Source organism: Oncorhynchus tshawytscha, linkage group LG06, assembly GCF_018296145.1.
Source record: "Oncorhynchus tshawytscha isolate Ot180627B linkage group LG06, Otsh_v2.0, whole genome shotgun sequence".
NCBI classification, from domain to species: domain Eukaryota; kingdom Metazoa; phylum Chordata; class Actinopteri; order Salmoniformes; family Salmonidae; genus Oncorhynchus; species Oncorhynchus tshawytscha.
The window spans coordinates 64779653-64851741 of NC_056434.1; the positions used below are offsets into that span (position 1 = coordinate 64779653).

At 42.8% G+C, this 72089-nt stretch overlaps 1 protein-coding gene across 1 annotated transcript; it reads right to left on the reverse strand.

Annotated features, from left to right (window-relative positions):
• Positions 1-9660: 9660 nt before the first annotated feature.
• On the reverse strand, positions 9661-45526 carry pkdcca (protein kinase domain containing, cytoplasmic a). The gene is made up of 7 exons (XM_042323505.1): positions 44478-45526; positions 29463-29585; positions 25357-25631; positions 24829-24908; positions 22781-22888; positions 12011-12184; positions 9661-11470 (listed from the first exon to the last, which is right to left on the reverse strand). The coding sequence occupies exons 1-7, from the start codon at positions 45276-45278 to the stop codon at positions 11385-11387; spliced, it is 1647 nt and encodes a 548-aa protein (XP_042179439.1). The 5' UTR covers positions 45279-45526; the 3' UTR covers positions 9661-11384.
• Between the last annotated feature and the right edge of the window lie 26563 nt (positions 45527-72089).

Sequence of the window (72089 nt, forward strand, 5' to 3'; positions counted from 1 at the left end):
TCTGTCTGTCTGTCTGTCTGTCTGTCTGTCTGTACCTCTCTCTCGCTCCCTGTCTCTCTCTCCCTGTCTCTCTCTCCCTGTCTCTCTCTCTCTCTCTCTCTCTCTCTCTCTCTCTCTTTCTATCTCAATTAATCAAATCCAATTCAAAAGGATTTATTGTCATGGAAAGTATTACCACATACGTTGCCAATAATTCACTAATGATTCACTAATGAGGCAAAGGCAGCAATGTTATTGGCCTGGCTGGTCGTTCCACTGGCTGTCCCTACACTCACAGAAAAGAAATGCTATCTAGAATCTAGAAGGAGAAGTCATGGAAGAACACATTTTGGTTCAGGGTATAACTTTAGATTTTTTTTGTAGAACATATGACCCAAAAGAGCTCTACCTGAAACCAAAAAGGGTTCTACCTGGAACCAAAAAGGGTTCAACCTGGAACCAAAAAGCGTTCTCCTATGGGGACAGCAGCGGAACCCTTTTGGAACTTTGTTGTATTAGTGTACGAGTGTGGCAGGAAGCTACTTATTTACAGTTGCTGTCTCTGCTCTCTCTGTAACTCTTTCTGGCTCCAAGAGAATTGGCTTTAATGTTCCAAACCCTCATTGGTTTGAGTAACGTCAGCAATTTCTATATCATATTCTTTTGAATTTAACAATATGAATTGGGGTATTTAGCGTACTATATTGAACAGAACAAGGCCATGTCAATAAAGCCTTGTTCAGACTGCAGGGCCTTAATTCTCAAATCATTTTTTCTTTTTCTTTAAAATCCGTTTGGAAATACTCACTGTCCAAAACAGCAAGTTAACAAGTGACCACATCGGATGTGTGGGTTCAGACATTCATTTGCTGACATGGCTGCGCTAGTTGTCATAGTAACGACTGGTGTGCGCTCAGTGGGCTGATTGGTGGTGGTGCTCTGCTTCCTATCACTCAGCAGTTATGTAGCTAGCTAAGCTGAGAACAATGCCTGCCCTTGGACGTTTCCGAGTTGCTTTGAATGTTCAAAGTCATAGTGTAGGAACACGTTTAAAACCTCAAAGTATCCAGGTGATCCATCTTTCAAAGTAGTTCTTTTTGGCAAAAGCCACAGCAGTCACTTAGCTAGCTAGGTAGCTGATTACCTTTCCAGTACATTCACTCATTTGTTTGTAAATAGATAACAGGCTAGTTAGCTACCACATATCCTTGTCAAACTGTCAACAGAGTAGCTAGCAAGCAACAGTCTATGCCAACAGTATAAAAACACCTTGAGGGCAAATAAATCAGATTTGACCTTTCAGACACAAGTCACATGGCCAAGAATCAGATTTGTATGTAACTTCAAACCACCTGCGAAGGTGGTTTAAAACGTGGCTTGAAATAGCCAATTCCATGTGCTTTTTCACTGTTCAGACAGCAGGAAAAAGAACAGATTCGAATCAGATATGCAAAAATGTTTGATTTGAGTCACTTCAAACTGCCAATGTGAAGAAGGCTTTACTCTTGACAAAAAAAAAACAGATAGAAGCGTATAGTCCCAAGCTCTTGCATTGGCTCTCACAGACTCTCATCTGTGATTCTGCCCCCTCGAACACCTACCCTGTGTGCCTTTGAAACCACTGTCCCACTGTCACATTCACTCACTGAAAGAACACCATCAGTCAAAAATGACAGTAAATGGACAATTACGGGATGGACATAACCAGAAGTTCAGTTCCCTGCTTGTCAGCTGCTAGCTGTCTATCTGCTCCATAGTTAGGGGTCTGTCTCTGGGGACACACTTGCTCTCTCCCCTCCCAAGGTGTTGACGGTCTGTTGTTAACACAGTACACAGTGGGGTTCCTGGTAAGACATCTCTCTCTCTCTCTCTGCTAGCTTGCCACACTGTCAGCTGACCTAGACTATACCCCTTAGGTCTCTGGCTCCATATCTAATGCAGCCAAAGTCTGTTTACATTGGTTGTGAGTTAATCACATGATATGTGGCTTGTTCTCCCATTGGATGAAGTCTGTCTCGTTTTGACTACATAATATTCCAGATATGTAGAATGGCTGGTGTGTGTTTTCTACTCGGTGGTGAGTAGGTATAACCTTCACTCCTCTATGCCTGAGAACCACAGTAAAGTACACCCCATCCGGTGTCTCTCTGTCTCTCTTAGGTTTTTACCATTTTCACAGACTTCTAAATCACTTGAAAGCTACCGGTTGAAGTGAATGTGTGTAATAGTTTGGTAGTTGTGTAATCAAGTGGATTGCGTATGAGGAGAGATTTCTTGGATGTATAAACAGTCATTAAAGTGCTAAGAACACACTGTAGAGCTGGCCAGTAGCAGACCACAGGACGTTTCATACCTGCTTCTGGTTCTGTGTTTCTTTTCTCCCATCAGAGATTCTAAGAGCTTCCGTGTGAAGCAGCAATCCAGATAATTAGCCTTTGCCCAAGTGTGAGCTGAGAAAATAAAGTGTTTCTCAGTGGAAGCTACTCAGAGGAGGAAGGGGAGGACCATCCTATTCCTCTAACATTAAAAAAAGTTATCCTTTTTAGATAAAACTATACTAAATATATTCACATCACCAAATAACTGACTAAAACACGCTGTTTTGCAATGAAGGTCTACAGTATCCTCAACAGCACTCTGTAGGGTAGCACCATGGGGTAGCTGGAGGACAGCTGGCTTCCTTATTCCTCTTGCCGGTACAGTGACTTCAATACAAAACCCAGGTTCTGGGTTCTAACCCCGTTCCATAGACTTACACAGTAATGATGACGACTTCCAGAGGACGTCCTCCGACCTATCAGAGCTCTTGCAGCATGAACTGACATGTTGTCCTTCCAGTCAAAGGATCAGAGAATGAATCTAGTACTGAAAGCATAAGCTCCAGCTAGCTAGCAGGGGAGTGCATAACGTGTGGTGAGTAGTCTACTCAAAGAGAAAGAAAGACAATAGTTGAACAGTTTGGAACAAAATAATATCTTCAACAATTAAGGAGAAGCAGCAGAGAGAGAGAGAGAGAGAGAGAGAAAGAGAGAGAGAGAGAGAAAGAGAGAGATGAATTGTATTTTTTTTCTTCTTAGCTTGCTTGTTATTTACTCAGCTAGCTAATGCAGCTAATTTAGTCTACTCAACAACCTGACTCAAACAGAGAGGAATTCTATTTATGTTAGATAGCTGGCTAAGGCTATCCAGCACTGCAACTCTTCAAACTCAAGGGAAGCTTTCGATTTTATTCATTTATTGCCACCGGAGAACACTGGTGTAACTGCTAAACTGCTTGCTGTACACTGTACGGCATGATTGTACACATGGATTGGATTGTGTGTTTACTAACGCATTAGCTGTGTAGAGGTAAGCGGTTATGGTATGACGTTTTGGCTTGGAGAGGTGTTTTCGCCTGGTTGCAGTCAGCTGTTGTGTTGTGCACTGAAGTCCACAAGTGAAGGAAAAAGGTGACAGGAGGAGAACACATAGATGCGAGAAGGAACGGGCAAAGTACCGATGCTGGTTGTGGCTGCTATGAAAGTGAACTGTGTGTGCGGTTGATCAGGGGTGTATTAATTCTGCTGATTCTGTATGTGGCTGCTATGAAAGTGAACTGTGTGTGCGGATGATCAGGGGTGTATTAATTCTGCTGATTCTGTATGTGGCTGCTATGAAAGTGAACTGTGTGTGCGGTTGATCAGGGGTGTATTAATTCTGCTGATTCTGTATGTGGCTGCTATGAAAGTGAACTGTGTGTGCGGTTGATCAGAGGTGTATTAATTCTGCTGATTCTGTATGTGGCTGCTATGAAAGTGAACTGTGTGTGTGGTTGATCAGGGGTGTATTAATTCTGCTGATTCTGATGCAAAATGTTTGTTAAAAAGTAAGCAAACGGAACGTAACGGGATGGACCTACCTGAATTTGAATGTTTTGCAACTGTTTGGACTAGTGATTGCCCAGATCCACTAGATGCAGTCAAGAGTGTGCACGGCGGTATTGAATGTGTCACTGTCTGTCACCTCGATTACTCCAATTTGTCTCTCGACCTGTGTGCACCTACGTTATAAACTTTCATTTTGTAGGCTCGGTTGTAGCAACCTCATGATGGGTATATGAAACATTTTAGCATCCTGTAGTGGCCTAAACCTATGGATGTTCCACTTGGCTGGGTGAATGGAATGTGAATGACTGTCATCCAATATGCTGTCATAGAAGTGGTCTTCAATGCTGTAAAAGATCCCGCTCATAAAGAATAGTCTCAAATGGCCCCCGACCGCCACTGGAGTTACTGTTTCTTGGAAGTGTGTGTGTGTGTGTGTAAGGCGGGGGGGTGCAATGCGCGTATGTATGACAGCGAAAGAGAGTAAGTAGGAGAGTTGAAAGACCAAAAGAAAGAGAAAGGCAGTGCAGGTAATACCACTTTCCTCTATATCCCTCCATCCCCACTCACCTCCAGGCCACTTGATGCCTAGATTGAATGTCATGTCCAGACGTTCACATGTAGTCACCACCAACAACTGCTGCCATTGTTGCCTCTCTCAACAGTGCTAGAGAGAGACACAGGATAGCTGAGACAAAGGCAGGTTTTGAGAGCCCCTGTGACAGAGGACAATGCTGCTACTGTTGTCGGCCCTAAGGGCCACAGTTGGGCCTATGGGGCAAGTGCAGCCAGCATCCATTGTGAGGTGCAAATCAGTGGAGGCTGCTGAGGGGAGGACGGCTCATAATAATGGCTGGAACAGAGCGAATGGAATGGCGTCAAACACCTGCAAACCAAATGTGTTTGATGTCATTTATACCATTCCACTCCAGCTATTACTACAAGCCCGTTCTCCCCAATTAAGGTACCACCAACCTGACACACACATACATTTATTTTGTATTTATTTTTCCTTTATTTAACTAGGCAAGTCAGTTAAGAACAAATGCTTATTTTCAATGACGGCCTAGGAACAGTGGTTTAACTGCCTGTTCAGGGGCAGAACGACATACTATACATGCATGCAGGCACCCACAAACACATAACACACACACTCCGAATAATGTTCTGCATTGAAGTGTGATTCATATTGTGATCTGCAACAATACCATCGCCCAATGCCCAACTTCCCTCTAGCTCCAACCTGCCTATAGCTGCTATGTCCCTGTCTGTCTCTGACATATCTGTCTGTCTCTCATTAGCAGCCTTTAGCCCCGAGGAGGCCCTCTGGCCCTCCCTGCCCCTTCCCCTCCAGCCCCAATCTAGTCCCCCCTGGCCCCCAGGCTCCTCCCCAGGAAAAGCCCTAATCCCCCAGGCCAATAAAACACAGATGCTGCGCCTCTCTCTGGAGACACTCCCCTCGCTCTTCCTGTCCCTCACACAAAAGACGCTAGGCTAGGGATAAGTCTTACTCTCTCTCCCTCCTTCTCTCGTTCCCTCTCTCTCTCTCTCTCTCTCTGTCTTTCACTCTATCCCTCTCCTTCTCCTCCCCCATTTTTAACTGGCACCAAAGCAACAACGTTTTCCCTCTGACATGAAATCAACCAACTTCAGACCTGTCCCTCTTGATATGAAGCACATGGCAGGTGTCTTCTTATTTGTCTTGTGTCCAGAAGAAAGAAAGCGGTCTTCCCACTAGCTTATAATACACAGCAATCACACACATTCATGCATCAACAGCCGCATACAAGCTAACACATACAAGCCCAGATAGACAAACATGCTCTAAACAAACCGTTAGCATCACCACACACACACGCACACACACACACACGCACACACACACACACACACAAAAACACATGTACAGACACAGTCTCTACACAGACACATTTCGTTACATATTATGCTGGTTGGTTTGTTTTGGAGCGATGGTTTTTGGGGATGGCTGGCCCGGGTTTACTGGACTCCCAGGCTGTATGTTATATGGAGAACAGCTGCTGGTACACTGGAACACACCAGTCTATTAAACAGTACTACCAGTGGTTCCAGTCCAGGGGGGACTACATGCGTGACCACAGCCCTATACCTGCTGTGAGTGGGGTCGGTGTGAGTGGGGTCAGTGTGAGTGGGGTCGGTGTGAGTGGGGTTGGTGTGAGTGGGGTCGGTGTGAGTGGGGTCGGTGTGAGTGGGGTCGGTGAGAGTGGGGTCGGTGAGAGTGGGGTCGGTATGAGTGGGGTCGGTGTGAGTGGGGTCGGTGTGAGGGGTCGGTGTGAGTGGGGTCGGTGTGAGTGGGGTCGGTGTGAGTGGGGTCGGTGAGAGTGGGGTCGGTGTGAGTGGGGTCGGTGTGAGTGGGGTCGGTGTGAGTGGGGTCGGTGAGAGTGGGGTCGGTATGAGTGGGGTCGGTGAGAGTGGGGTCGGTGTGAGGGGTCGGTGTGAGTGGGGTCGGTGTGAGTGGGGTCAGTGTGAGTGGGGTCGGTGTGAGTGGGGTCGGTGTGAGTGAGACCGTGAACGCATTTGATTAATAATGTCTACAGTGTATCTACTCACACTGATTTACTCACATTGCACACCCTGGGACAGGAGAGGTAGATTAAACAATAAGGCCCGAGGAGGTGTGGTATACAGTATGACCAATATACCACGGCCAAGGGCTGTTCTTAAGCACGATTCAACGCGGAGTGCCTGGACACAGTGGTAGCCGTGGTATCTTGACCATATATCACAAACCCCCGTGGTGCCTTATCGCTATAATAAACTGGTTACCAACGTAATTAGAAAAATATATATATGTTTTGTTATACCCGTGGTATATGGTCTGATATGCCACGTCTGTCAGTCAATCAGAATTCAGGGCTCGACCCACCATGTTGTCTAACTGTCATTAACATGAGTAGACCTGCACAATCACTTTAGTGTGTTGTGTCTGTAGATCGCGCCATGCTTTACCGAGACTCCTCCATTCTTTTCCCAGAGTCCTCCTTGCCCCTCTTCTGAAAAGGTCATCCTGTGTGTGCGTGTGTGTGTGTGTGTGTGTGTGTGTGTGTGTGTGTGTGTGTGTGTGTGTGTGTGTGTGTGTGTGTGTGTGTGTGTGTGTGAGTAAATGTGCATATGCTTGTCAGTCCCTGTATTTCTGCCCCAGTTACCCTGTGACCAAAATCCCCACTGATTAAGTTGTAGAGAGTATGTGTGTGTTGACACAAGCAGCCTTTGAACACTCAATGGGAAAAAGGATTCCCCTCTATAGGATGCTCCCAGAGTCCCATGGCCTCCCTTTCTCACTGTTTAACAGCCTTTCCCTTTGTCCTGCCCACTCTGAGGTGAAAAGGTCAGGGACCAAAGGTCACACGGACTCATTTCCACTGGAACGGTCAGACAAAGAGCCTCACAAACACACACACACACACACACACACACACAAACAGGCCCTCCCTACACACACACTTCATGAAGAGTTGGGGGGAGTAAACCAAAGAGTGTGTTCTCTTCATTAAGATGTTGTTTTCTTTCCTGGGTGCTTGAAGGGCCCCTTCAGGACTTCCATTGGGTGCCCTTAGCCCCACAAGCAGGCCCCCACTCCCCTAGCCCCCTGGCTCTGTGCAGCTCTTTAAGCCAGTGACCCAGGACCGGTCCAGATGGGCTGCAGGCCCATGCCAGCTTCCAGGGCCTCTTTAACTCGCACTCCGTCCAAATAGTTCCATGATTGTAAAATTATGTTTGTTCTCAAAACACACACACTCTCTTACTCCTTTTTTTGCAGACTTTTTCCTTTGCATTATTCCCTCTTACATGTTTCCCTCTCTAGAAGTGAAGAATGAGAAACACATCTCCATGTGTTTGTGTCTTTTGTTTGTTTTCACAATGGGCCAGTACTCTGGGGTGATTCCAGAGAAATGTGTCCTCAATTATTTCATCAGATGACAGGTACATCAGATGGTATGGGCATTCACTAGGCCAATCAACACCATCACTGGCTGTACTGTACCCCTACAGTAATAACCTGTACTGTTTATTAAACAATTATCTACCATCTATATACAGTGCATTTGGAAAGTGTTTCCACATTTTGTTAAGTTACAGCTTTATTCTAAAATGGATTATATTGTTGTTTTTTCCCCCTTCATCAACCTACAAACAATACCCCATAATGACAAAGCGTAAAAAACAGGATTTTAGAAATGTTTGCAAATGTTTAAAAAAATATTATAATTAAATATCACATTTACATAAGTATTCAGGCCCTTTACTCAGTACTTTGTTCAAGCACCTTCTGCAGCGATTACAGCCTCGAGTCTTCTTGGGTATGACGCTACAAGCTTTACACACCTGTATTTGGGGAGTTTCTCCCATTCTTCTCTTCAGATCCTCTCAAGCTCTGTCAGGTTGGATGGGGAGCGTTGCAGCACAGCTATTTTCAGGTCTCTCCAGAGATGTTCGATCGGGTTCAAGTCCGGGCTCTGGCTGGGTCACTCAAGGACATTCAGAGACTTGTCCCGAAGCCACTCCTGCATTGTCTTGGCTGTGTGCTTAGGGTCATTATCCTGTTGGTAAGTGAACCTTCGCCCCAGTCTGAGGTCCTGAGCGCTCTGGAGCATGTTTTCCTCAAGGATCTCTCTGTACTTTGCTCCTTTCATCTTTCCCTCGATCCTGACTAGTCTCTCAGTCCCTGCCACTGAAAAATACCACCACAGCATGATGCTGCCACCACCATGCATCACCGTAGGGATGGTGCCAGGTTTCCTCCAGACGTGACTCTTGGCATTCAGGCCAAAGAGTTCCATCTTGGCATCATCTGACCAGATAATCTTGTTTGTCATGGTCTGAGAGTCTTTAGGTGCCTTTTAGCAAACTCCCAAGTGGGCTGTCATGTGCCTTTTACTGAGGAGTGGCTTCTGTCTGACCACTCTACAATAAAGGCCTGATTGGTGGAGTGCTGCAGAGATGGCTGTCCTTCTGGAAGGTTCTCCCATCTCCACAGAGGAACTCTAGAGCTCTGTCAGAGTGACCATCGGGTTCTTGGTCACCTCCCTGACCAAGGCCCTTCTTCCCCGATTGCTCAGTTTGGCCGGGCAGCCAGCTCTAGGAAGAGTCTTGGTGGTTCCAAACTTCTTCCATTTAATAATGATGGAGGCCACTGTGTTCTTGGGGACCTTCAATGTTGCAGAAATGTTTTGGTACCCTTCCCCAGATCTGTGCTTCGACACAATCCTGTCTTGGAGCTCTACGGACAATTCCTACGACCTCATGGCTTGGTTTTTGCTCTGACATACACTGTCAACTGTGGGACCTTATATAGAAAGGGTTGTGCCTTTCCAAATCGTGTCCAATCAATTGAATTTACCACAGGTGGACTCCAGTCAAGTTGTAGAAACATCTCAAGGATGATCCATGGAAACAGGATGCACCTGAGCTCAATTTCAGAGTCTCATAACAAAGGGTCTGAATACTGTAAATAAGGTATTTCAGTTTTCCATTTATTTATAACTTTGCTAACATAAAAAAAAAACAGTTTTTGCTTTTTCATTATGGAGTATTGTATGTAGATTAATGAGGGGGAAATATATTTAATCAATTTAAGATAAGAATGTAACGTGACAAAATGTTTTCCAAATGCACTGTATATACTACATATGGTTTTTCTGTAATTAAATAAAAAGATCTGTAACTCAAATAATCACAGACACACACACAGAAAGAGAGAGAGAGAGAGAGAGAGAGAGAGAGAGAGAGACACACACACACACCAACACACACACACACACACACACACACACAAATGTCTCATTTGCCTCAAGTTTTGTATTTTTCCATATAAAAATAGCCATCTCATCATTGTCATCATTATATACATCAATGAACAGCCTACACAGTGTTAAAGCTTTTGTAGAATTCACTTTTGGTTCTGAAAAAAATTCACAATGTTCTGCTTTCACTGAAAGCAAGAGCTCTTTGATACTTGTCTGATTATTTATCTAAAGGTTCATGTCACATTTCCTTAGGAAATTAGAATAGATGGAGATTACTTCCTGCTGTGTTTGCTCTAAACCCAGGGTCATATTCATTAGGGCAAACCATTGCAAAGCGTTTTGCAACAGAAAACGAAAATTAGAATTTATTTTGGACAAGTTTGTGTAATCCCTTCCTGTTTTAGTCCCTTTTGTTCCGTTTGGTGCCTAATGAACGTGACCCAGGAGTGGGACAGGAGCCAACACACACTGTCCTCAATAAATACAAAATGATCAAAAAAGTGACCTTCTCAAAGAGGTCACTACCCTACATTACATTTGGTCAACATGCAAAATCAACAATGGCACAATATTCCAAACAAGTCCTTGATTTTCCCATACGAGAACAATGCCTTTGTTTTCATCAACATAGGATTGAAATGAAAGATATTTGATCTGATAACTCAGCTGTTACAATCCCCTGTTCTATAAGAACAGATTCTTCAGCCACTAAGATGTGGAAATCGATCGCTTATTGAGTTGCTTTTTGAAAGCATAGAGAACCCCTGTTTGACTTAATCGAAAAGTGCTGTGGATCTAACACAAGACCGAGGAAGGGAAAGGAAATAGAGAGAGAGAGACAGGGTCGGGAAGGAGGGAGAAAGTCTGAGCAACACTCAGGCGTCAGAGAATTTAAAAAACAAGAGCTTATTCACTGACTAAGACGTCACAGTAACACTGGAACATCCGTCCTTTGCCAATACCTTTGTTAAAGCCTGAACCTTAGAATAAAGCCTGAACGTGGCATGAAGACGCACTATTGAACTAGTCCTAGGGCTCGATTCAGTCTGTATCGCTAAAATGTAAAGGTAATTTCCGATTGAGCCGACATACGCAGCCTTTACCGGGAATGCAATCTCCGCTCACGCGGGAACACTGCCTTTACATTTAAATCACGCTATAGCAACTGACCTTCAGCGATAGAGATTGAACCCAACACTAATTTGGAAGTTTTTCTGGAATGTGTTTGTTGAGTACCTTTCCTATGGTTCGATGGTTTGGCTGATGGTTCGTACTGAGGCCGCCTCGAAACCTTCACAGAATGATGTTTAAACACTCTACAGTACCAGAAGGAGATCCTTATGACCAGATATGTGAAGGTAGTTTAGGGGGCACAGGAGGGGCATCTGACCACAGGGATACATTCTCACCCCTCTTAGCTAGGAGGGTAACCTCAGCATACCCTGAGCTAAAAGCCTGCACAACCCGAACAATAGTCACGTTTAAGCATTGAATGGAGGACAGATCATCAACATCTATGTTACGATAAATGTTCTCCTTGAGTTATTATTGCACTTCAGCAGGAGCTGGTTTGGGTTAGCCTTCTTTACGGCCCGTGGAGGTTCACACTGGAGGGTGTGGTCTAGGATCCATCTTACACTCCCTCTGCCCGAGCCATCCAATGGGGTGGCTCACTATGCTGTGAGGGCATGCCCCAGGATCAGGTTAGCCAATCAGAGGAAGGTTTGGTAGTTAAGTCTCCTCCCTCTCCTTTGGTTCAGCTGCCCACTCTGACGTAGGTGACCCGTCCCTTGGCAGAGTTTAGACTGGCAGGGCCTGTCTTGAAGAATACAAGCTGGTGACCTGTAGACAGAGAAGAAAGAAAAAAAAGTAAACGTGAATAAAAAGTAGAAAAGTAAAGACCGTAAAGTTGAAGACTTTATGTTAAATGAACAGAATGTACCCTAGCACGTGCTTCCCTTCTACAATGTATGGTTGGTTAATTGCATGAATGCGATGACAATCGTACAATGCCAGAGATGCGGTGAGAGATATACTGTATGACAGGGGAGGAGAGGATGAAGAGTGAAGAGAATGAATGTGAAAGTGCTGGCCTGGTTCAATAACTATTAGTGATTGCCATGCTGATGTGCCCCCTTCAGACTGCGCTCCAATTAAGTGTGTGTGTGTGTGTGTGTGTGTGTGTGTGTGTGTGTGTGTGTGTGTGTGTGTGTGTGTGTGTGTGTGTGTGTGTGTGTGTGTGTGTGTGTGTGTGTGTGTGTGTGTGTGTGTGTGTGTGCGTGCGTGCGTGCGTGCGTGCGTGCGTGCGTGCGTGTGTGTGTGTGTGTGTGTGTACAATACAATGATAACACTGTAGCGTGAACACATTCATTTAACTCTTACCTGTCCAGGTTGTCTGATTGGTCAGTACAAATGCTCGGCACTGGGCATGGCTCTCACATACACCAATAGCCTCTGTGATGCTGTAGACTGACAGCAGACATCCATCGTGCTGATAGGATGGCCAGCAGCGGTAGTTCTCCCCAGGAATAGAGGCATCCACTACACGCTTATAGTCTGCAGCGGAGAAGGAATTTAGTTAGCAAGGAAGGGTGTGCGTGTGTGTGTGTCTGTGTGTCTGTCACTGGCAGGGTGTAGATGCACTGAGGGTCCTGCACGCGTGTAATGAGGTAGGTCATTGTGTGAGCGTGGGGGCTCTGTTTTGTCTGTCTGTCAGAGGGAGTGCCATGGAGCTATTGGGGAGTGAGAGGCTGACATGTCTTCTGTGATCCTCGACGCCACCCCCCCTCTCACCCTCCCCCCCACACACACACACACAGAGACACGGCACACACACACTCACACTCCCCTTCTCCTATCTCACTCTCCCTTTGCCCCACTAACTGTCTGACACACATTGTAAAGGCCACTTTTCTACAATGGTTGCCACGGCAACCGCGACCCTGGGCAAACTGAACTCAGGAGTGACAGAGAGAGCAGAAGAGAGAAAGGGGGGAGAGAGAGATAAAGGGAGAGTGGTCTGAAGGGCCCAGGAATGAGGACCACACTAGAATACCTCTCAAATTCTTTATTTTCTCTCTATTTGTCTTCTCTGTTTTTATCATTCTAATCCTAAATCTTAAACGGGACACTTTAAAATAGTATTATATATACTGTATATATATTTTTTAACCTTTATTTAATTAGGCAAGTAAGTTCAGAACAAATTCTTATTTACAATGAACGCCTACCCCGGCCTAACCCAGACGACACTGGGCCAATTGTGCACCGACCTATGGGACTCCTGATCACGGCCGGTTGTGATACAGCCCGGGATCGAACCCGGGTCTGTAGAGATGCCTCTATCACTGCTATGCAGTACCTTAGACCGCTGCGTTACTCAGGATCCCTAAAATAGAAAAGGGCGATTGATTTAAAACATACAAATCAAATGAGATTACATTTCGATGTAATACATGTGTAGACCTAAGTTGCAATTTAAATGTACATTTACCATGGCAATATAGTAACATAACTTTCATCAAATTGTATAATAGAGTGAATGAAAAAAGATCAAGATTGTTTTAACCAGATTCAGAGTTCCCCTGAGGATCCACTAACAATATACAGATGAAGTCAGAAGTTCACATACAACTTAGCCAAATACATTTAAACTCAATTTTTCACAATTCCTGACATTTAATCTGAGTAAAAGTTCACTGCCTTAGGTCTGTTAGGATCACCACTTTATTTTAAGAATGTGAAACGTCAGAATAATTGTAGAGAGAATGATTTATTTCAGCTTTTATTTCTTTCATCAAATTCCCAGTGGGTCAGAAGTTCACATACACTCAATTAGTATTTGGTAGCATTGCCTTTAAATTGTTTAACTTGGGTCCAACATTTCGGATAGCCTTCCACAAGCTTCTCACAATAAGTTGGGTGAATTTTGGACCACACCTCCTGACTGAGCTGGTGTAACTGAGTCAGGTTTGTAGGCCTCCTTGCTCGCACATGTCTTTTCAGTTCTGCCCACAAATGTTCTATAGGTTTGAGGTCAGGGCTTTGTGATGGCCACTCCAATACCTTGACTTTGTTGTCCTTAAGCCATTTTGCCACAACTTTGGAAGTATGGTGGGGGGTCATTGTCCATTTGGAAGACCCATTTGCGACCAAGCTGACTGATGTCTTGAGATGTTGCTTCAATATATCCACATAATTGTCCTCCCTCATGATGACATCTATTTTGTGAAGTGCATCAGTCCCTCCTGCAGCAAAGCACCCCCACAACATGATGCTGTCACCCCTGTGCTTCACGGTTGGGATGGTGTTCTTCGGCTTGCAAGCCTCCCCCTTTTTCCTCTAAACATAACGATGGTCATTATGGCCAAACAGTTCTATTTTTGTTTCATCAGACCAGAGGATATTTCTCCAAAAAGTAAGATCTTTGTCCCTATGTGCAGTTGCAAACCATAGTCTGGATTTTTTTTATGGCGGTTTTGGAGCAGTGGCTTCTTCCTTGCTGAGCGGCCTTTCAGGTTATGTCGATATAGGCCTTGTTTTACTGTGGATATAGATACTTTTGTACCTGTTTCCTCCAGAATCTTCACAAGGTCCTTTCCTGTTGTTCTGGGATTGATTTGTACTTTTCGCACCAAAGTACGTTCATCTCTAGGAGACAGAACACGTCTCCTTCCTGAGCGGTATGACGGCTGCGTGGTACCATGATGTTTATACTTGCGTACTATTGTTTGTACAGATGAACGTGGTACCTTCAGGCATTTGGAAATTGCTCCCAAGGATGAACCATACTTGTGGAGGTCTACAATTTTTTATTTTTTTTAGGTCTTGGTTGATTTCTTTAGATTTTCCCATGATGTCAAGCAAAGGAGGCACTGAGTTTGACGGTATGCCTTGAAATACATCCACAGGTACACCTCCAATTGACTCAAATGATGTAAATTAGCCTATCAGAAGCTTCTAAAGCCATGACATAATTTTCTGGAATTTTAAAGGCACAGTATGTAAACTTCTGATCCACTGGAATTGTGATACAGTGAATTATAAGTGAAATAATCTGTCTGTAAACAATTGTTGGAAAAATGACTTGTGTCATGCACGAAGTAGATGTCCTAACCGACTTGCCAAAACTATAGTTTGCTAACAAGAAATTTGTGGAGTGGTTGAAAAATTAGTTTTAATGACTCCAACCTAAGTGTAGGTAAACCTCCGACTTCAACTGTACGTTTGTCGACGAACAATAAATAAAAGCAAAAACATAAATCTGAAATAGGAAACAAATGAACAGTAAAGTCAATAGAATTAAATAGTTTCCTTTGCCCAGGCCCATATCAAACTACTGCTGGTAGCCAACTGTTAATAGCGGTATGTTGTACAAATTCAAAGTATTTTTCTCTATTAGAATAGCCTGTTTTAGTGTCCTGGGTTTTATGCTCAGTAGAGCAAGTCTTAATTCTCAGAGTGTTCTCACGTGGAACAATAACTACATAGACATACTGTACAACCAGAGTACATTACTGATTAAGCCCGACCAGACATGGTTAGCTGGATCTGAGATGGAAAAGATCCTATTGAGTGCATGGCTACCTGTGGAACAGTCTTTGCAACTTAGATGCAACTAACCGTATACGAGTATACAAGTATCAGTAAGTAGTTTGAATGATCAGACTTCAACAATTTATATGATACTTTGGAATATGCACATGGTCGTGCTCTGGATTTTAGTGTTTTCTACAGCAGGAAAATAATCCTGCAGCAACAGTAAATGTGAATTATTATGTGGATTATATTAATGGACATTTTTGTAGGGGCTGATACATTTTTTGTGAGGGAAAATCAAGTCTGAAATTTCTAAGTGGAAATTACAAACTTCAGAAGCCTTTTTAAATGTCAAATACACAACGAGTTTTAAATTCCCTGAAAGTTCTCCTGCGACAGGGTGATCAAATTAAGATCCTACATATGTAGCTTGATTGATGTGTGGCAATTGTCATTCTCACGAAGTTAAGTAAAATAAAATACAATTGTTCTATGCTACTTTTTCTAGTGGTTAGAAACATCACTGACTATGATTACAGGCCATTGTTATGCTGGTCTTAGGATGCTAATAGTGAGGTTTTCCTCTGTCTCATCCCAAATGGCTATGATTACACTGTGGTTCTAATGGCTAGAAACCACACTCTACACAGTCCAGTCAGCAGGATAGCCATGTGTGTGTGTGTGTGTGTGTGTGTGTGTGTGTGTGTGTGTGTGTGTGTGTGTGTGTGTGTGTGTGTGTGTGTGTGTGTGTGTGTGTGTGTGTGTGTGTGTGTGTGTGTGTGTGTGCACGTGCATATGTGTGTGAGTGCATGTGTGTGTGTGTGCGTCTGTGTGTGCTTGTATGTGTGTGCTTGCATGCTTGTGCATGTATGTACAGTGCCTTGGGGAAGTATTCAGACCCCCTGACTTTTTCCACATTTTGTTACGTTACAGCCTTATTCTAAAATTGATTAAATATTCAAAAATGTTCATCAATCTACACACAATACCCCATAATGACAAAGTGAAATCAGGTTTTTAGACATTTTTGCAAATGTATTAAAAGAAATAACAGAAATACCTCATTTACATAAGTATTCAGACACTTTGAGACTCGAAATTGAGCTCAGGTGCATCCAGTTTCCATTGATCATCCTTGAGATGTTTCTACAACTTGATTGGAGTCCACCTGTGGTAAATTCACTTGATTTAACACGATTTGGAAACACACCTGTCTATATAAGGTCCCACAGTTGACAGTGCATGTCAGAGCAAAAACCAACCTATGAGGTCGAAGTAATTGTCCGTAGAGCTCCGGGACAGGGTTGTGTTGAGGCACAGATCTGGGGATGGGTAAAAAAACATTCCTGCAGCATTGAAGGTCCCCAAGAACACAGTGGCCATCATTCATAAATGGAACAAGTTTGGAACCACCAAGACTCTTCCTAGAGCTGACCTCAGGGAGGTGACCAAGAACCCGATGGTCACTCTGAAAGAACTCTACAGAACCTTCCAGAAGGACAGCCATCTCTGCAGCACTCCACCAATCAGGCCTTTATGGTAGAGTGGCCAGTAAAAGGCACATGACAGCCCGCTTGGAGTGTGCCAAAAGTCACATAAAGACTCTCAGACCATGAGAAACAAGATTCTCTGGTCTGATGAAACAAAGATGGATCTCTTTTGCCTGAATGCCAAGCGTCACGTCTGGAGGAAACCTGGCACCATCCCTACGGCGATGCATGGTGGGCAGCATCATGCTGTGGGGATGTTTTTCAGTGGCAGGGACTGAGAGACTAGTCAGGATCGAGGGAAAGATGAACAGAGCAAAATATAGAGAGATCCTTGATGAAAACCTGCTCCAGAGCACTCAGGACAGACTGGGGCGAAGGTTCACCTTCCTACAGGACAATGACCCTAAACACACAGCCAAGACAACGCAGGAGACAAGTCTCTGAATGTCCTTGTGTGACCCGAACTTGAACCCGATCGAACATTTCTGTAGAGACCTGAAAATATCTGTGCATCAATACTCCTCATCCAACCTAACAGAGCTTGAGAGGATCTGCAAAGACGAATGAGAGAAACTACCCAAATACAGGTGTGCCAAGCTTGTAGCGTCATACCCAAGAAGACTCAAGGCTGTAATCGCTGCCGAAGGTGCTTGAACAAAATACTGAGTAAAGGGTCTGAATAATTATGGAAATGTGAAATTTGAGTTTTTTAAATGTTTAATAAATGAGGGGGAAAAAATGTAACTGTGTGCTTTGTCATTATGGGGTATTGTGTGTAGATTGATGAGGGGAAAAAAACAATTTAATCCATTTTAGAGTAAAGCTGTAACGTAACAAAATGTTTTTAAAAAGTCAAGGGGTTTGAATACTTTTCCGAAGTCACGGTATGTCTATGATAATGAATGTATGTATGTACTGGTTAGTATGGCTCCATGAATCAGCAAATACATCATTATTTCAATAACCTATAAGTTGTGATTTTAACTGAGACAGCATTCATGCTGTACATGAAGCAGTTTGAGCATCTGTACTTCCTCTACACAATCAGGATTCACTTTTCCTCTCTTCTGTGGGTTTAACTAAGCTTCACAGGACTGTGACAATGGGCCTAATGAGAAGGGCAGCTCAAAGCAAGTCCCCCCGCTCCTTTAAAAGCCCCCCAGCCTATGAAGCATGAATCATTGAGTCCAGCTTTCTCTTTCTTTCACTTTCTCTCTCTGTTACCTACTATGTTTCTGTACTTCTCTTTTTTTTTTAAGTGTCATGCCTGGCTGGACCAGGAGTTGTCCTGGTGATTTACAGGGAGGGTTTACATGCCTGTTTGAAGAGGAGGAAGAAAGATGGCCTTTAAATGGAGGGAGGGGGGAAAGGAGAGTATGTCTCTCCAGGCACACCTGTCCGCGATTTATTATGTGGAGGTACACATATGCACACACACACACACACACACACACACACACACACACACACACACACACACACACACACACAAGCTGGCCCCCCTGCATGTGTGGCAGCAGACAATCAATAACTACAACAATTGGACACTTTATGGCCATATTTAAATGCTTAACGTAGCTCTCACTTTCTGCAAATGTAGGACTTAATAGCTCCAGGAATGGCATGACAGGGAGAGGGAAGGGGAGGGATGGAGGAATGAAGGGAAGGAGGGCGCAAGGAAATAGGCATGTCCATGTGTGTAATTGCAGAAAAATCACATGATGCAAGGCCACATTCCACAGGGAAGCCCTGCATGGGTGAACACTTCCCCAGCAAACACATAACATTCTGAGAACCATATGTTTCTTAGAGCTTGGTGAGAGTGTGGTTGTCCTATGGTTAGTTTGCATACAACTAGGGCTGTGGCGGTCACAAAATTTAGTCAGCTGGTGATTGTCAAGCAAATAACTGTCAGTCTCATGGTAATTGACCGTTAATTAACATATACACATTTAGCATCTCCTGGCTTCCACCTCAAGCCACTGATGCAGACCTTTGGAACATCTACATTTTAGAAAGTCTAATAAATCCATGTAATATAGTCTACACCTTTATTCCATTTATTCCAATCCATTTATTCCAATCCATTATTTATTTTAGACAGATCTAAAGAAACATGATATGAAGAAAATATAGTATATTTCAGAAGAACAGAATAAGATACTGTGAGTTGTCCTTATGTTAGGCCCTGATCTGGTTATGCCATATGGCTATATGCTACACTGGCTCATTTAGCAGACAAGATTTGTTTAGAATTCCATGGCATTATTTCATATTATTTTATAGTATGAAGAATAAAATTTAACAAAGCTGAATAAAATGGAAAGGATATTTTCTCCAAACGATTTGAGGGAATTCGCACATGTGGCTACTGTGTTGAGCAGTTAAAAAATAAATAGGTATTCCAATATACTTAATTTAGAGTTATTAATGTAACTTTAGTTGTTTTACAAATGTTGTGCTATATGTTTTGTTTTTTAATACATTGTAAGGCTGCATGATGAGATTCTAATGACGATTTGAGTAAAGTCGCTTGAAAGGCAAGAGCTCTGCTTAGTTTTTTTGCGCAGGCTGTACACACTTCATCAGTCTCTCATTCACATTTTGAGAATTTCCCGGCAGCATCCCCTTTGTGTGGCCGTAATGCGCCCTAAAAAAATCCATGCCTTTTGCAGCCCTTCTCCCTGAGTGCATGCCCCGAAGCACCTCTCACTCACATGGCTATGGGTCTTTCTCACAGGCTACAAGTGAAGACAGACACATCGGGAACGCAACTGCACGCATCCTTAACCAATTCCGAGGTGCATATTGAAGATGTTGGAAAAACTGTCCACATTTACTTTTCGTCAGCCAACAAGATGAGTAGGCCTAACGAACAGCAAAAACACTAGCCTATGTCAATCTACTATCCCCCAGTACAAAGGTTGACCTACTCTATTCTGTGGGAGAAATAAATATTCCAAACATAGTCTGGGACAGTTGTGGGATGAGATAGATCCCAAATTAACACAACCACTATCATCAAAAAAACATTTTCAAGCAATGAGGCCGACGCAACAGATCCAAACGTTTAGCTTAAAATGTTGATAAACTATTAGGCTATTTATTCACATTATAAGCGCAAACACAAGGGAGTAGGCTATTAGCGTGAAAACATCATTATCAAAAGTGACTACAAATGTGATTATGCATGTAATGTTTTTATTATAAAGGTGCATTTTTAAGGTGAAAATGATCTTCCCCAAACTTGAAACTCACACGCTGCGTATGTATGCCAGTTAGGCTCTACACCCCTTGTAAAGCAGATTAATGTGCTTCATTTTAAGAATATATTTGGCCACTTTAGTTGTGATACCTTATCAAAACATACATATGGTCTAGGCTTCATAAGGTGTGCGGCTATGATTCGATAAAGCCTTGCGCTGGTCATCATTCAGTGATAGGCTAATATTGTCATCCATCAGATTATTCTTGAATTAATCTTGTCTTTACATATACTAAATAATAGATTTAGAATGGACCATTATCATGCACCTGTTTCGAAACAGGGGCAGGGGAAAAAAATACATGTCATCTCTGCACTTAAATAGCGAATGGAGGACGCTTTTCCCAGTGGCTTATTTTCATGCCAGCCAGGTAGGCTATACTCCTGTTGTAAATAGAAGCAATGTGCTTAATATTAGGAAAGTTGAGAAATAAATATAGTAGGCCTAGCCTATAGAAAGCTGATGCAATCCTCCTATTTTTAATAGAGGCCATCAACTGTTTTCTTGCGCAATTGCATAACCTATAGAAATGTTGCGCAACATGAGCTCATGACCTCTCATGAAGTGTTTGATTAGATTTCCAATTACATTTGCATTGATGTCAAAGTGATTAGAGAGTGCTGAGTGCCAGGCAGTTGGCAAGTTTGGTAGGCTACTAATGACCAGCAGCAGCATCAGAGCTTGGAGAAGCCTAATTACCGTGACTAAACGGTCACGTAGAATTTAATTGCCTTCAGGTGTAGCAGTGATACGGTCACCGCAACAGCCCTACATACAACCTTCCCACAACTTTCTGGGAATGGTGCAGGATAGTTGCTTGGCTTTGGAACATTCTCAGGTTCTCTGTATTTTATTACTTTAACAGAACGTTTCCTAAAAGTTCTAGGAATGTTCTCCAACTGGTTTGGCATTGGGAATGTTCTCAAATAGTTCAGAGAATGTTATGAAACAACGTTCTTCTGTGGGAATTTCAGTTCTTCAGCATAACGTTTCCTACAGGTTTCCTCATAGTTCTATTTAAAGTCATGTTCTGAGAAAATATACAAATGTCCATAAAAACCATAAGGAAACATCAGTAACTTTCAGAAAACGTTCTATGCGTGTTATTTAAAAACATAAACATACTTTCTCCATCTTGTTAAGGGTGTTCAAATGTGTTGGCCACACCTGATCTTAATGAGCGCTTGTTTAATTTGAAATGGAGTCTGTTTGAATAGACTAAAATGAACAGCATAACATCATGGCATGCTAGCTCCATCCTGGTGGTGCAGTGGACTAATTACATGGATAGAGAAGAGAAGATTATAGGTTTGAATCTCACTGATGCCATATAAAAATGTGTGTTGCATGATGCTTAAGGAAATGAATGTCTATGTGTCCTAGAATAAGCTAGCAGTGTTTTTTTTAAAAATCTTATTGAAACGTTCAGTTTAAGGAAGTTATTAAAAAACATCCAAATAACCTATAATTACTTTTTCATAGTGTTAATAAAACCTCACAGGAAAACATTCAAGGAACCAGAGTAAAACATTCTCAGAACCTCCTGGCAACCTAAAAAATAACATTCCCAGAAAAGGCTAAATTGTCACTTCTGTTCTCAGAACGTCTTCAAAAATTTCAATTTTACCATTCAGTAAATTAATGGCTTTGTTCCCACAACCAATGTGAAACCAAAAGCATACGTTCCCCCAACTTCCAAGGAACCAAATGTGATAGCTGGGTAGCCACTGAGAAAGACCCTGCCTGTGTTCCTGTGTAATAGTTAAAGTAATAGTGTTCTGTGTCAGTGAGAGAGGAGCTCAAGGTGCGGACTGGGGAGTGAGAGGCCTACTGGAGCAGCAGTGTCTTTGTGAATAGCTAAGCAGACCCAGTTGTGTTGGGCCCTTGGGCTGCGAACACTCGTCAGTCAACAACTGTCTGAATCTGCTTTACACTGCCAATGGAGGGAGGCGATTCGACACGAAGGAATGGAGAGAGAAAGAGCATGTGAAAGTAAATGAAGAAGAGCAAGGGACACCAAGTCAACATTAGAAAATGAAAACTGACTCCTCCAGATAGAGGAATGGAGAAAGGTGAAAGGATAGAGAAGGAAAGATTTCGAACATACAGTAGATGAGAACTGAGCGGGAGAGAGGGAGAGCTCACTCAGTCTAACCTCCTCCCGCCCCCCCCAAATGCACCCTGGGATTACCAGAGCTGTCCGTCTCTCCCATCCCCCACTGAGTTCCCTCCCGTTATATGAAGTGGAATCTTTTTAATCTCATTCCATTCGTCCGCAGCATATCTGATCAGACCCCTCTTTCTCTCCTTACTTCACCCCCCTGGGCCTCTAGGCGTACTCACCTACACACACACACACACACACACACACACACACACATACACACACACACACCAGCCCCTCTAAGGGCAGTCCATATATGGCCATCTTCACAGGCCCTCCAGTCTGTTATGTGGCAGTTCCAACCCCAGACTTAGGCATGAGTGTGTCCGTCGAGGGGATAAATGCCAGTAGCCCAGACATATAGCCAATTGAAAGGGGTAGTCCAGGACACAGAGAGTCCAGGGGAGTCCCGCCAGTTATGTAACTATATTACCGTTATGAGCTGATATCTAGCACAGTGTGTGTGTAGGATGCACTGCTGGGTTTAATTACATTAGACTGTTATCTTACACAGGAATGCATGGGAACAGAGGAATGATGTACTGGATTTGCTGTGGTATGACAGTGTGTATGCGTGTTTGGCTGTGAGGTGTGCGTGCATGCGTGTGTATGCGGGTGGGGGTGGGTATGTATGTGCATGCTTGCACATGTGTGTGTACTGTATGTATGTATTTGTGTTTGCCTGCATATGTACCTGCTCTGTGCGTCTGTGTGCTGTTCTGTAGGTAAAATCCATTTCTGTACAGGTGCAACACTTCCTCCAACTGAAGTAGTGTCTCATCTATCCCCCATATCAGCTCTCCTGAAACCAACACAGGAAGAAACATTCAGATAGTGCAACACAGTTTAAACTCTACACCTTCAAACAAAATTCCACATAACAAGGTTAAGACAGACATTAAAGCATACAATTGAACCAAAATCTGGTTGAAACGCGTGTACAATGGCACAAACAAAACAGGCGCCGCTCAGTCTTTGAACATCAAGGGACATGGGGCTGTGTCTGTGTTGGCTATTCTTATAGCAGGGGTTCTCAAAGTGGGGTCTGCGGAGGGACTGCAGGGGGTACGCAGCCAGATCTGAATTATTATTTTTTAAATGAATACTACTAACAACAACAGATTAAATACATTTTGGCCAAGGGATCCATGGAATAAGTTTAAAGGGTGTAATACAAGACAATACAATGTAATATTAATCTAGAATGTATGTTCTTAACCCTGGGCAACATGGGCCTGGGAAGCTCACAGGGATATTGGTGTCCACACCCTATTACGCACTCAAAACTTGTAATCCTAAAATTAAAAATACAAATGTTTTTCATAATGGACTGTGATTTAAGGTTTAAATAAAACTGCAAAGTTTTCACAACTGCCTCATGGCAAAATGTGTAGAATTGCAGGAAATTTGCTTCAAAACTGAAATATGATCTCTCCGATGCCAAGAGGCGTGCCTTTTAAATGTTCCTTCCCGGGGCTCGAGACTTGGTTCATCAGGCCATGGACTGCCAAAGTCATGGTAAAGTCTTAGTAAAAATAATTTTGTGCACACAAAAAATATCTCACTCCAGTTTTGTTCTGATAATGAGGAGGTCCCTGATGAATTTGCTATCACAAAAGGGGTCCCTGGCCCCAAAACGTTTGAGAACCCCCGCCTTAAAGGAAAAGCTGCTCGGAGGTCGTGAAGCTGTCTGTCCGATAGGCTGACTGGGAGAGATAGGATCACCTGACTCATCCTCCAGTTGGCGCACACGCTCACAAACACACAGATGCATGCACACACACATGCACGCAGACAGAGACACACACCGCCCACCCACGCGGCCTGCGCCTTCACGGCCTGTTGTGTCCCAGAAAAACAGATCTCAAACACCCGGCTGACATACCATTAACCTGAGGATAAGCCAGATAGGGAGGAGGGGGAGGGAGGGGAGAATGGAAGAGGGAAGGGTAGAGAGACGGGGAAGCAAAGAGAAGGGTAGAGAGACGGGGAAGCAAAGAGAAAGGGTAGAGAGACGGGGAAGCAAAGAGAAAGGGTAGAGAGACGGGGAAGCAAAGAGAAGGGTAGAGAGACGGGGAAGCAAAGAGAAGGGTAGAGAGACGGGGAAGCAAAGAGAAAGGGTAGAGAGACGGGGAAGCAAAGAGAAGGGTAGAGAGACGGGGAAGCAAAGAGAAGGGTAGAGAGACGGGGAAGCAAAGAGAAGGGTAGAGAGACGGGGAAGCAAAGAGAAGGGTAGAGAGACGGGGAAGCAAAGAGGAAATGGTAGAGAGACGGGGAAGCAAAGAGAAGGGTAGAGAGATGGGGAAGCAAAGAGAAAGGGAGAGAGAGAAAAAGAGAGGGCAGGGTGGATAGAACGGGATCCAGCTTAAGCAGATAACGTAGAGAGCACTGAGGCAGACTAGGTATACTGGTAGCTAAAGTGGCTTCATCCCGAAACCAAACAGGAACTAGTGAGAAATGGGAAAGAGAGAGAGAACAAACACCCACTAGGCACAAACTGGTTGAATCAAGGTTGTTTCCACATAATTTCAACAACAACAAAAAGTGTGATCACGTTGAATCAATGTGGAAAACTGATTGGATTTGCAAAAAGTTATCAATGTACAGGAATTTCAGGATTTGGCGTATTTGTTTCACCCCCTCCAATGACATGGTTCAAAGTTCACGTTAGTTGACAACTCAATGAAGTGTACATGCAAAAAATGTAAGTTGAACTGACGTCTGTGCCCAGTGGGCACTCACCTGTGGAGTTAACTATCTTGTCCAGTAGGGGTCTTAGAGTGGGCGGGGCACTGTGAGGCAGCAGGTAGGTGAAAAAGAACCTGGAAATCAAAATCAACGCAGTTTCAAACACCACAGCCAAGATTCCTTAGACTCCAACAAATCCACCCCCACATTCTGAAATTGCATTTTTGTCCCCCCCCCCAAGTTTTATAAATGGAATGTGAAACAAAACGAGGCCCCGGTGTGCTTAAGGACCATGCAGACGCCTCAGAGCAGTCGGGTAGGCTGTTTAGAGTGTTTACCCGACTAGATAATTATTTTACTTTTATGCGCCCCTGACTCTCATACGATGACGTAACTAATTCAGGGGAGGCTGGTGGCCGCTAAAATCGGAGGAGGCAATCATTGTCATGGCTGAAATGCAATGAACCCAACCAATCCTCGGATTACTCCTTCCCCACCAGTCTTCGCTGAACTAATTGGATGATCCTCTAAAATGGCGGGGGTCTTGATTCTTCTGTCAAATGGCAAAAGCTTGCTCCTCACCTATAGGCGTTGTAGAGATTGCGCTTCTCGTTGATGCCCAGGCAGCGGCCTCTGCTGCAGGGAAGGGTGAAGTTGCGGGCGGGAAACTCCATGACGCAGTCTGAGGTGGAGGAGGGTGAGCAAGGGGCCTCCTCGGTGCTGGCGTCGTCCAGGTCGGTGACTTTGAGCTCCCCCGCCACCAAGACAAACTGGCGTGGTCTGAAGTCCAGCAGGGTGACAGAGCCTAGAGGAGAGTGGGCCAGGTAGTGGAGAAGACGTACCAGACTCAGACAGATCTACAGCAGAGAGAGGAGAGAGAGAGAAGTGATAAAGAGAGAGGTGGGAGAGAGAGAAATCAAACGTTAACACACATTTACATCACATCATTTACAACCCATTCAACTCCTCGTTTATGCAAGCAACTGCACTTTCTTTATGTGGCAATTCTCTAAATCCCTGAGAGGACCCTGTGTGTGTGTGTGTGTGTGTGTGTGTGTGTGTGTGTGTGTGTGTGTGTGTGTGTGTGTGTGTGTGTGTGTGTGTGTGTGTGTGTGTGTGTGTGTGTGTGTGTGTGTCCCTCTCATTGTGTGTGTCCAGGGGGCAAGGGTAAGGGCTGAGAGTAGCAGAGGACGTGTGAAAGGGGGACTTGAGACCTATAGAAGATATACTCTGAACCACACAGAGAGAGGGATTGAGACAGAGAGAGAGAAAAGAGGTGAAGAGGAGGAGCTGAACAGCTCATTTATTTTCGGGCAAGACAAAATCGTTTTTTAATGTACTGTGGATTATTAGTGAGTGGGAGAGGTCAGACTCAGAGCACTGAGGCGTGAAGGAAGTCTCTTTCTTACCCTAGTGAAGGAAGAGTAGTGCTGGAGGGATGCAATACTATGTCACACTGTGCTTAAATGCTGGGTCATAGTCCACATTTCAGTGTGGGTCCTTCCTTGTGTACAATGATGAGGCTAAAGCTGGAATTGAATCAGACTAGTCACAGGGTTGTTGCAGTGTCTTTGCTTACAAACTTCTCATAGTCTGTAATCAGATTTTTTTTAATGATTGATTTGATTGATAGTCATGGGGTTTTTTTAGAACCCAAAACTAATCTTGTTTGACCATGGTAAAAAGTGCTACTGTGTATTGTAAATTCTACTATTACGGGTTTGATTGAATTCAGCCATTAGTTCATAATAACCATACATGTAAATGAGCTGAAGGTTGACAGACTGCTGGGTGGGAGTGGTTGGTGAGGGAGGGGGAGGGACTAAGGGGGATATGGGTGTTTCTGTCTCACTGACAGGGGCTGCAGACCGAGGCCATCAAAGCCTTCATCAACGCTTACAGGAAATGGCTACAGACTTACGGTAAATGGAGCGTTTGAAATTCAGTGGGTTTACAGCGGGCCTCCCTAGAGTCTATTAATGTCTCATGCGAATTGCAAAGAAGCGTATTTTCTTCACTTTGCACTCCACATTTCAAGGGAAGGATCTTGGGTGAGAAGTGGGAAAGATACCTGACACTTATGTTGTGGGGAAACAAAGGAGCAACCAAAAACAGCACACACTGATGCCTCCACGAACACACACATCAAGATCCATAGACAGTATGTGGTGATACTCCAGTCAAATATTATTATTATATTAAAGCTGCAGTATCTAATTTTTGGGGGCGACCTGACCAAATTCACATAGAAAAGTCAGTTACAGATCTGTGTTTCTCATTGAAAGCAAAACTAAGAAGAGTTAGCTCTGTTCTATATGTGCTATTTCTAAGCTTCCCATTCCATTTCTATGCGTCTTTTACTTTCGGTTTTGTACACCAGCTTCAAACAGCTGAAAATACAAAATGTGGGGTTATTGAAAATATATTTCACAGCCGTTTAGATGGTACAATGATTCTCTACACTATAAATTGCTTGTTTTGTCACATAAATTGAAATGGGGCGAACTATTCAAATTTTTGAAACCAGGAAATGACGGAGCAATTTCTGCATATTGCACCTTTAAGTAAAAATATTTAAATGATCATCTCATTACATTTTTCTAACCTCATACTCTGATATTGCATTACGGTAAAATCGAGTTACACAGACAAAAAAACATATATTATTTAAATGCATAGTTTCTCTCAAAGGAAGATAAAGCCTTTTTCCAACTGAGCCTCAGATCCAGTGAGTGAACCGCAAAGACATTAAATTAACAGAGCCATTTGGAGAAAAGCACGATTTTTATGTGCAAATGAAAGTTATTTGAATGCTGTTGCTATCCTACTTACAAAAAGGAGCCAGCACTAGGAAGGAGTCTTAAAAAGCAGGTATTTCATGGTTGCTGTTTGAAAGGTAAAAGGGGGAATTTATTTCACTTTCCACACAGTGGCTTAGAAACCTTTCTGGCTATCATTCAAGGCCCAGGAAATCAGTGGAAAGTTACCTCGATTTATATACCAGAAGGCTGATGTATTTGATGTGTCTAACTACACTATGCACCTCCCCGAAGGAGACAGCTCTGACTTTGGTTAACCTTTTACTGCAGTGGACTAAATCACTGTCACACAGTGTTTCTTGGTAGTCTTAAACAAATCCACTTTGAAACAAAAGTATACACCTCACACACATGGTTATGGGCATAAAAAGAAGACACCTGTACAATGTCAGATATTGAGTTGAAATAGTTTTTTTTTTTAATTGCATCCCAATATTACACTTTATATACATCACAGAAGACTGAACTATAACAAAACCATTGACATAGAAACACTGGATTTTGGGCATTTAAAAAATATATATGTTTATTAATTATGAAACTATGAAATATATTAATAACATTCCACCCATGAGGCCACTGGGTCATTTGACTGCAGGAAAGGGATAAAGTTCGCCTCTCCTCTACAAATACAGTGTTGATTAAGGGATGAAACAAATAATGCTTTAGGAGGTCATAAACTAGTGTGATGACATGTAGATGGGCGTAGTGTGTAGTGTTATAAATGACAGTGATGACACATCCAAGGACGTGTTGAGCTGTGCATGTGTCAATGGTTACACTGGGAACTCTACAAATAACTCCCCCATGCCCAGGTCCCAATCCATCCTTAGCCCCTACACCCTAGTCCCTACACCCCAGGCACTTATTCAAATCTGAAAGGATTGGATAGATGTAAATGATATGGAAGCCCAAGACACTTAAGGAAGCCCAAGGCCTATCGGAGGGCAAGGTGAAGCTAATAACACATTTGTTGTATATCTATCCATTCTATGTTTTTGTATATCTATCCATTCCTTTCAGATCCATAAGTGCCTACAGCTATACGATTTGGATTTGGCAAACAATCTCAACTGAACTTTCCCGCCCCGTATTCATCACTATACTTTTCCGTTGAAGGACGTCTCTCAGTAGAAGAGCTGCCTGTCTCAGGGAATCTCCTCCAGTCTTGCCAGAGAGAAAGTCTTGAAAGAATACCTAGTAAGTTGTACAACTGAAAGAGAGCACTTGCTGGTGATTTCATGCACTGGAGCTCTTCCATCCTCTGTGTGGCAGGCGGGTGGACACTCCCAGGCCACAGGAAGCAATAGGGAATAATTAGAGTGTGGCGCTGTGGCGATAGTGATCAGCAGACCAGGCCCAGCAGCCCCAGTGGCCCAGTGGCACACAGGCCCATGCTGCTAAGCTAGGGAGGCAGGAAACTGGGCAGGCTCTGGAAATACCATCTGCTGTACCAGTAGTGTCCCTATAAACCAAGTCAAGCCAGCCAATGCTACAGCCAATTCCCTCTGCACTCAGACAGCCTGTAATGGGTTTGAGTCACAGGAGGCTCAGTAAGACCACTCATGCATGTGATCCACCCTCAGTCCCTCAGTAACCCCAACCAGCATTCAGCCTACTCTGCTGACTCAAACATGTTGCACTCTGTTCAGTGAGAGACAGAAAAGCACAAGAAGCGCACAAGAGAAGTGTTCATGTTAATGTGGCATTAGATGAAATACTGGTAGTGCTTTAAGTGAGGGTCTGTGTTTAAGTGAAGTGTGTGTGTGTGTGTGTGTGTGTGTGTGTGTGTGTGTGTGTGTGTGTGTGTGTGTGTGTGTGTGTGTGTACGTGCGCGTGTGTGCGCGTGTGTGCATTGTTAACACTCACCCTGAAGCGTTCCTCCCAGGAGGTCTGCAGTAGTTGGATCATCTCCAGAGGACTACCGAGCTCTGTAATGGCTGTCACTGTGTCCTGGATGTCATTGCTGTCCTGGTAGCAGTAACCATACAACTGGACGGGGACAAAGAGATACACTGGTTATTCATGTATACATACTGTACATGGTATAAATCTGAGCGGTCAAATGCAAACAATCTCTATCAGAGGATGACATTTGTGTATGTCAATTGCATGCATTCTGATTCTGAAAAGGCAATGACACATGAGATAGCTTTGGCACTGATGAATGTTTCTTTTGGTCGATTCCAGTTGTTTACTCTACTCTGTATTACCATGGCGACAGCCTCCTAGAGAATCTGGCTGGCCCTTTGCTTGCAGAAACATTTACATAAGATCATTTGTGCCCAGAAGAAGTCGTTTGAAATTAGGGGGCATGAAATTCAATCTAAATGCTAAGCAACCGACATCGCCGTCAACCATACCACCAAACCAAATCAAGGGGAAAACATTGACTATGCAAAACAGAGGAGGTGGCATTGCGTGTTGTTCTTTGGTTAATAAAATGCTTCACACGTGAATGATGTGAGAATGTAGCGTGTCGGGGAGTGAAGTCAAGGGTTCATACACCTGGAGTCCGACTAATGTTTGTTGGCAGTTTTGGTGCATCTGTGAAGAGCAATGTGAAGAGCGATGCAGAGACATTTATAGCAGTGGTGTGTGATAGGAAATGTGAGTTGCCCAGTGGGTGCCAACCCTGTGGGAGGAAAGGAAGGGCCTGTGGGCAAGGCTGGCAGAGTGCCCCCTCACCCCACTCATGGGTGCTGCACGAGAAATACATGGAGAAGACTTCACCCTTGCCTTCTTTGCACTCGCACTTGTCTTTTACTACCAGCACTAACTTTCCTGATAATGACTTTATTAAGGAAAAATGTACACTCTGACTGTGATATGTGGTTGTCTCATCCTAGCTCTCTTAAGATGAGTGTAAGTCGCTCTGGATAAGAGCGTCTGCTAAATGACGAATATGTCATGTAGATGTACACTTCCAGAGCTTTATTCAGGCCTCCAGGATAAGTCAGATTCAATATTTTCCCTGTGCAATGAGAATTGCAAGTTTGAACTGATAGTGTTGAGTTTTCTAGTTTTGTGGTCTCTTTTATTACTCTATAAATAGTGTTTTGTTGAGTACATTCATCCAAAGTGCATTTTTGCAGCAAAGATTTGCTATCTGAGATGAAATTCACATGAATGACTATTATCACCCTACTCCATCTCCCTCTGATTCAGAGGGGGTTGGGTTAAATGCGGAAGACACATTTCGGTTGAACCCATTCAGTTGTGCAGCTCCCTTCCCAGATCGTGTGCGCGCACCACATCTGCAGCCTGTGCTGAAGTTGTTGGTATCGTGCAGCAGAGGCTTTCTTATGCGAACATGACTGCATCTGGGCAGTGTTGTTCCTCCGTGGGAGATTAGATTCATCGGCACCTCCGCATGCCCTGAGTGAGACAGCAGCTGTTCGCATGCTGGGGCAGTGTTTGTGTTTACTCTGAATGTGGTGCCATTTTGTCTGACTGGAGTTCAGAGGTCACTCACCTCGGTGGTTTGCTAGAGTCTTTCTACTGAGAAAGGCATCACTGAAATATTTTAGGGAAATGTTGTTGTTTTTTTACTGATCTGTTGTGAGTTCAGGTTTTGATATGTCTCGGTTTTTTGCTGGAAGAAGAGATGTATCTATTTGCATTGTTGGACGGGTGTATATGGAGCATGACAGAGCGTGGCTTCCAGTGAAAAGGCTGAGAAGCTGTGAGGTGAGGTAAGTGTCAAAAGGCAGGTACGTTAGGAACAAAGCATGGTACGCCAATCCCCTGGCAGTTCTCCCCTTTCCTGGCCACAGGCAGGAGTGAGTCAGCATGGTATGCCAATCCCCTGGCAGTTCTCCCCTTTCCTGGCCACAGGCAGGAGTGAGTTAGCATGGTACGCCAATATCCTGGCAGTTCTCCCCTTTCCTGGCCACAGGCAGGAGTGAGTCAGCATGGCACGGCTCGGCATGGCCTCACCAGGAACAGAGAGAGGGGACCAAGGGCCAGGGCCACAAACACACACCAGCCCAAGGACCAGATACACTCACACAGGCCATACCCTGGGGTTTAACCCCATTGGCCAATTGGCTGTACACACAGGAAGTAAGTTGAAGGAAGGAAGTTCTCTCTGTTCTTACTAAACCGAATGTAGGGTAGTGGGAATGAACATTTCAACTGAGACAGTCGTATAGAGATATTATAGAGAAGTGAGAGATGAAGATGGACAAAGAGAAGGAATCCATGCAGGTTCTGCTGGAGGTGGGACTGGGTAGTGGTCAAAGTGAGACGTTTCAAGCAGCCAAGAGGGGGTGCTGCTGCTGGAACAGTTGCCCCGCTCGAGAAGCAGATGAAATAGTTGAGAACATATGCTATACGAGTCATAATATGCCAACACATCAGCGCTCCACAAAAGCATTTCTGTGTGGGACATTATTAATGTGTAAATAAACGCGGGGGCCGGCAGGGCAAGCCGAGCTGGCTGTTACCCCATTCACTACACTTTCTTTAACGAGGGCCTCCTGGTCCCTGATCAAACCGGCCCCGGGGCGGACATGTTTGTCCAGAGATGAAATCCCCAGCATCTGCCAGAGCCCAGAGCACACTGCTGCTATTCTGTTGGACAGGGTCACTGCAGGACTGAGTGTCAGGCAAACAAGAGTACCTCTATCATACGAACAGGATTCTCTCTGGATCTCTGCTATGGGCTGGTGGGGACATACTATAAGCCCAGGTCAGGTCGTAGGCCCAATAAAAAGGTAGAGATTTTAATTTCACTCACAAATCATGTAATATTTTGATTATTATTAATGTGGAATTCATCAAATCCATGTGTGAAGAGTATTCATGTAGAGTATACGGGTTTAACTTAGCGCTCCTGTGTGTGTGTGTGTGTGTGTGTGTGTGTGTGTGTGTGTGTGTGTGTGTGTGTGTGTGTGTGTGTGTGTGTGTGTGTGTGTGTGTGTGTGTGTGTGTGTGTATGTAAGCCTGTGTGTGTATTCTGTGTGTGTGTATCGCATGAAGTTAATGGTTGAATTTCTTATGCCTTGTTTTAATCAGAGACTTGGGCCAAGTGCCACTGGCAGAAAAACCTCTAATGTCATTTTTATTTTCCATGTGAATTGATCCTAGTACATTAAATGGATTTGAGACTTATAATGCATTAAATAAATGAGGGTGAAATTGTTAAAACCATACGTTAGGGTGCTTAAAGGGGTTTAAAAGTTTTGAGTTTCGATGATTAGACTCCGTTTATTACATTTTCCCCTTATATAATTTGCATGACTTCATATGGTTGAAAACACAGAGTTTGGGAGAAAGTGTTCGGGCAGCAAAGACGTATGACTGACTTAGTATGACTAAGTTGGGGACTGTACGCTATTTATAATGAGCGATACCGGAGAAAATCGGACCTCTGAAATGAAAATGGATGGCCCACCCTTCAGTAAAATATTTTTTTTATCTGACCATCCCTGAACGCTTAAAAAAAAAACATAATAGCAGAGAACATGCCTACCAATTACCCTCACTCCCAGGACAGACCAGAGACTTAGATATGCAGTTTTAGAAACTGTTCTTCGTTTTGTAAAAAGTAGCCAGAAGGTTGTGTATTCGCAGACCACCGCGGACAAGGGTAGGGGAGAAAAGATATCCATTAAAATAAAAGCACAGCATGAATCTATCAACTTATTTGCGCTGAGAAAAAAAAATCCTTTTATAAACGCATTTCATGCCATTTTAGGTCATTTTACATGATTGGAGGCAAGCAGAATCTTTTTTTATTCCACGACAGAGCATGACAACAAATGAGTGCATGCTGCAGCACCGGAGACGTTTTGATTTCTATACAGGCTATTGTTTAAAAAAGAGAATAGTCTAAGTTTGGAACAGTGTTGAAGTCGTCTGTAAACTGTAAAAAATGTTGCGCAACAGAAGCGTTTACAACTGAAATGTATCTGATCGTCAGTGGTTGTTTACTACAGCAGCCGCATATCATCAGGTAGACCGATATGCATTTGGGAAACTATCATTGTGTTGACTGTGATTAGGGCCCGCGAGTACAAGAGCAGCTGCTATGGTAACTGAATAAACTAGGCATGCATAGCTCACTGCATGATCCTCAAACCAATGACTGGCCAAACTCTTGTTTCTAAAGGGGATTTCAAAGGCACCGTAGAATGACTGTACAGCCTAAAAAGGCATTTTTCGTTTCATTATTATGTAATTCGAAGTAATTATGTTTTCAATTATATCACAAATGCGTCACAGTCGATTTCCTAAACGCCAGGATATAGCCTTGAAATAATAACAACATAGTCTAAATAATAAATGTTCATTCCTTCTTAGGCTACCTGGCTTGCTCCTGACTGATTTAGAGTTAGTGTGTTGTTTAATAGCCTGTTGAAATGTCGAACGTCAATTGATAAATCAAATCAAATCAAATTTTATTTGTCACATACACATGGTTAGCAGATGTTAATGCGAGTGTAGCGAAATGCTTGTGCTTCTAGTTCCGACAATGCAGTAATAACGAGCAAGTAATCTAACTAACAATTCCAAAAAAAACTACTGTCTTATACACAGTGTAAGGGGATAAAGAATATGTACATAAGGATATATGAATGAGTGATGGTACAGAGCAGCATAGGCAAGATACAGTAGATGATATCGAGTACAGTATATACATATGAGATAAGTATGTAAACCAAGTGGCATAGTTAAAGTGGCTAGTGATACATGTATTACATAAGGATGCAGTCGATGATATAGAGTACAGTATCAACGTATGCATATGAGATGAACAATGTAGGGTAAGTAACATTATATAAGGTAGCATTGTTTAAAGTGGCTAGTGATATATTTACATCATTTCCCATCAATTCCCATGATTAAAGTGGCTGGAGTAGAGTCAGTGTCATTGACAGTGTGTTGGCAGTAGCCACTCAATGTTAGTGGTGGCTGTTTAACAGTCTGATGGCCTTGAGATAGAAGCTGTTTTTCAGTCTCTCGGTCCCAGCTTTGATGCACCTGTACTGACCTCGCCTTCTGGATGACAGCGGGGTGAACAGGCAGTGGCTCGGGTGGTTGATGTCCTTGATGATCTTTATGGCCTTCCTGTAGCATCGGGTGGTGTAGGTGTCCTGGAGGGCAGGTAGTTTGCCCCCGGTGATGCGTTGTGCAGACCTCACTACCCTCTGGAGAGCCTTACGGTTGAGGGCGGTGCAGTTGCCATACCAGGCGGTGATACAGCCCGCCAGGATGCTCTCGATTGTGCATCTGTAGAAGTTTGTGAGTGCTTTTGGTGACAAGCCGAATTTCTTCAGCCTCCTGAGGTTGAAGAGGCGCTGCTGCGCCTTCCTCACGATGCTGTCTGTGTGAGTGGACCAATTCAGTTTGTCTGTGATGTGTATGCCGAGGAACTTAAAACTTGCTACCCTCTCCACTACTGTTCCATCGATGTGGATGGGGGGTGTTCCCTCTGCTGTTTCCTGAAGTCCACAATCATCTCCTTAGTTTTGTTGACGTTGAGTGTGAGGTTATTTTCCTGACACCACACTCCGAGGGCCCTCACCTCCTCCCTGTAGGCCGTCTCGTCGTTGTTGGTAATCAAGCCTACCACTGTTGTGTCGTCCGCAAACTTGATAATTGAGTTGGAGGCGTGCATGGCCACGCAGTCGTGGGTGAACAGGGAGTACAGGAGGGGGCTCAGAACGCACCCTTGTGGGGCCCCAGTGTTGAGGATCAGCGGGGAGGAGATGTTAGCGACAGATGATAGCGACAGAATCACACATTACTTCCAAAGCAAAGTTACATTTTTGTCTCCTCGGCTACAGAAGTTTGTAGTGCAGCTTCTGAATGTCATAGAGAGAAACCAAAGGTATCTCAAAATATATTCCCCAACATTGTATAGCTTGTTTCTAGTGTAAAGCATTGCGGACAAACACGTTGTTTTAGATTGCTGTATATAATCAGGTCCATTAAAAGCTTAAGCTAACAAGGGGTAGGCCTATGCTTTTAGCTATTTTTTTTAACAAAAGCCACAATACCCTCACATACCCCCTCAATTCAAGCCCTGGTTTTAATTTAGCAGACCTAGCTCTTCAGTGACACTGAGATATTTAAGGGGTGCATGGTGACTGAAGGAATTGTCTGACCAAATCTATGGATGGTAGACTATAATTTCATCTGTCAAAAAAGTAGGCCCACCTCTTATTTCTTGAATAGGAAGAAGTAGGCTCAACAATAAAGCCCTCTTCTTGTTAGAGGCCTAAAGTCAAATTAAGATGAAGACTGTTTAAATGAATTAGGCCTCCTCGAATTAGCCTACTTTCAGCACCCATGCGCTGTCTATTCCCGCGGCTGCCGCTTCATGTAAATGACTCGAATATGGCTTATTGTGAGTTCAACAATTCTAATAAATAGACTTCATTATGGGCTACGAAACATATTGTTTTTATTCAAATAAATTATAACAGTAACAAGTTTACATCCGGTCCTCCTTCTCATCTTCCGCGCTTTCCCTCTAAAAACTGAACAGGACATCGGTAGGCCTAGTCCACGCGCAGAGATATTGCAATTTGGTTAGGCAGCACAAAAGGGTTTACATCAGCAAGAGCAGGGCAGGCCAGGGCTCATGATTGTGAACGCCTATCCATTGCAGTGTGTAATGCAGAGTAATCTCCTTTCATATATACCATCCCAGCAGCGCCCAGCAGAGAATCAGGGATGAGGGGCATCGGGGGAAAACAAATCGAGATTCTACAATAAGCAAATCATTCTCAAAAACCGATCAATACAAATCAAATCAAATTGTATTTGTCACACGCGGCGCATACAACAGGCCTTACCGTGACATGCTTACTTACAAGCCCTTAACGAACAATGCAGTTTTAAGAAAATAAAAGTAACACGATAAAATAACAATAATGAAGCTAAATACAGGGGGTACCGGTACCGAGACAGGCTAGTCCAGGTCATTTGTACATGTAGGTAGGGGTAAAGTGACTGCATAGATAATAAACAGGGAGTTGCAGCAGTTGTAAAAACAAGGGGGGCACTCTGTGACTTGGGTGACTGGAGTCTTTGACATTTTTTTCGGCCCTCCTCTGACACCACCTAATATATAGGTCCTGGATGGCAGGAACCTTGGCCCCAGTGATGTACTGGGCCATATGCACTACCCTCTGTAGCGCCTTAAGGTCGCATTCCATACCAGGCGGTGATGCAACTCGGCAGGATCTTCTCGATGGTGCAACTGTAGAACTTTTTGAGGGTCTGGGGACCCGTGCCAAATCTTTTCAGTCTCCCGAGGGGGAAAAGGTGTTGTCGTGCCCTCTTCACAACTGTCTTGGTGTGTTTGGACCATGATAGTTTGTCGGTGATGTGGACATCAAGGAACTTGAAACTCCCGACCTGCTCCACTACAGCCACGTCGATGTGAATGGGGGCATGTTCAGTCCTCCTTTTCCTGTAGTCCACGATAATCTCCTTTGTCTTGCTGACATTGAGGGAGAGGTTGTTGTCCTGGCACCAAACTGACAGGTCTCTGACCTCCTCCTTATAGGCTGTCTCATCATTGTCGGTGATCAGGCCCACAACTGTTGTGTCGTCAGCAAACTTAATGATGGTCAGTGGTGGAAAAAGTACCCAATTGTCATACTTGAGTAAAAGTAAAGATACTTTAATAGAAAATGACTCAAGTAAAAGTGAAAGTCAGCCAGTAAAATACTACTTCAGTAAAAGTATAAAAGTATTTGATTTTAAATATACTTAAGTATCAAAAATAAAATTACAAGTATAAATTATTTACAATTCCTTATATTAAGCATACTAGACAGCACCATTTTTTTTACGTATAGCCAGGGGAATACTCCAACACTAAGACGTCATTTACAAACAAATCATGTGTTTAGTGAGTCACCCAAATCAGAGGCAGTGGGGATGACCAAGGATGTTTTCTTGAGAAGTGTGTGAATTGGACCATTTTCCTGTCCTGCTAAGCATTCCAAATGTACCGAGTGCTTTTGGGTGACAGGGAAAATTTATGGAGTAAAAAGTACATAATTTTCTTTAGGAATGTAGTGAAGTAAAAGTAAAAGTTGGCAAAAATATAAATAGTAAAGTACAGATACCACAAAAAACTACTTAAGTAGTGCTTTAAAGTATTTTGACTTAAGTACTTAACACCATAGATGATGGTGTTGGAGTTGTGCTTGTCCACACAGTCATGGGTGAACAAGGAGTACAGGAGGGGACTATGGTGTTTTGAACGCTGAGCTGTAGTCAATGAACAGCCATCTCACTTAGGTGTTCATTTTGTCCAGGTGGGAAAGGGCAGTGTGGAGTGTGATTGGGATTGCGTCATCTGTGGATCTGTTGGGGCAGTATGCGAATTGGAGTGAGTCTAGGGTTTCTGGGATGACAGATTTCAAAGCCTTTTAAAGTACTTCATGGCTACCGACGTGAGTGCTATGGGGCAGTAATCATTTAGGCAGGTTACCTTCGCTTCCTTGGGCACAGGTACTATGGGGGTCTGCTTGAAGCATGTAGGTATTACAGACTCGGTCAGGGAGAGGTTGAAAATGTCAGTCAAGACACTTGCCAGTTGTTCTGAGTACACATCCTGGTAATCCGTCTGGCCTCGCGGCCTTGTAAATGTTGACCTGTTTAAAGGTCTTGCTTACATTGGCTATGGAGAGTGGAATCACACAGTCGTCCAGAACAGCTGGTGCTCTAATGCATGCTTCAGTGTTGCTTGCCTCGAAGCGAGCTCAAAAGGCATTTAGCCCATCTGGTAGGCTCGTGTCACTGGGCAGCTCGTGGCTGGGTTTCGTGGCTGGGTTTTCCTTTGTAGTCTGTAATAGTTTGCAAGCCCTGCCATATCCAACGAGCGTCAGAGTCAGTGTAGTAGGATTCAATCTTAGTCCTGTATTGGCTCTTTGCCTGTTTGATGGTTCGTCTGAGGGCATAGAGGGATTTCTTATAAGCGTCCAGATTAGTGTCCCGCTCCTTGAAAGCGGCAGCTCTAGCCTTTAGCTCGGTGCAGATGTTGCCTGTAATCCATGGCTTCTGGTTAGGATATGTACGTACGGTCACTGTAGGGACGACGTCGTCAACGCACTTATTGATGAAGCCGGTGACTGAGGGGATATACTCCTTGTTGTATGCATCTCTGTGTGTGAAGTAAAGGTAAAACTGATTTAAGTTTGCCTGCATAAAAGTCCCCGGCCACTAGGAGCGCCGCTTCTGGATGAGCATTTTCTTGTTTGTTTATGGCCTCATACAGCTTGTTGAGTGCGGTCTCAAATTACATGACCCTCCCCTGGACTAAATAAAAAAAATACAAAATCCCCCCCCTGACTGAAATTGAAAAATCATGACCCTCCCCCCATTTTCCTCCGGGTAACAATTGTATACATTTCGACCGCTCCCTTTGCGCTCTTTTGATGACTGTAAAATGGGCAGAAATATGTTTTTGGTGCCTTTATCTCAGTTAAATATAGAGAAGGCAGCATATTGAAATATGAACACGTTTGATGAGTTAGAACTGTCAACAACTTGTTTTCTCCAGCCGTTCAGTAAAATAAGCAACATTTCAAACGGTGTCAGGGAAGGAGAGAGAGGGAGATGACAGAGAGGGCTGCACACATGAGGCGTTTTGCAGAAAGAATTGACTCCAATACTCTGGAGTTATCTTCATCTTCTCATGTCCTCTTTAAACACGTCTAATGGTTTCTTTAGGCAGAAATCAATACCTGAACTTCAGATTACCAGTTAACAGGAGCTGAAGATGTTCTCAGGGGGAAATGAAGGGAATAAGTTACAGAGCTTTAACTAATGCAAATGATGTGGGAGACTCGCTGGCCCTATCAAATAGTGTTCCACACAAATTGATCGTCATCTGATCAAATCATTTTTCATGTGTCTGTTTTAAGACTGGGGAGATATCCATAGATATTCTGTGAGCACTTCTAAACGTATCTTATCGTTCCTTTACTTCAACTATTAAGTTTGAAGGGATGACATGTATGGATTGCATATTCTTTGAAAGTTTCAGAACAGGAAGAGAAGCCGAAATGGCTTGTGTTTATGTGGTGAGGGTGTAGGGGTCTTGGGGGAACCCTGCTCTCCCTGCAGAGTGTGGGGGCTGCAGGTCTGTTGAGCCCCAGCAGACCCAGACCCACAGCAGGGGTTGATCAGAAACAGGAATGAGGGCTGAGAGAGGTATTGCAGGCATTGGACCACATTTGTGTGGCGTTCCATCCCCCAGCTTCCTTCCCGTGGAAGTCGGAGGTTAAAGTGTTAACCCTGGCTTAATTGCAACTCTGTCTCCAGCTCACGCCCCCTCTGCACTCCCCCACCCCCTCATCCTCAAACTGACCCCAGGGCCTCTGTGGCCCGGGACACCCAGCTTTCACATTAACACAACCTGGTTACTGATTCCCCAACTAATGGAGGAGATCTACAGAGCAGGCCCTGGGGGAGAGAGGGAGAGGTTGACAGAATGACACGCTCATGTAAATATAATCCAACGACATGGCCAGAAACAGGCCCAGACCCCTGCAGCAGCCCAAAGCTCCCACCACTCTCAGATCATCTGTATCCACCATACCCACATGCAAGTGTGCGTACGCTGACACACACACACACAATTTCTCTGAAGGATAACCCTTACCCTTCCACCTCCCTCTCCTCCTCCTTCCCTCCCTCACCCTACACACACTCAGGCAGGCAGGCCGACAGCCCCTCTCGTTATCTTACTCTCTGATCAGCTCAAATTCATCTTGTTCACACTCGCTCTAACATGGACGAGGGGAAAGAAAGGCGGTCCGCGCCTGCCACGCGTGCTGGTGTGAAAAGACGTGTCCACAATCCACATCCAACTACACCGCCCAGTCAGTCACCTACCCCTTCTCTCCTCTCCCAAGGAGCGTCCCCCATCTACCCTGGACAAGCAGTATCAGTCAACATGGCTATTGACACCACAAGTGTGCTGAGTTAGGAGAACAGAGATGAACTGCTTTGGTTTCTACCTCTGATCCCATCTGTGGTAGTTTAAGGGGTGTGAGTCCAATAAGATCCCACCATCTCTAGTGAGAGAAAGCATGGGCCTCTGTCTCTCCTCTCATAGTGAGGGACTGGCCAGAGGCAGACACTAACCAGACAGTGTGTTGGAGACTGTTTTGCTCAGACGGAGCCAGACTTCATCACTCTAACAGGATGTGTTGGATCGGCGGAGCGGGACATGAATTGCTCTTTGTGACATTAAAACACTCTAAATAACGGTTAAAAATATTGTTATACAGACAGATTTCAAGTTGCGATTCTAGTAAGTCAAGTTAATGTGGACCGAGGTCGGCTAAAAATAAACATTCCTTTTTTCGAAGTGAGATGCCACTGTAATTCAGTTTTAAAGTTAATATATTGTTCATTTGTACAGGTAGTGGAGCATGTCAATAGAATTTACCAGAAGTCATTCAGGCATTATTTCCTGGTGCACAAAAAAAGGGCCTGGATTAGCCTTAAGGCCAGTGTGCTGTTTAAAATTCCTTGCATATTCCTCATGTTCATAGAGGGATGAACAATTAATAATCGTTTCCCTATGATTTGAAAGAGACATCTCAAACCCTTTTTAGTTTATGTTAACATGTTCTAAAGCTATTCCAGTAATCCTTCAATATATCTTCCATGCCAGAAAATTAATTTTGTTATTTTTTTAATGTTTATCCTGAAATAAATAATATTGCTATTATTTGCTTATGACAACGATGAGAGAGTGGGATAAAGCCAAAGTCCACTTTCCAGTCACGCAATGCTAGCGTGTACACGTGTGTGTAGAACTACGTGTTTATATATATGCCTGCGCACGTGTGTGTGTGTGTGTGTGTGTGTGTGTGTGTGTGTGTGTGTGTGTGTGTGTGTGTGTGTGTGTATGTGTATGTGTGTGTGTGTGTGTGTGTGTGTGTGTGTGTGTGTGTGTGTGTGTGTGTGTGTGTGTGTGTGTGTGTGTGTGCGTGCATTGCAGCATGATGGACAGAAAAGTCTGAGTGGACAGAGGGCATATGTGTCACCTTTGACCCTGACCGAGTCCACTCCCACACAAACCAAGACTCCAGTATCACAGTCAATATCAATGTAAATATATACCTAGAAAGTACACTATCACAACATGGACTTGTACGACAGCGGTGAGAGATGGGCCGCTGCTATTGGCTCTGCTCCCCCTTGACTCCACAATGGAACTTATATAAAGAAAATAACTTCCCATCAATGAACAAACCAAGTAAAAGTAGAAGACACAGGGATGTGTAATAACGTAGAAGAAAAACAGCCCATGTAAAACTCGTGCTCTTTTTAATGCTGTTGTCAAAAAATGATCTCTGGTTATAGTGGTCATCAAGTTTTGATGAGAGTTTTGATAGAGTTCATATTTTGAAATATCCCAAATATTTCATGCAAATCAAATGACACATTCAGTTATTGCAACAAGTGTTTTGTTGTTGTTTTTTAAATGTAACTAGGCAAGTCAGTTAAGAACAAATTCTTATTTATAATGATGGCCTACACCGGCCAAACCCAGATGATGCTGGGCCAATTGTGCACCACCCTATGGGACTCCCAATCACAGCCAGTTGCGATACAGCCTGGATTCAAACCAGGGTGTCTGTAGTGATGCCCCTAGCACTGAGAAGCAGTGCCTTAAACCCGTGTGCCATTCGGGAGCCCAAGTTCAAATATGTATTATGCCTTACTAAAGTCTATACATTTTATGTTCATTATCATCTTGGTTTTATATTTTCATTTGGTATTTTAATTCAATATTAATGTAGGTTTAACATTGTTTGACAATTATATGTCCTTTGCAGTACTACACATGAGAGAGTGATATTTCTTTATAAATCTTGATAAGAATGTAAGCTACATGTAAAGCTTCAAAAAGGGTAAATAACTTGATTATTGCCAAATATTCTCTTATATCCTCGGTCATCAAACATTATTATCTTCAAATTGTTCTCCATTCACCAATGCACAAAAAAAAATGTAAAGGCTGATAGAATTTATTCAAAGTAAGTGTGACACGTTTCGTTTTCTCAATGTTTAAACAGATACCTTCCCATTCCAATGTGCAAACCAAATACTGATGTGTAGAAATTCGGATCAAAAGGTCACAGACGTATAATATTGTCCAGAAAATGATTTTAGGGAGTATAATTGATTACATTTGCACCACGCTGTACATAGATTTTTCTATTGTGTTATTGACTGTACGTTTGAATATCCCATGTGTTGTTGTTTTTGTCGCACTGCTTTGCTTGATCTTAGCCATGTCGCAGTTGTAAATGAGAACATGTTCTCAACTGGCCTACATGGTTAAATAAATGTGAAATAAAAAAATAAAAAAAATAAAAACGTATTGTATTTTAATAAATGTTCTGTATAGACTATTTGGCGGCTGTCTTGGTTCCTTTGTACCGTCCTAAAAACAGTATAGGCCTGTGTGTGTGTGAAAACATACCACTTTTTACTTGGTTAAAGTGCAACACTATTTCTTACCTTGAATTAACCCATATTTATTAAGTTATAATAACTATCCTAAACTTTATTTCAGAACATAAAGGCACGTCTTTCACTTGTTTGGTGGCTACTTATCTATCCATTCAGTAAAAGCTGCATTGAAGGCAGGAAGTTCCCTCAACAACATCGTTTGGATATTTTAATTGGGCCTCATGCGGTGCATATTACAAGCACTAATTTAGGCTCATACTGTAGCCTAGAAATGACACTGTAACCAGTACTTCAAGGCCCTATATTTTTTATCTAGTATTAGCAAAATATGTGAAATATTAGAAGAACATTTATCAAATATATGCCCTATAGGCTATTGAAAAATTGGACATTCGTGAGTATAAAGGCTTTCAAATGACATGTTCTAGAGATACTTGTACAGGCATAACTATTTGTAGACCTGTATTGTAGGCTTAGATGAATTATAAATGATTCGTGTGGATATTGATAAGGTCATTTGGCCGACTTATCTCGGTTTGAATTGTAAAATCGTCCTTTACGCATTTATTTAGAATATGTGGTAAAACGTTGCCTGGCGCTTCTTGAAAATACACAAAAAGACAAGCTTTTATATAATTACAGAAGTTAAAAGGCCTTCTTTCTTGTTTACAGAACTTGTCTAAATGCAAATAAATACGAGGTAGAATGCGACAAAACCTTGGGCATCTCACCGGCTGGTGCGCCATGCAGAGCCAGCAATCTGCTGATCGGAATTAATCCACAGGGTAACAATGGAGCGATGGCCCTCATTCAACTATTTAGCCTCTAAACGCACAACACATCATCCAAATAGCACTATTAAATAATAGGCCAATCATGCACTTATTTCATGCTGACTATTTTGTTTTGACTGCACGCAACATGAATTGATTTGTCAAGGAATCTCGTGGAAGTGGAATACACACCAGTGCTCCAAGTGTTCAACCCATGTGTCACTTTTGAAACGCTGAGAGTGAAGTTTCACACCTATGGTTATTCAGTCATTAGGGAAAGAATGATTCATGGTTTGGCTGTTGGTATAAGACAAAATGGCTATTAACCGTAACTTCGATATGTATAACAAGCGCAAATTGGGTTAAATTTGAAGTCAAACTGAAATTATTTATAAGGCCACTGCTACTGTTAGTTATAATGACGTTATAATTAAATTAATGGATGTCAGATAAATATCCTGTCGTTCTTGGTCTGTAGGCAACATAAAACATATAGGTTGCATCTTAAATGTGTATGGAATAGGCCTATAGCTAAATAAGTAATTGTGCTAATCATTTACAGAAATAGGCTAAAACAGATTTAGAACATTACAATTTTGAAATCATTCATCACCAATTTGTTAGCTAGCCTACATATATATATTACCTTTAGAATGTTGGGGTGCTGTAGCCTTTCCATTAGCGTCATTTCTTTCACTATTTTGAAGGACGCCAGTCTGTAGCAGTCTCCAGGTGAACCATATTTCTTTACGCAATTTTCCATATCGTGTCCCCCGAAATCCACCGATTTCAGAGCCACGGACAAGCTGTTGTTGAGAGCCGCCTTGTAGACAGCCTTTGTGTAGCCTGAGCCGAGGTACTGAATATTGGTCACGTTGTCTATGCTGCTGCAGTCAAGCATCGGTGTACTGTTAATGCTCCTCGAATTCATAGTTAAATCTTTCCGTGATTTTGTTTGCATGTATGTGGAAGATGAAAGCCGATTTTGAAAATGCGTCTGTTGATTATCGGTTCGCTCAATGACTTTGATAGGGTCCCAATTGTCCCCTGGCTCTGAATCCATGAGCCTCCTTCTCTCCAGCGGGCGGACGGGGTCCCCGGTCCCAGACCCATGTCCTTGGCGCCGACGGTACCGCACAACCTCATCGAATCTCTCTCGTATCTGCAGTAATAAGTCCGGGTGATGCCTGCTTCCCGCGGCGTTTTTACTATTGGACTCCGCCACAGCTTTAGTGCCTGACTCGCCGACGTGAAGCTGTGAATCGCCTGTAACCCGCTGCTGTTTTTTGTGGTAGTACCGATGTACTCTATTATCGTGGTTCTGATGGTGCTCGAACCCTGGTATGTACAGCAAATTCATTAGCGTACCGAGGAAGAAAGAGAGGCAGAAGCCTGCTGCAACCACAATCTTTCTTCGCTTCATTGTGATCAGTTGTATTAATAGCATAAAATATATTTGTCCGTCTTCGGCTCCAGCACCCGCCTAAGTGTCTACCACCTCTGCAGCGGTGCCCGGCGTTCAAGGTTCGTGCGCGACAGAACTTAATGGTATTCCGATGCCGAATGCGCTATGATCACGTCTTCATCTTGAATTATATGATTTATGCAGCCACACAGGTTTAAGATCCTCCCCATATAAGGTTGACCATGGTGACACTTGCCTTCACACACTGCAAAACCCACCACTTCTGTAGCCTATGAGCGCATCAGGCAGGGGTCCTCTAGCCTACTAGAAGCCCCCTGAGCGACTAAACAGCCGTGACGCCACTGTGATTGACAGCATACGTAGGTCATGCATCTGTGAGCACTGTAGTTTTCAGGAAGTCCATTTCCCATTAAGGTACGTTGAACATATAAAATCTTAAAACCACACTACCCATGGTGCAATGTAAAAATCCAGACAATTCCAGCAAACCAGCAGCTGTGGAACAGTGTTTGAGGTTTCTTAGAACTGCCGTTTCGAGTAGACCTAATGGCACGCGCAAAATCTGCCCACTGACGTTAGTGATGAAAGCGCATGAGTTGATGGACATTAATTATAATATCTACTATCTAATGTGTTATTTTATTTCAAATTTTGAATGGCCAGGCTTATATGTGTTTTAAATATAGCCTTATTTGAATGTTTGCAAAACCTTTCTAATAGGCCTATACGCCTTAATATGCCAATTGGTTATGTCATCCGGATTATGAATTATTACCATTGCGCATAGTAACATTATGTAGCCTAGCCTATATCCAGTAGATTTTCTGCTGATGGTCTATACACAACATGGAAAGTAGGCTAAATTGAAATGTTTCCAACGAATAATGAACATTGCGCTATGAGACAACTGTGCATACGCATAAGAACGCTTCATGCTTTCAGCAAGTAGGGTATTCCATTTAGCTAACGCTTTTGGATTGCTTTAAATCTTCCACCTCTGTTTTAAATTGGTTGAGAAGTCCAGACTCCTTGCAGGCTGAAGCTCTGCTGGCCCCTCTGTTACTTGGAAAGAAAAATGTGTATAATTATGTCTCTGGGGTCGGAGAAGTAAAACTCTAAATTAAAAGCAGACATTACGAAAAAGGGTGTATAAATAATCAAATAATAGGCTCCAGTACGGCTTTGTTAAACTCGGCCGAGATAAGCATTCCTTGACTGGAATCTCATGTTAGCCGGCACCCCGTCCCCCCAAATAAATCCCGTCGTGTTTATCTGCTGTAAATATACTATAGCAGTGCCAGCGACGTTTAAAAAATGAGCCACCACGACCCCTTTTAAGTGGGCCCAAACAGAGTTCACCACGGGGTCTCGCTCTCTATTGTGGTAGGCTAAATGATGATGAACTTTAAAATAATGTTATTAATGCTCTCATTGTTTATCGGATTACTTTAATAATGACACATTAGTTATTTCTGGAGCAGCTGAGGCAAGACCAAGCGGCCTCTATACCTTCATTAGGCCAACAAACCAGAAGGATGACGTGGGGAGCCCGGCCTGAGCCCTGCTTGAGATCCGGATAGTGTAGACCTGAATGCTAGTGACATGGCTATCCATCAAACCGACATTACCATGTAGTTAGCAACTAATTAACAAATACAATCAACCTGGAAACTGAACAAACAAAGCGGAGACAGCGGGGCGCAGCCGCACAACGGCCTGGGGTCGAGGGGCCAGACGCAGGGAGAATTTGTACAAGAGGCGCGTCCACTCTTTTTATAGCTTTGGTAACATTTTTTAAAAGGTCAAAGTAGTGTAAATATAATTATATTATATTAGTCCTATATTATATTGTACTATTTGGAACCATTTTATTGGCCCTTTTTTGACAGGAAGGATAATTTGGGATGGAACTGCTTTGGAGCTGAAGCATTTCAGTAGCCTAACTATAGCCTACCTCTCGCGCTGAAATGGCCGCTATATCCCGCACCAACTGTTATCATATCTGCCACTTTGAGACTGTTTAATGTCCACACATTTGACAAGTGGCAAGAGGGATGTGGAGAAGCTTAGCTCCATCTCCTGGACAACAGTCTTTGATGGTGATGATTATAAATTGTGACAATAATAATAATTTATAATTATTATCCGATAATTAACCGTTTGTGTATTTGGCGGTTATTTTTCTTTCATTTTTATGCACGATGATTGGATTCAATCATTGTTATCTCTGCATATTAATGGACATTAGAGTTGATTGTCCGTCATTATATAGTCCAATAAACATCCGAATGATTGACTACACTTATCTTGCCCTATTTAGCAAGTCATCTATACATTGTGGTGTAAATTACATAATATAAATATTTAGGGTACTTTTGCAATCCAACTGTCAAGAAGTTTTGACAGGATAGCCTAACCCAAAACGTAGAATTAATTATTTGGCTGCATTTAACAGTAACAGAAGTGATGTGTAAGAAAACGGTATTTGCCTCGTCAGTGGTGCAACTGTTGCTTTAATTTCCGATTTCTTACTGTGAGTGGAGTGGTCATTTGCATGGCCTAGTTTGGGGCGGACAGCTCTGCGGGAGGGGAGGCTCAATGCGCCTCGGGGGAGCTAACACGCATTAATCCCACTTAAATAACTTCATTTTCTCTAGGATTATTAGGGACAATAGGCAAACAGTGTATTCTAACCACTGTGCTGGGGCCTTTCCATTTGACCAGCCGTTTACATGGAGAATCCGGGAGTGGCAGTTGGCTGGCTCGCGGGTAACGGATTAGCCCGCTGCAGCGCAGGAATGTTACATTTGCTGTGCCTTTGTGATTGGCTCAACCTACGGCGGTATACGACTGAACAAATCCTTTTACACTTCTATTTTCTGAGGGGAATAATTATATGCCTTTGTTACTGTAAACCACACATGAATTAAAATGGGGGCGTAGGTTGGCCATTCATTGGCAATGTGCGCTTTAGTAGGCCAAATACATTATGTCACCCGAATTAATGACGTGTCAATTAATCAAGTTTGAGCTGAAAGTATTTATCGCAATTTGCAACCTGCAGAAGTGAATGCCATGGAGAGAAGGTCTCAATATAGAAGTTGTAAACTTGTGCATCCATTTTATTGCAAGGACCAAAAGGCTCAAAAGAAATTGGCTATATATCTTGAATAAGACATTTTTAGTCAGTGCCATTTCTGAATCAGAGCTTAAATTTACATTGGAGTCAGTCAACTTGAGATGTTTTTAATGAACTAAAGACATTTCTGAACTGTATCTTGATGTTGTCCAGTATCTATTAAATGTGCTGTGCATCGTGGTTTTGATTTTGAAAATGCACTGTTCATGTATTTAATCTCCCACTTAGGTGCCAAGCTTTTTTATGTTCCGTTTAAGTTGAAATTGACTCTTTTTCCATCTGAACCTTTAGTCTGGAGGTTTGTGTGGTTTCTTATTCATCCTCTCTTGCTGGCTGCTACAGAAAAGTGGAGTAGACCCATATCAGTGTCTGAGACAAATGGGTGATAAGGAGAGCGTTCTCTACTCCATAAGAGTTATGTTTCTAGAGAGGAACTTCTGGTTCTGTTTAGTTGAGAAAGGAGGGAGTTGGCAAGAGAGGAGGAGAGAGAGAAAGACTGGGGGGGATCTCAATTGCATTCTCCTTGCGTCCTCTCCTCTCGCCTCTCTCCTTATCTTCTTCTCAAACCCCATTGGATGAGAAGGTCAGATGGTAGGGACAAGGAGAGAGGAGTGGAGGAGAATGCAATTGAGATCTTCCCTTCGAGGGAGGCCTGTGCCGCCAGCAAACACTCAGTCACACTCTGTGAGTTTATGAGCCTCAGACTAGTGTGGATATGACCTTGAAACAAGCACGTGCGTTTGGTTGGAGCCATTAGGAAACTTGTCAGTGCGGCCCGCGTGTGTGTGTGCGTGTGTGTATCTATAACCTGCCTTACCTAACAGCCCTGGCTATCAGTCAGATGTTAAATGCAATGCAGGTGATGGCAGATACTTATCTCAGTAAGACAGTGCAAATGTATGTGTTTAATAAACAGTGCTACTCCCCAGGACTACTACCAGCCACAGGGGCTAGATACACCTCACAGCATTTATCCCATTTAGCCCTGAATAGAAGCTGCATGCAGCACTCCTGTTTTCTCTCCAATCTTCCAATTTAATGGTACATTAGCATATCGAATTAGTTGTGAAGTGGATCATGGCTTGGAGCACAATGGGACACTTGTCTGCGTTTTGCCAATACGATGCAAATTAGTTTGAGAAATCTTGTGGCCGGAGAGGTGAAATACAGTTGAAAAGAGAAAACAAAATTCCTGGACTGGGGTCTTACTGTGAGATCTCAGGGGCCAGCAGAGAGAGAGAGAGAGAGCACTGACATTTGGGTGTGTTTGTATCTGTGTGTGCAGTGGTGCAAAAAGTACCCAGTTGTCATACTTGAGTTAAAGTAAAGATAGAAATAGAAATGTAGTAACAGAAATTGACTCAAGTAAAAGTGAAAGTCACCCAGTAAAATACTACTTGAGTGAAAGTCTAAAAGTATTTGGTTTTAAATATATTTAAGCATCAAAAGTAAATGTAATGGCAAAAATATGCTTAAGTATATACTAAAATTATAAATAATTTCAAATGACTTACAGTGCATTCGGAAAATATATTCCGACCCCTAGACTTTTTCCACATTTTAAAATTGATTTTTTAAAAGCCTAGTCAACCTACACACAGTACCCCATAATGACAAAGCAAAAACCGTTTAAAAAATATTTTTGAAAATGTATTATAAACAAAAAAACCTGAAATATCACATTTACATAAGTATTCAGACCATTTACTCAGTACTTTGTTGAAGCACCTTTGGCAACGATTACAGCCTCGAGTCTTCTTGGGTATGTCGTTATAAGCTTGGCACACCTGTATTTGGGGAGTTTCTCCCATTCTTCTCTACAGATCCTCTCAAGCTCTGTCAGGTTGGATGGGGAGCGTCTCTGCACAGCTATTTTCAGGTCTCTCCAGGGATGTTCGATCGGGTTCAAGTCCGGGCTCTGGCTGGGCCACTCAAGGACATTCAGAGACTTGTCCCAAAGCCACTCCTGCATTGTCTTGGATGTGTGCTTAGGTTCATTGTCCTGTAGCAGGTTTTCATCAAGGATCTTTCTGTACTTTGCTCTGTTAATCTTTCCCTCGATCCTGACTAGTCTCCCAGTCCCAGCCGCTGAAAAATATTCCCACAGCATGATGCTGCCACCACCATGCTTCACCGTAGAAATGTATCCTGGTTTCCTCCAGACGTGACGCTTGGCATTCAGGCCAAAGAGTTCAATCTTGGTTTCATCACACCAGAGAATCTTGTTTCTAATGGTCTGAGTCCTTTAGGTGCATTTTGGCAAAATCCAAGCGGGCTGTCATGTGCCTTTTACTGAGGAGTGGCTTCTGTCTGGCCAGTCTACCACAAAGGCCTGGTTGCAGAGATGGTTGTCCTTCTGGGAGGTTCTCCCATCTACATAGGGGAACTCTGGAGCTCTGTCAGTGACCATTGTGTTCTAGGTCACCTCCCTGACCAAGGCCCTTCTCCCCCGATTGCTCCGTTTGGCCGGACAGCCAGTTCTAGGAAGAGTCTTGGTGCTTCCAGGCCACTGTGTTATTGGAGACCTTCAATGCTGCAGACAGTTTTTGGTACCCTCCCCCGGATCTGTGCCTCGACACAATCCTGTCTCGGAGCTCTACGGACAATTCTTTTGACCTCATGGCTTGGTTTTTGCTCTGACATGCACTGTCAACTGTGGGACCTTATATAGACGTGTGTGTTTTTCCAAATCATGTCCAATCAATAGGATTTACCATAGGTGGAATTCAATCAAGTTGTAGAATTTCAAGGATGATCAAGGGAAACAGGGTGCCTCTGAGCTCAATTTCGAGTCTCATAGCAAAGTGTCTGAATAATTATGCAAATAAGTTTTTTTTTTTTTTTTGTAAAACATTTTCAAAAATGTCTGAAAACCTGTTTTCGTCATTATGTGGTATTGTCTGTTGATTGATGAGACAAAACATTAATTTAATCAATTTTAGAATAAGGCTGTAATGTAACAAAATATGAAAAAGGGGAATGGGTCTGAATACTTTCTGAATGCACTGTATATTAAGCAATCCAGATGGCCCAGTTTTCTTGTTTTTTAAATTTAGCGATAACAGGGTAATAACGACAACTCCAACACTCAGACATAATTTACAAACCTTAGCATGTGTGTTTAGTGAGTCCAGATCAGAGGCAGTTGAGATGTCCTGCTAATCATTCAAAATACTGTACTTTTGGGTGTCAGGGAAAATGTATGGAGTAAAAAGCAGATTATTTTCTTTAGGATGTAGTGATGTAAAAGTTGTCAAAAATATAGATAGTAAAGTCAAGTACAGATACCCCAAAAACTACATAAGTAGTACTTTAAAGCACTTTTACTTAAGTACTTTACACCACTGTGTGTGTGTTTGCCATGCAGCTGAGCAGCGGTATGCCAGCTATGCCTTGGAGTGGAGATGCTAGTATTCTTCACTCCTTCTGTGTTTCACATCCATCTGACATCAGCCTGCTTGCACATCACCGCATTCCACCAAGAGACTCCTCATCAGACATCAGATCAAAATATCTACTTCCTGGACAGAGTCACACGGTAGGCAAGCAGGTCACATGTACTGAGTCAGTATTTACACGTTGATTCAGTGATTCAAAAGTAAGACGTTTGGAATATCAAAAAAAGTACAATATACAATTGTAAATTCAATCTACCTTTATACCTGTTAGAATAGTCTAAATGACTCTCTCCTCTCCTCTCTAGGGCTCAATTCACAGGTGTCATGCCCATAGGAGTCACAGGGGCACGTGCTCAGATTTGTCCTTAAAAAAAATATAAAACATTTAAAAAATAATAATAATTTTTTGGTTACATTTTTTGTTGTTTCTTTGTAATAAGCCACCTAGCAATTTTATGAAGTTGGCTTTAGCTAGCGCAGATAGGTTCCCAATTTCCCAACCTCATAATCAAATCAAATACAGTTTTATTTGTCACATGCTCTGTAAACAACAGGTGTAGGAAGATTAACAGTGAAATGCTTACTTATGGGCCCTTCCCAACAACGCAGAGAGAAATATTTACATTTTTGGGAAAAAATAATGACACATAAATACACACAATGAGTAACATTAACTTGGCTATTTACACAGGCTACCAGTACCGAGTCGATGTGGAGGGGTACCAGGTAGTTGAGGTAGATATGTACTGTGCATATAGGTAGGGGTAAAGTGACTAGGCAACAGGATATATAATTAACAGTAGCAGTATGTGTGATGAGTCAAAGGATTTAGTACAAAAAGGGTGAATGCAGATAGTCCAGGTAGCTATTTGGTTAACTATTTATCAGTCTTATGGGTAGGAGCTGTTCGGGGTCCTGTTGATTCCAGACCTGGCACATCGGTACCGCTTTCCGTGTGGTAGCAGAGAGAACAGTTTATGACTTGGGTGGCTGGAGTCTTTGACAATTTTTAGGGCCTTCCTCTGACACCGTCGAGGATAGAGGTCCTGGATGGCAGGGAGATCAGCCCCAGTTATGTACTGGGCCGTGCTCACCACCCGCTGTCGTACCTTGCAGTCGGGTGCCTTGCAGTTGCCATACCGAGCGGTGATGCAGCCAGTCAAGACGCTCTCAATGGTGCCGCTGTAGAACTTTTTGAGGATCTGAGGGAACATGCCAAATCTTTTCAGGATATTGATCAAGTTAGAGTAGCTAGCTTGTCTAGCTATCTTGGCTGGCATGCCTGCTGGCGAGGTTGGTAGACTTTAGCAATAACTAAATGTACTGAATAAAACTCACATTCCTTTCAATCTTTCACCCAGATTGTTTTGCAGAGCTGTAGAGAAGATTGCAGGAAAAAGCCCTAGCCCTTGTCTGGACGACACCCCAACCATCCACATGTACTTTGTGGTCCCTCAGACTTTTGGGGGTGCATGACGCCCCTGGCTCTATTCAATATGCGTCTGAGCCAACATATGCAGCGTGTACCGTGAATGCAGTCTCCGCTAACGTGGAAACATTGTCTTTACATTTTTAATCACGCTGTAACGCTGAACTTCCACGATACGGATTTAATACTGTTTAACACACTTTTTATGGCTGTGAAAAACAACAGATAAAGCAACACTAAAAATGTGACCTTCATTAAGCAGAAAGTACATGGGAACTAACGTCAACCAACAGACCCTCAAGGTCTTGACTTAGACGGGTAGCCCTCAGTGCACCGACTTGGAGGTGCTCCAGTCATGACCACGGTTTGTAAACAGTGTTGACCGAGCCATGTTTGCCATCTACTGATAGCCCTGCTGGCTGGCACATAAAGACACATCAGTTGAAATGCTGGGGGCTGGTCTGATTGGTTATCTGGCGTCAGCAGTAGATGAGATTGATATGTGAGGAGAGCAGGGGTTAAACTGATCCTCTAGCACCTGGTCCTGTGTTGCAACACAATCTTCGTGCAAATATGTACAATTTTATGTCCAATTATGTGCAATTCGTGAAAATATGTACAAAAAGTATTTCAGCAGATGCTGCGCGTTTTGTACGTTCTTGTGTAGCTTAATTCGCGTGAAAATACACACATTTTTGTGCAACTTAATTCTTTAGGACACAAATTCATAGGAAAATACAACTTCGGCACAATCTTTAGAAATTTATTGGAGCAATGCGTTTTGCCTTTTTGTGTCCCACATTTATTTATATATATATATATATATATATATATATATATATATATATATATATATATAATATATATATAAATATATATATATAAAAAAATATATATATATATGTATATAAATATATATATATAGACAACATTTTGTTAATCATCCAGCCTTACATTAATCATCCAGCCTTACATTTGTTTTTGTTTTTATTAATGCTAATGCTAATGCTGTTTTCTATGCTTGTTTTCGCTACATACTTCGGAATACTGGTGCTATGACGGATTTTGAGGGTTGCCAGATTGGAGTAAAACGCTGTATTTGTCTGTTTTTGTGTGTGGTATCAATGAAAGTATTTGATTGGGGAATGGGGATACATTTTCATGATGGGAAATTAATTCATCAATAAATGTGGGGAAACAGAAGACCTGCAAAATAAATCTGTTTGGTTTCAATTCCCCTGTTGCAACTGCATGGTATTTGCTCCTATAAGGAGTCTGGACTATGATCAATTAAACCATATCAATGCAGTTAGGCAGGTTAATGTAAAATAATGAATTATGTTGGTTTCCACTTATGGCTCTTCCAAGGCCATTTCATGTTTATTACGGTCGTGTCAATCATGTCATATACTAGGTCTGTAGGTCTGCATTGTAGACCTACTGCCTCTGCCCAGAGGCCTACTAGGCTTACGGAGAGCAATTTTCAGTGGTGGGACCAAGTCATTGTTTTACAAGTCACAAGTAAGTCTCAAGTCTTAGCACTCAAGTCCCAAGTAAAGTCCCAAGTCAAGGAAGGCAACTCCGAGTCAAGTCTCAAGATAAGACCGTCAAGTATTAAGTCAAGTCTCAAGTCCTAAACTTTGAGTTTTGAGTCCTAAACAAGTCATAATGTGCTCTTCACCAAATGTAATACCATTTCATATTTTTTATGAGTAATAATAGTATATTACATTTACGCAAATCGTGAATCCATTTAAAAACATCTATATATATATATATATATGACTTTCCAAGTAAACGTTATATTTCCATGGAAATACATGGGTAGCCATGAGAAAGACTGTGTGGAGGCTCATTGATTTAACGTCACGTTAGCCTAAATGACACCCCAGTAAAGTAATAAAATATATAGCTGTCGGCTATATTAGCCACGACTTTGTGCAGCTTCAAATGTCTAACAAGTTGGAAATTGTTGCGACTCCGTCTGTAATTTTCTTTACGCATGTTTTGCAAGTTGCAATCTGTTCTTTTGTTAATACAGCGTTGTCTTTACACCTGAAAATAAATAATAATTTGGGGTATCATCTTTCCAAGGGCTCCATCTGAATTCACCCACCGACGTTCCTCTGCACTGCCACCAACAACTTTTTCTCAGCTGGCACAATTTGATTGGCTGCTGTCCAATTCAAACTGTAATCTGCTAAGTGAAGAGTTGATGCGCTGCACACCTTTTTTAGTAGCATCATTTTTTATATTTGTGCTTGGGGAGGGTATCAAGTCAGGTCGAGTCATAAGGCTCAAGTCCAAGTCAAGTAACGAGTCATTGGTGTTAAAGTCGAGTTGCAAGTCATCATATTTGTGACTCGAGTCTGACTCGAGGCCAAGTCATGTGACTCGAGTCCACACCTCTGACAACTTTCGTTTTATAACAGGTGGTGTCCATTTATTTACAGTACTGTGTTGATTAGTTATTGCTTTCTTCAGTGGAAATACAAAATATGTATAAAAATGCCAAGTATACCAAAAGCTAAATCAAGTAGAGATTGACGACTATTTAACCATGTTAATCATAACTGAAACAAGCAAACTACAAACATTTAAACAATGAAAGATAATGAATACATGACAAATAGATACAAATATTTAATAAAAAATAATTAATACAAAAGTCAAGAGATGGCTATAACATGAGTACAAAGTGTTTTTGAGCATCTGTGTGTATTATGGTGTGTATTATCATTTCCCATCTTAAAATGCATCCCCATTCCCCAATCAAATAACTTCACCAAAAATAAAAGTCTGTTTTTTTTCTCTGATCTGGTAACCCTCATAAAATTTGACATAGCCTTGTATAAAATGCATTATAAAATAAATGGTACACAAAGTGGAGCCTTGTATTAAATGCATGATGAGGAAAATTGTGTAATGTAGGCTCCATGAACTATGAAAAGCGTTATGAAGAAAATTGTGTAGGCGTACTGTTGCCTACACAAAAAAGGGCTTTTCTGCACCAGTATCCCTAATTATTATCTGAAAAAAAACACACAAAAAAACACAAGACTACTAGTATATTATAATTATTTTGGTGACAACCTGGTTAATTAACAATATTGTTTTTAAAAGAAAATCATTTATTTTTTATACAAATAAATGTGGGACACAAAAAAAGGTAGTGTAGAATGTCATTGCCCATCTAATAACTTTCAAAAGATTGTTCCGAAGTTTACCCCCCAAAAATGTGTTTTCCTATAAATGAAGTTGCACAAAAATGTGTATCATCTCCTACGAATTAAGTCGCACAATTTTTGGGGACTTTTCACACATATTCATTAAATCTGCTGAAATATTTTTTTTGGATCTATTTTTTACATATTTGCACGAATTGAGTGTGATATTGTGTTGTGTATTATCAGTAGCTAGCCAGCTAGCATTAGCATATCCCCCTGACAACCCCACTCAGCACCATGTAGACACCACCCAGAGTGGCCCAGCAGAAAATGATCTGGCCCGAGTGCTGAAAGATGGACGCGGTGCACTTTATGCTGTCAGATGGCCCTGATCGCTGGGCCGCGTCGGGGGCCTCCGTTTTCCTGGGACAGTGGCTGGTTGGAGGGCAGGGCGGCAGAGAGGGCGAGGGAACCCGATCTGGCGGGATGCTTTCCAGTGTGGAGCGTGAGTGCGGGCGCCTGGAGAGCAGAGGCCTCACAATGGAGCTGTTCAGCAGAGAGATGGGAGGAGTGTTCCAGCCCAGGGCCCAGGGAGAGAGAACCTTTGTCACCCAACGCACAGGCACTCAGAGTGAGAGAGAGTGAGAGAGAAAGAGAAAGAGAAAGAGAGAGAGGAGACTAAGGAGAGAGGGAGGGGAGAGAGAGAGGGTAGGGAAATGATCAAAGGTTCGTAGGGAGCACTTGTGATGAAGACATTGGGTGAATAAGCATGGATGAAAGTAATATAATATTTAGAGAGATACCAAGAGAGAAACATTATGTGAAGTAGGATTCGTCAAAGTGAGAGGCATCACAAGGATAATTACTCTGTCCGTCAGTCTGTCGCTATGGGAGTCAGTGGGGGTAAAAGAGCAAGATCAGGGCAGGCAGATGGCCCCTTCTAGCTCATAATCTATATAGAAGACCTCTCCCAGTTAGCACACAACGTTCGTTGAACCATATGTTTCTTAGAGCTTGGTGAGAGTGTGGTTGTCCTATGGCTATTTTGTGTACAACCTTCCCACAACTTTCTGGGATCGGTGCAGGATAGTTGCTTGGCTTTGGAACATTCTCAGCACATTTAAGGAACTTACTTTTCGTGGTATTTCATTACTTTAACACAACGTTTCCTAAAAGTTAAAACATTGTTACATTTAATTTAATTTCCTAAACATTAAAACATTGTTACATTTCATTTCATTTCAATTTTGGTAATTGTCATGTCTACTCCCGCTCTCCCGCTCCGGCGATCAACATCGCTGGTTTACTAACCACCGGTCCTGGCAACCCATCATTATGTACACCTGGCAACCATCATTACGCACACCTGCACCCCATCGTCATGCACACCTGGACTTCACCATCTTGATAACTTCCCCTTTATCTAGCACTCTGTAGCCTCTCTCATCAGGCAGTATTGGTTCCGTTGTCCTGTTCAGACACTTCTCGTCCATGTTCATTATTATTAAATGCACCAACTGCACACGCTTCCTGACTCCCCGTGTCTCCATTGCCGTAGTGTTCTAGGACTGTTCTCCAACTAGTTTGACATTGGGAATGTTCTCAAATAATCCAGAGAAGGTTGACACCTTACACTTGTGGCAATTGTCCTGTAAGGATAAGGCTAAACTGAAGATCCTTACAGAATAAATATGGAAAGCATATGCATAACCATGGTAGCATTTAAAATGGAACAGTTTGGAGATTATGAGAACGTTAGTAGACTGAAGTTGAGGACACAACGGTTCACCTGACACTAAACTGAATCTGAATATTACACTGTTGATTTTATGTGCGCTTCACTTTTACTGTACTTTTCACCGCATTTGTTGATGACAAAATCAGAAAATACTCTGGATAGATTCAGCAACACGATAAGAACATTCCTAGAAAATGTGGGGTAGGTGCAACATAATACCCCCCAAAAATGACAAGGGTTTGAGTGAGAGGACCAACTGGTGTCTCCAAGTGCCCGCACATCTCCCAAAAGTGTGCAAGTAATTCCAATGCACTTTTATGACTCAAAGAAGAGTCTTCAACTATAAGGCGTTTGGGGTTTTTTTGCTCGCCTAGCTGTGCTGCTGAGGAACTACAGCAAGCACCGTTGTAGTTGTTTTGTTTGGGACACAGTCCTGCATCCTCGTCTTTACGTAATTACTGTTGTTTACGCACTCCAGAAAAACGGTCCATTATAAATCGCAGCCTGGGTCATGTTTGCATCATTTGAAAGCTTGTTCTATTGCCAACATGACTTGCTAAATTATAAAATGTGCTCTTACAGTGTCAGGCTTTCAGAAGGCAGATCTTAATTTGTCCGCGTATAGAGAATGGAGTCGTGAATGCATTCAGATGTGAGGTCTGCAGCCAATGTTCCTCACAGCACAACAAACTCAGGCTCGTTTTGTTCAGGACAACCCAGGGTATAACGCCGTGTCATCTTGTAACTCCACATCAAACACAGTGATCGTAGATGTGGAGACTGTATATTACATGAAATGTATGATGTGAAAATGGACTCACTGGTGTTTGGCTTTTGCTTTGTATGACATTAAAGCTGTATTTATTATCATCCTCAATGTCTCATCTTTGAAAATATGTCAACTCCTTGTCATTTACAGCATTTCCCTCACCCAGTCAACAACAAATGTGCAAAAGTAGGCCAATTATAGGCAGGGATTGGGGAAACTTCTTGTTGCGTGCGGTTCTCAAGTTCAAAACCCACACAGCCCTGTGAAGCGCAGAACCAGAGCTCTGACGTCATGTATAGCATGTTATTGTACAGCCACTACATTCCAATTTGGGCACTTATTAATGCCCAAATCTACCATTGTCAACCTGTATATGGGTATGAGTATTAAGGGCTGCGAAATAACATTCTTCTGTGGGAATTTCAGTACCTCAGCGTTACGTTTCCTACAGGTTTCGTCATGGTTCTATTTAAATGAGAGATGTGCAGTGAGGAATCTCTCAGGGCAGTTGCCTTGGGCTGTTACTCTTCTCTATTTTTACAAATGATTTGCCACTTGTCTTACAATAAGTTAAAATTGCTATGTATGCTGATGATTGCACCCTTTACACTTCAGCACCTACAGCCAGTGAGCTCACTCTTAGCAAGCAGTTACAGTCAGTGTCAGAATGGGTAATTAACAATAAACTGGTCATAAATATATCTAAAAACCTAAAGCATTGTAATTGGTTTCAAAGCATTCCCTTAAAACTGAACCTCAACTGGAGTTGTGTATAAAGGGTGCGACCATTGAACACGTTGAAGACGCTGAACTCCTAGGAGCAACATTGGATGGTCAGTTCTCGTGGTCATATTGACTAAGTTGTTGTGAAGGGAGAGGTATGTCTGTTACAAAAAGATGTTCTGCGTTTTTGACATAAAGATCAACTGTACTAGCTGTTCAGGCTATGATCTTGTCCCATCTTGATTACTGTCCGGTAATATGGTCAGGTGCAGCGAAGAATGACCTGGCAAAGCTGTAGCTGTCTCAAAGCAGAGCAGCCCACCTTGCACTTAACTGCACACACAGAACTAGCATCAACAACATAGAGGCATTAGTCTTTCACGGTTGAGGGTTGAGGAGAAATGGACTACTTCTCTTCTAGTCTTTAAAGAATGCCTACCCACTTATATAATCGATATACATTCACTTCAGACATACACACCACTATGGGTTTCTTTAAGGTACCCAAACCAAAAACAGATTGAATGCGTCACTCAGTTATATATAGAGTCATGTCATCGTGGAATGCTCTGCCACCAGAGGTTACTCAGGCAAAAACCAAGTTAAGCTTTAGTAAAAGGGAAAAACCCCATCTTGTGTCACATCTTGTATTTCTAAAGACCTAATTTAACTGTACTGTATATAAGAGTATATAAGAATATGAATATGTATTTATGAATAGTGTATTTTCTGTATTTTTGTTGTCTCTTGGTGTCTTTCATATATACATATACAGTGCATTCGGAAAGTATTCAGACGCCTTGATGTTTTCCACATTTTGTTACCGTACAACCTTATTCTAAAATTGATTAAATAAAAAAAATCTACACACAATACCATATAATGACAAAGCGAAAACAGTTTTTTTCAAAATGTTTGCAAATGTATTTATTTTTTATTAAAAATGAAATACGTTATTTACATAAGTATTCAGACCCTTTGCTATGAGCCTCGAAATTGAACTCAGGTGCATTCTGTTTCCATTGATCATCCTTGAGCAGTTTCTACAACTTGATTGGATTCCACCTGTGGTAAATTCCATTGATTGGACATGATTTGGAAAGGCACACACCTGTCTGTATAAGGTCCCACAGCTGACAGTGCATGTCAGAGTAAAAACTAAGCCATGAGGTCGAAGGAATTGTCCGTAGACGGAGCAAAGTACAGAGAGATCCTTGATGAAAATCAGCTCCAGAGCACTCAGGACCTCAGAATGGGGTGAAGGTTCACCTTCCCTACAGGACAACAACCCTAAGCACACAGTCAAAACAATGCAGGAGTGGCTTCTGAAGTCTCTGAATGTCCTTGAGTGGCCCAGCCAGAGCACGGACTTGAACCTGATTGAACATCTCTGGAGAAACCTGAAAATAGCTGTGCAGCGATGCTCCCCATCCAACCTGACAGAGATTGAGAGGATCTGCAGAGAAGAATGGGAGAAACTCCCCAAATACATGTGTGCCAAGCTTGTAGTGTCATATCAAAGAAAACTTGATGCTGTAATCACTGCCAAATGTGCTTCAAGGAAGTACTGAGTAAAAAGTCTGAATACTTATGTAAATATGATATTTCATTTTTTTGTATTTTTTTTATTTGCAAACATCTACATTTTTTAAAATCAATTTTAGAATGAGGCTGTAATGTAACAAAATGTGGAAAAAGTGAATGTGTCTGAATACATATATATATATACACTGCTCAAAAAAATAAAGGGAACACTTAAACAACACAATGTAACTCCAAGTCAATCACACTTCTGTGAAATCAAACTGTCCACTTAGGAAGCAACACTGATTGACAATACGTTTCACATGCTGTTGTGCAAATGGTATAGACAGCAGGTGGAAATTATAGGCAATTAGCAAGACACCCCCAATAAAGGAGTGATTCTGCAGGTGGGGATCACAGACCACTTCTCAGTTCCTATGCTTTTGAATGCTGGCGGTGCTTTCACTCTAGTGGTAGCATGAGACGGAGTCTACAACCTACACAAGTGGCTCAGGTAGTGCAGCTCATCCAGGATGACACAATGCGAGCTGTGGCAAGAAGGTTTGCTGTGTCTGTCAGCGTAGTGTCCAGAGCATGGAGGCCCTACCAGGAGACAGGCCAGTACATCAGGAGATGTGGAGGAGGCCGTAGGAGGGCAACAACCCAGCAGCAGGACCGCTACCTCCGCCTTTGTGCAAGGCGGAGCAGGAGGAGCACTGCCAGAGCCCTGCAAAATGACCTCCAGCAGGCCACAAATGTGCATGTGTCTGCTCAAACGGTCAGAAACAGACTCCATGAGGGTGGTATGAGGGCCTGACGTCCACAGGTGGGGGTTGTGCTTACTACAGCCCAACACCGTGCAGGACGTTTTCATTTGCCAGAGAACACCAAAATTGGCAAATTCGCCACTGGCGCCCTGTGCTCTTCACAAATGAAAGCAGGTTCACACTGAGCACATGTGACAGTCTGGAGACGCCATGGAGAACGTTCTGCTGCCTGCAACATCCTCCAGCATGACCAGTTTGGCGGTGGGTCAGTCATGGTGTGGGGTGGCATTTCTTTGGGGGGCCGCACAGCCCTCCATGTGCTCGCCAGAGGTAGCCTGACTGCCATTAGGTACCGAGATGAGATCCTCAGACCCCTTGTTAGACCATATGCTGGTGCGGTTGGCCTTGGGTTCCTCCTAATGCAAGACAATGCTAGACCTGCTGTGGCTGGAGTGTGTCAGCAGTTCCTGCAAGAGGAAGGCATTGATGCTATGGACTGGCCCGCCCGTTCCCCAGACCTGAATCCAATTGAGCACATCTGGGACATCATGTCTCGCTCCATCCACCAACGCCACGTTGCACCACAGACTGTCCAGGAGTTGGCGGATGCTTCATCAGGAGCATGCCCAGGCGTTGTAGGGAGGTCATACAGGCACGTGGAGGCCACACACACTACTGAGCCTCATTTTGACTTGTTTTAAGGACATTACATCAAAGTTGGATCCTCCTGTAGTGTGGTTTTCCACTTTAATATTGAGTGTGACTCCAAATCCAGACCTCCATGTGTTGATAAATTTGATTTCCATTGATAATTTTTGTGTGATTTTGTTGTCAGCACGTTCAACTATGTAAAGAAAAAAGTATTTAATAAGAATATTTCATTCATTCAGATCTAGGATGTGTTATTTTAGTGTTCCCTTTATTTTTTGAGCAGTGTATATATATATATATATATATATATATATATATATATATATATATATATATATATATATATATATATATATATAGAGAGAGAGAGAGAGAGAATAATAATTTTTAACAAGGCACACCTGTTAATTGAAATGCATTCCAGGTGATTACCTCATGAAGCTGGTTGAGAGAATGCCAAGAGTGCAAAGCTGTCATCAAGGCAAAGGGTGGCTACTTTGAAGAATCTCAGTAATAAAATATATTTTGATTTGTTTAACACTTCTTTGGTTCCTACATGATTCCATATGTGTTATTTCATAGTTTTGATGTCTTCACTATTATTCTACAATGCATAAAATAGCAAAAATAAAGAAAAACCCTTGAACGAGAAGGTGTCCAAACTTTTGACTGGTACTGTATGTACTCTTTTTTTAATATATATATATATTTATTTATTTAAGGTAATATCTTACGTTGTTCTTGTCTGCTACTGTTCTGTACTTGGTCATGTATTTGAATGTTTTATGTGGACCCCAGGACGAGTAGCTGCTGCATGTGCGGTAGCTGATAGGGATCCTGATAAACTAAAGTAATGTTCTCAAATTGTCTGAATGTTTTAAGGAAGTTATTCGAGAGTAGTTCTCAGAGCGTTAATAAAAACCTACCAGGAAATCTTTCACGGAACCAGAGTAAAACATTCTCAGAACCTCCCTGCAACCTAAAAATAAACCTCCCCAGAACAGAAAATGTTTAGTAGTCAGGAAACATATGACATCATTCCCATTACCAATGTGAAACTAATAACATACTTTCCCACAACTTTCAAGGAACCAAATGTGCTAGCTGGGCTCTTGGAGTTGGGGAACACAGGTGCTCAGGGGGAGTCTGATCTCTCACCCCCCCCCCACCTCTTCTTTCTTCTCCCCCCATTCCTCCCCATCTCTGCCCCACTGCACCACTGTCTCTCAGCCTCTTTGTCTGGCCCTCAGAATTCCTGGAGGAATGTCCCTCATTAAGACGTGCTGGTCATATGAGTATGGCTGTGGTTCCACTTCATGGCTAGAAGCTGGAGGCTCTGAAATGGCACACACACACACACGCACACACACGCACACACACACACACACACACACACACACACACACACACACACACACACACACACACACACACACACACACACACACACACACACACACACACACACACACACACACTGAAAGATATGCACGTACGCACACTCGCACACACACAAGCACACATGCACAAGCACACACACAGAAGTGCACACTCAAGCACACATGCACACACACAAACACACACGCACACACTGGAGCCATGGTGCTGGGGTTAGTTTACCATGTGAGTTCTAGAGATCTGTGGTGTGCATTGCAAGGCCAAAAAGACACATTATGTCCCCATAAATGACTAATTCATGTGTATGTTTATTCTCAATGCATTTTTTCCTATCACTATTTGTATGATACATTCAGGTCATAAAAGGCACCTCACCTCAATGGCTGAATTTACCCACAAAACCTCTGCATGTTTGCACCCCAGTCACCAGGCCCTGGAAGTCTGCGTGAACAGGCGTCTCAGTTTGAGGCCAGTACTAGCTGGCTGCACATCTGGCAACAACATGGTGCCCAAATCAGCCTAAGCCACCGTAGTGTGAGCTGTCAGGGCGCCCAGCGCGACGCCAACCCCCCCTTGCATGCCCAATACAGTCTGTCTCCATCTCGCCATTCATCAGCAGAGTGGCTGAAATGCTTCATGCCAGAACTGGGCTCAGTTTACAGGTCAGAGACAGACACAGAGACAGAGACAGAGACAGAGATGCCTCTCTCCTCTCCTTTTCTCATCTCTCCACTCCTGCCTTACTATACTGAACAAATGTTCCATACATACACAAAAAGCGTATTTCTCTCAAAATGTGTGCACAATTCTTTTTACATCCCTGTTAGTGAGCATTTCTCCTTTGCCGAGATAATCCATCCATATCAGGAAGCTGATTAAACAGCATGACCATTACACAGGTGCACCTTGTGCTGGGAATATTAAAAGGCCACTCTAAAATGTGGCCAAAATATGCATATCTGTATTCCCAGTCATTTGAAATCCATAGATTAGGACCTAATGCATTTATTTCAATTGACTGATTTCCTTATATGAACTGTAACTCAGTAACATCTTTAAAATTGTTGCATGGTGCGTTTATATTTTTGCTCAGTATAGATGTGCTGGGCTGAGGAGGTCAGGGAAGTGAGATGATATGGGAGAGTGGGCTTCCCCACTGTGCAGGCTCAGCTGTTGGGATGGCACCAGAGATCGAATGTACTCTACTGTACTGTTTGCAGACTGCGTGACACACCAGGTTCTCAGCTCAGACAACACAAGGGCTTTTCTGGTGACTCAACTGTCTGTCAATCAGAGTTTAATAACCTGTAGGGGAGACCGGGATTGGTTGGTTGTCACAGTGTGATGATGCGTGGGTTGACCCTGCAACCTGGACTCTTAACCCGCAGTCCCCGCAGTTAGGAGCAGGCGGGTTTAGGGTCATTAAATAATGTGTGGATGAAGGGCGGGTTTAATAAAGAGAAAATATTACCTTAAAAAATACATAAATGTATAATTATTGTGGAATTTATATCTATAGGCTAGATTGAGGTTTTTCGAGTCATTATTTTAGGCTATCTGGCATGAGTGGGTAAAAGCTTTATCTGTAGGCTATGCGCACCAAATAGCCCACACGCCAATCGCCAAATGCTTTTGAAAACGGGATGAAAAAGTTAGTTGATCCATGGTGGCAAAAAGGACAATGTCATTGTTTAATTCAATAAGAGAAAAGCTGCAAACTGGGGAATTGAAAATAAAGAGAAGGGGGAGCCAGAAAAGTAATGTTGTCACGGATCCGTCGGGAACTTTCATCACGCACACCTGTCCCCTATTCCCACTGATTAGTATTTGTATATATGTGCACTTTGGTTTCCATTGGGGGTTTGATTATTGTTACAATGTCCATTTGTGCGTGTGAGTACCTGTGCTGTGTGTTTTGGCTTTCGTGCCTTTGTGCAGATGATTATGGGTCTCGTCCCGTGGGTTAATCATTCTGCGCTTGTGTTATTTATTCGAGGTACTCCTCGCTCTTTTGTTTGGTCTTCATCCCCGTGCCTTTACACGGCACGCCGTAATTTGGGGTATAATAAAAAATAAAAAGCTATTGTGCATTCCTGCGCCAGTCTCCCTATCCTTCATGCCAACGTGACACATGTTTGGTAAAAATTTGCCGAAGTGGTAAAAAGGATGCTAGCAGTGCCGGTTATGTTTGATGATAATGAGGCGCTAAACAAATTCGTCAGTCACAAGACGGGAATTCAAATAGGCCTATGGCACGTCAAGGGAACTGTAGCCTACTGTTCAAATGCGTTAATACATGAAAACTGACATCTGGACACTGACGATAGGTCTCACATAGAATGAACGATTTCTTGCAGTAAAATGGTACACCAAATGTCGGCTACATTTTTACTCGGGAACAGTAGTTGAGAAATGTGGTTTTTCTCACAGCATCTTGAAAGAATGCAACGGTGCAGTTAGGGACCGTCTGTAAAGGTGCTATCTTTATCAGCAAAATAGAAGCTGATATTATTTCAACCACAAAATCTGCATCCACGCCGAACGGAAATCTTAACAGAAATATGTTGGGTCATTTTCACAGCTTTCTATTTCATTACAACCGGTCAAGCTGATGACATTTGCACATTTTTGCATTTTCTCACTGGTCCCTAAAGTCTTTGCTCCGCGAAAGAAGCAGAGATGACAGAACTTTACCGTCAACTAGATTTAGGCATTCATTCGATCAATTTCTGACATTATTCTGGTGCGCATGTGTTTATTTAGTATTCTAGGGCAACGTATAATGACAAAAGAGAAGCTGCATGTATCTAATTATAGACTAGTTGACTAACACAGTCTACCAAAATGTCAGGAATTATAAGCAGAAAACGGACATTTTCTATATTAGCTGGTTAGGTTCGGGTGTGGGCCTCAGATATTCACTTTATCACATATAGTTGGGCGGATGGGGTATTAGCAATTGCAGGTGGGTGCTGATGAGCAAACAGCTGACTCGGGCACCACTATTACAGTGTTAACTACCACCAATCTAAATGGTGCTGTGTAAAATGTGTGAATTCTTTGAAAGAACTCATCCACCTGGTCAATTCATGTCAGCATGACAAAACAATGAGGTGAGAGGAATTTGTGTGTTTCATAGATTAACATAAAATCAATTATTGGTATTCTCTTTGTAAATGTTTGAATTATGGCAGTATCCATGAACAAATATGTTTGTTGAAAAGAGGAAAGGGAGAACTATATGTCAAACCTATTTCAGAGTCCCTTAGGTCAACTCATGTGGTAACTATATCTTAATAACCATGGGGTGGTTGGGGAGGGTTATCAAATGGAATGTGGGGTTGGTTGTCATTATCAACGTTGCCACTGCCAGTATAAAATAAATCCCAATATCCTTTGTGCTTGTGCTATAAAGAGCTCCCTTCCTTGCCTCTCTCACACACACATATTGTAAATGTGCAAACATAAGCGTACACACACATGTACAAAAAATGAAATATGTTATTCTCAAGGCATAAAATGCAGAATTTTGTTAGGAACCTCATTTGATCAAAGAAAGGTTTGGCATATTGCTTAACTTCCTGTTACAAAAAGGAATAAGTTGCTAGCAAACATTGTGACAACCAACCCCATACGGTGTGACATCCAATCCCATGAAAGAATAAGATATGAGGATAAAAAAAGGGCCCCCATTTCAATATTGAAAAGAGTCTTGTAAGATAGACTGGTGCTGAGAAATACACGCAAGAGTTAAAAGTGTGACAACCAACCCCGATCTCCCCTACTGCTTCCAGTGGGGGTTTTCCTTCCGGCGAAGCAGTAAGGGGGACAGAGATGGATGTGGCACAGCTGGGGCAGAGGGGTGAGGGTGTGATGGGGCAAGGGGTTGAGAGTGATGGCTGCTCTCTGACTGTCGCCTCCGGGTCGGGCCCTGGGGGGGTGAAATTACACGCTCTGTTTAAGCATACGGCTACCAAAGAGCAGAAGGCTGTGATGGATAACCAACACCCCACATGGAGTCCCACCCCGCCGGGTCACTGCAGTAGGCACCCACCGACACACACTCACACTGTATGCTGTACATATACTCACATACACTCTCAAATTCGAACACACACACACACTACCTATAGACAAATTCAGCTTTAAGAAAAACCTGAATTCATAACATGTAGGCCTATAGGAGATAAAATGACATGCACATACTCTTTCTGGTGGTGGATGGAAGCCAGATTCTAGTATGGATTGAATCCAGGCCAATCATAAACTGCTGGTCCACATTAAAGACCAGTTATCTCCCAGACTGACCTAATGGAAAGAGGCAGACTGTACGTTAACATGAGGTGAAGTCAAAGAGATTCCTAGAGGTAGTAGATAAGATACCTGCCCATACTGAAAAGTCACTTGCTGTTTTTTTTTTTTTTTTGGGGGGCTTCTGGTCTGGATTAAAGCTTTGATTAGTGTTTCAACTCTGGGTGTAATGATGCGTGAAGTATCTATAGGAGGACCAAAACAAGACCATACCACTACCCAGGATTTTAAAGTGAGCTGTTGAAACCGGGCCAAGGAATGGTGTGTGTGTGTGTTTGTACGTACGTGGGTCTGTGTGTGCATGTGTGTGTGTGTGTGTGTGTGTGTGTGTGTGTGTGTGTGTGTGTGTGTGTGTGTGTGTGTGTGTGTGTGTGTGTGTGTGTGTGTGTGTGTGTGTGTGTGTGTGTGTGTGTGTGTGACCATATTTGAGTATTTATGCCACGAGTAGGCTGTGTGTGTTTGCATTTAGACACAGCATTGTGGGTGGTTATGTGGTTATCTCCACATTGCTCAGTCAATCTGTGCAGTGTGGTGGCCTATGTGTGTGTGTGCGTGCGTAGTGAGGAATCGCATGTCCTTAGCCAGTGAGAAACTATCTACTTTAACCCCATTTATATTGAAAAATATGACAATTTCCTTGTAAATTTCTTTCCTCCCATGTAAAACGTTATAGACACACACACATACACTCAGAGGTTCTCTGACAGTCTCCATCCTGAGTTGCCCTGTTGTGTTTAAGAGTTGGCTGGATCATCTGTCACAATGACCTTGGTACACCGGGTACAGAGGGGTTGGCCATGTCAAAGGTCAATAAGGTATGTTGATTAGGACTCTGCTGCAATGTATTACATACACTACTGTTCAAAAGTTTGGGGTCACTTAGAAATGTCCTTGTTTTTTAAAGAAAAGCAAAAAAATTTGTCCATTAAAATAACATCAAATTGATCAGACATACAGTGTAGACATTGTAAATGACTATTGTACCTGGAAACAGCAGATTTGTAATGGAATATCTACATACTGTAGGTGTACAGAGGCCCATTATCAGCAACCATCACTCCTGTGTTCCACTGGCACGTTGTGTTAGCTAATCCAAGTTCATCATTTTAAAAGGCTAATTGATCATTAGAAAAACTATTTTGCAATTATGTTAAGCACAGCTGAAAACTGTTGTCCTGATAAAGAAACAAGAAAACTGGCCTTCTTTAGACCAGTTGAGTATCTGGAGCATCAGCATTTGTGGGTTCGATTGCAGGCTCAAAATGGCCAGAAACAAATAACTTTCTTCATAAACTCATCAGTCTATTCTTGTTCTGAGAAATAAAGGCTATTCCATGCGAGAAATTGCCAAGAAACTGAAGTTCTCGTACACAGCTGTGTACTACTCCCTTCACAGAACAGCGCCAACAGGCTCCAACCAGAATAGAAAGAGGAGTGGGAGGCCCCGGTGCACAACTGAGCAAGAGGAGAAGTACATTAGAGTGTCTAGTTTGAGAAACAGATGCCTCACAAGTCCTCAACTGGCAGCTTCATTAAACAGTACCCGCAAAACACCAGTCTCAATGTCAACAGTGAAGAGGCGACTCCGGGATGCTGGCCTCCATGCTGGCCTTCAAGAGTTGCAAAGAAAAAGCCATATCTTAGACTGGCCAATAAAAATAAAAGACCAGGATGGGCAAAAGAACACAGACACTGGACAGAGAAACTCTGCCTAGAACGCCAGCAACCCAGAGTCGCCTCTTCACTGTTGACATTGAGACTGGTGTTATGCAGGTACTATTTAATGAAGCTGCCAGTTGAAGACTTGTGAGGCATCTGTTTCTCAAACTAGACTCTGTAATGTACTTGTCCTCTTGCTCAGTTGTGCACCGGGGCCTCCCAGTCCACTTTCTATTCTGGTTAGAGCCTGTTTGAGCTGTTCTGTGAAGGGAGTAGTAAACAGCGTTGTACGAGATCTTCAGTTTCTTGGAATAGCCTTCGCCTTGGAAGAGCCTCCGCATGGAATAGCCTTTATTTCTCAGAACAAGAATAGACTGAGGAGTTTATGAAGAAAGTTATTTGTTACTGGCCATTTTGAAACCACAAATGCGGATGCTCCAGATACTCAACTGGTCTAAAGAAGGCCAGTTTTATTGCTTCTTTAATCAGGACAACAGTTTTCAGCTGTGCTAACATAATTGCAAAAGGGTTTTCTAATGACCAAATAGGCTTTTAAAATGATTCACTTGGATTAGCTAACACAACGTGCCATTGGAACACAGGAGTGATGGTTGCTGATAATGTGCATGCGTATGTAGATATTCCATAAAAAATCTGCCGTTTCCAGCTCCAATAGTCATTTACAACATGAACAATGTCTACACTGTATTTCTGATCAATTTGATGTTATTTTAATGGACGAAAAAATGCTTTTCTTTCAAAAACAAGGACATTTCTAAGTGACCCCAAACTTTTGAATGGTAGTGTACATCAAACCAAGAATCAATGAGCTGCAATGAGGTGGGTTCATATCCTATAGTTAAAAGGCCTTTGGCTTTTGTTGTGGTTTACAGTACTTTTTTCTTTATTAAAGCCTTACCAAGTCTATGATTGATCCGCAAGATGAAGGTGCAGCTGCATTTTATGTACCCGCAATCTGTGTGATGTCTGAACCACTAAGAAAGGTCTGCATTCCCTGATGATTTACTGAGATATCTATAGGACTGGATCTTTTGAAAGCTGCTGACTAAAGCACTCAGGGGGTTTTGACAAGTGCAGTAACAAGGCATGTAATTCCATTGCTATGTCTCATCAACCAGATCGTAAAATACTGTGTGAATCACAAAGAATCACTCCCCCTTGGGTTGTTATACACACAATGTGTTCTGCGTGGACGTGTTTAACTATTCTCGTGGGGACCAGAAGTCCCCACAAGAATAGCAAACTAACAACAATTTGACAAACTGGGGACATTTTGTTAGTCCCCACAAGGTCAAATGCTTTTTCTAGGGGGTTTAGGGTTAAGGTTAGAATTAGTGTTAGGGTTAGAATCATGTTGGTGAGGGTTAGGAGCTAGGGTTAGTTTTAGGGTTAAGAGCTAGGGTTAGGGTAAAGGTTAGGGTAAGGGCAAGAGTACAAGTTAGGGTTAGGGTTATGTTTAAGGTTAGGGAAAATAGGATTTTGAATAGAACTGAATTGTGTGTCCCCAAAGGTGTAGCTGTACAAGACTGTGTGTGTGTGTGTGTGTGTGTGTGTGTGTGTGTGTGTGTGTGTGTGTGTGTGTGTGTGTGTGTGTGTGTGTGTGTGTGTGTGTGTGTGTGTGTGTGTGTGTGTGTGTGTGTGTGTGTGTGTGTGTGTGTGTGTGTGTGTGTGTGTGTGTGTGCGCGTGTGCTTGTGCGTGCATGTACATCTGTGAATGCATACAGTATGTGCGTTTGCATGTGAGAGAAAAAAGGTTGATCAATAGCGGAAACTAAAGCACTTCTCCACTGCATTTCCATGGCTGCTATGTGAAGCTGAGAGGGAGAATTCCAGAGGTGGTGGGAGCAGTGTGCCCTGTCTGCGTAAACAGGCTGCTGAAATGTACTACCACAGTGATTCTCCCTCCCTCCCTGCACTGCTCCCGTTTCCCACCTCTGTGCCAATCCCTGTCCGCCTCCATCACTCTGTCTACTGCTGCTCTAGGACCAGGGGCCAAAGGGTTTCTCTGTCCGTGACTAAGAGGCCCCTCAGATACAATGGGGTTTAGCTGGCATAGAAATCTTTTTTATTTTTCAAATGGCCTGCCACTGGTATTAAACAAAGCATGTGTGTCCATGTATGCTGATGATTCAACCATG

Coding starts and splice junctions, on each gene's coding strand:
- pkdcca (XM_042323505.1), bottom strand. CDS start 45,278: ATGCTATTAATACAACTGATCACAATGAAGCGAAGAAAGATTGTGGTT. Junction 22,889..24,828: donor CAAGATAGTTAACTCCACAG/GTGAGTGCCCAC, acceptor TGTTGGTTTCAG/GAGAGCTGATATGGGGGATA. Junction 11,471..12,010: donor CAATCAGACAACCTGGACAG/GTAAGAGTTAAA, acceptor CTCTGTCTACAG/GTCACCAGCTTGTATTCTTC.